Source organism: Dendrobates tinctorius, unplaced genomic scaffold (genome assembly GCF_039654945.1).
Source record: "Dendrobates tinctorius isolate UK_male_01 unplaced genomic scaffold, ASM3965494v1 ptg000456l, whole genome shotgun sequence".
NCBI lineage: Eukaryota > Metazoa > Chordata > Amphibia > Anura > Dendrobatidae > Dendrobates > Dendrobates tinctorius.
In genome coordinates this window covers 990803-1061710 of record NW_027362118.1, presented here as the reverse complement: position 1 = coordinate 1061710, position 70908 = coordinate 990803, and the positions used below count along the sequence as shown (strand labels likewise).

Genomic DNA, 70908 nt, shown 5'->3' with positions numbered 1-70908 from the left:
GGTCAATTCTGTACTTAATATCACCTATCGTGGTATATATGGTCCCCTCACCTTCATCCTGATACACATGGCCCCCTCATCCCTATCCTGGTATGACCCCCTCATCCCTATCTTGGCAGGAATGATCGCCCTCATCCCTATACTAGTATGCATGGTCCCATCCCTATCGTGGCATTCAGGGACTCCATCTCATCGTATTATGCATGGCCCCTCTCCTTATCCTAGTATGCCTACTATGCAGGACCCCCATCTCATCCTTGTATGTAGGGCCCCATCCTGGTATACATGGCCCTATCAGAAAACATAAAAAAAAATTGCACTTACCTACCCGGTGCTCCCTCACAGCGTCCTGCTCCGGTGCCAGCAACTGCTTTATGCTTGTAAGCAGCACATAACAGGGACGTCATGCACTGCTCACAAGCAGAGCACAGGTGCTGGAGTACTCACCGTCGTTGTTCATGGGAGATCGCGGTCAGTATTCATTGCTCTTCAGTAGCGCACAGTGTCAACCACCGGCGGTCACGTGTGCCGCTACTTAAGAGAAATGAATATTCACTGGATTCATCATTCATTCATCAGGAGACTATTTAATATTGAACTATATTAAAGAGGGACTAGACGAAGAAAACCCTAAAATCATGTATCATGTTATCCAAAACAAAAAACTAGCCACATATTGGCAGATCCCAGACCTCAAACTATATACTTCGTAAGTTTATAAGGCTGGTTTCACATTAGCGCTTTTGCACGCAGCGCATCGTGCGCATGCGCCATACGCCCCTATGTTTAACATGTAGGGTGCATGGTCTAGCACTTCCACGCGTTCATGTGCGAATTTGTGCAGGTGTGCGCCTAGACGCGTTAGACGCTACATGTTGCATTTTTTGTTCCATCCAACCTCGTAAAAAAACACATGCAATCATGTGCGCATGGAATGCACCAAAAAACACATTAGTCTATGAGGTCGCAGGCGTGCGCATGGACATGCGCCCACCTGCGCTTTTGAGCGCATGCGATTTTTGATTAAACAATGTCTAGACACTTGTTTAAACCACCCCCTACACAAGAAACATTGTTTGGGGGGTAGTTTTTCAGCAAAAATTGAATGAGCCATGGCGGAACACCTTAGTCCAGATCTCCAGAGTGCTACCACTGACTCACTTCACCGCACTACCGACTTCTGCTGCATACCACAGCACGGCCACCTACATTCCAAGCACTACACCACCCCAAGTCCGAGTGCTGCTGGAGACTCCAACGCCACCACCATGGCAAGCGCTGCTTCTGTCTGGACCATCACAACTGCTTGGAGCACTGCCACCGCCACCACTCCTCCAGCCTGGACCAGCACTGCTGCCACCACTCCTCCAGCCTGGACCAGCACTGCCGCCGCCACTCCTCCAGCCTGGACCAGCACTGCCATCGCCACTCCTCCAGCCTGGACAAGCACTGCAGCCACCAATCTGCCTGCAAGGAGCAGCACTGCCACCACAAATCCTCCTGCAAGGACCAGGACTGGGAACTCAACCACCGAACAGCAGCAGCATCAACGTGGGGAACCACATTTGATTTTTGCTCCCACGCAGCCAAGGTCACCAAGCTCCAGGCAGTGAGAAACATCAAGTCGTTCACCCAGCGCTAGGCGGTCAGAAACATCAAGGCGGTCAGCCAGCTCCAGAGGGTCCAGGCAGGACACACAGACACAAAAGAGACACAAAAAAAGAAAAAAAAAAACTTTAACTGTCCCTCCCCCTCACCTCCCACTGTGTCTCAACCTGCCTCAAGTTCCATCCCTGAGCTCCTTTCCGCCCCACCTTTTGTTTCACCTTCCCCTAGAACCCCTTCCTCGCCTTCCAGCCGTTTCTCGTCTCAGCACAATGTGGAACCATCTTCCTCCATACGTTGCTCCAAATAAAAAAATTTTTTTGTTAAAAATAAATTTATGGTTTACCATAATGTTTGATTAATGTCTTTCGCCGCCTACACACACCACGTCGTACTGTCTTTGCCACTACATAGCTCCATTAATGACATGTTTCTTGTGTTAATCCTGGAGATATGTGTAGTCAAAACCACAAATATATGACTTGTACTTTCACCTCCAGTCTCTTCAGTCTGCTAATATTGCACAGACTGAATAGAGGATGGTGTTGAGTGCAAGGCACTATTGTTACCTTGCCAGGTATCAAAGAGTGAAATGAGGATTGGTGTTTTTACCATCCTCATTTCACTCTTTGTGACACAAGGCCAGGGGATTCTAGCTATACCTTGTAATGAAATACATCCTCTATTCATGTGTAGTGAATAAACTGAGATGATGGAGAAAATACACGTCATATGCACAATACCCTGGCCTTGTATCATAAGTATTTATCACACCTGGGCAGGTGAATACACATGAGTTAACCTGCAGCGTTGCTTCAGTCTGCATTATCTATTATCCTCTCTTGCTGACAACTTTATCTTCCAAAAGGTAAGGGAGAAAACAAGGGGAACTGCTACCTTGGATCTAATCCTTATAAACAGGGAGGAAATGGTTGAGGAGGTAAAAGTGGCTGGGACCCTAGGAGGTAGCGACCATGCTATTTTAGAATTTTGGATAACTAGAGGCGGAAGACCTGTGAAGACTCAGACGTCAAGGTTAGATTTCAGAAAGGCAGATTTTAAGGGATTCAGAAAGAGAATTGGAGGGATCCAATGGCTGGATATCCTTAAAGACAAAAATGTCCAGGAAGGATGGGAAATCTTGAAAAATGAAATTCTCAAAGCACAGTTGTTAACAATTCCGAAAAGAGGGAAGAATAGGAAGCATTTAAGGAAACCAGGATGGATGAACACAGAACTTAAGCACATGCTAAAAAGGAAGAAAAAAATGTTTATAAAATGGAAAGAGGGAGGCATATCTAAAGAAGAATATAATGCTGTCTGCAGAACCTGCAGGGCACAAATCAGATTAGCTAAAGCTGAAAATGAATTGAGGCTTGCAAGAGATGTCAAAAGCAATAATAAAGGATTTTGGGGATATGTCAAAAGTAAAAGAAAAGTCAAAGATGCTATAGGATTTTTACAGGATGAAAATGATGAAATGGTAAGACAGGATGTTGAGAAGGCTGAACTTTTAAATTCCTATTTTGCATCTGTTTTCTCTCAGAAAGGAAATGTAACATCAACTGTTATTCACTGTCCTATTAAGGGAATAGAAGAATCCAGGATATCTATAAACAGAAAGATAGTGAGGAAACACTTAGCTAGCCTAAATGAATTCAAGTCTCCAGGTCCAGATGAATTACACCCCAGAGTACTGAAGGAGATAGCAGAAGAAATTTTTGAACCCCTCTCTATAATCTTTGAAAATTCTTGGAGAACAGGAGAAGTGCCAGAAGACTGGAGAAGAGCAAATGTTGTTCCTATCTTCAAAAAGGGGAAGAAGGTGGACCCAGGTAACTATAGGCCGGTGAGTCTGACTTCTATACCAGGAAAGATCTTTGAACAAATTATTAAACAACATGTATGTCAATACCTGGATAAGAATGAAGTGATTAAACAGAGTCAGCACGGGTTTGTAACTAATAAGTCATGTCAGACTAACTTAATTTCCTTCTATGACGGTATCACTGATTGGGTGGATCAAGGAAATGCTGTAGATATAGTATATCTTGACTTCAGCAAAGCATTTGACAAAGTCTCTCATACAATCCTTATTGAAAAAATGAGTAAGTATGGAATGGACAAGGCAACTGTTAGGTGGATTCATAACTGGCTTAGTGATCGGACCCAAAGAGTGGTCGTAAATGGCTGCACATCCAGTTGGAAGAATGTCTCAAGTGGGGTACCACAGGGCTCTGTCCTGGGCCCTGTATTGTTCAACATCTTTATCAACGATTTAGATGAAGGAATTGAGGGTAAACTGATTAAATTTGCTGATGACACAAAGCTAGGAGGGATAGCTAATACTAGAGAAGAGAGAGAGAGGATTCAAAAAGATTTAAATAAACTGGAGAAGTGGGCAGCAACTAACAGAATGGTTTTTAACAGGGAGAAATGCAAAGTACTACATTTGGGCAATAAAAATGGAAAAAGCATATATAGAATGGGAGGAATAGGGCTAAGTGACAGCACATGTGAAAAAGACTTGGGTATACTAATAGATCACAGACTGAATATGAGTCAACAGTGTGATGCAGCAGCAAAAAAGGCAAATGCAATTCTAGGATGTATTAACAGAAGCATACAGTCTAGATCACGTGAAGTCATTATTTCCCTCTACTCCTCTTTGGTCAGACCTCATCTGGAATATTGTGTCCAGTTTTGGGCACCACATTTTAAAAAAGACATCAACAAACTGGAGCAAGTTCAGAAAAGAGCGACCAGAATGGTGACCGGTCTGCAAACCCTGTCTTATGAGGAAAGGTTGCAGGATTTGGGAATGTTTAGTTTGCAAAAGAGAAGACTGAGAGGAGACTTAATAGCTGTCTACAAATATCTAAAGGGCTGTCACATTGTAGAAGGATCAACTTTATTCTCATTTGCACAAGGAAAGACTAGAAGCAATGGGATGAAACTGAATGGGAGGAGACACAGATTAGATATTAGAAAAAACTTTTTGACAGTTAGAGTGATCAATGAGTGGAACAGGCTGCCACGAGAAGTGGTGAGTTCTCCTTCAATGGAAGTCTTCAAACAGAGGCTGGACAGACATCTGACTGGGATGATTTAGCGAATCCTGCTTTGAGCAGGGGGTTGGACCAGATGGCCCAGGAGGTCCCTTCCAACTCTACGATTCTATGATTCTATTGCACGCAGACTGGAGCGATGCTGGAGTTTAAATCATGTGTATTCAACTGCCCAGGTGTGATAACTTCACCATGACACCAGGCCTGGGGATTGTAGAACTTGTATAAACTTTATCATCGTTATAGTCTGCGTTCATACTAAAGCCACAGTGGAGATCCTATATTAATATTTATTCTCACATGGTCAGGTGTCATAAACAGTGAAGGATGCTATTGCATCCATAAATCACTATTTGTAACATCAGGCCATGTGATACAAATATGTATTATCTCCACTGTCGCTGCACATTGAACACAACCTGTAGAGCTAATACACGTCATACAACTTAATACAGCTTGAAGAAGCTGCAGCGTAAGGTGCGTAGGGGCGGCAGGCTGGGGCAGCACTCTACCTCATGTAAGTTAATTACAGCACCTTAAATTGTTTGACTTCTCTATGCATCTCACACTTTTGATGGTGGGTAATCCCCACTATGCTGTGCACTCCTTGTTCATGCTATTTATGCTAATAGGCTAATCTTGAACTTTATATTTATGGTAGTGGGCTAATCCCCGCTCTTGTGTGCACTCTTTACTTATGCTAATTTTGCTAATGAGCGAGTTATATACTGTATGTAGTATAGCACTGATGCACTTTTTTTTTTTAGCACTAGAACACTTTATCCCGTTTTCCACTTGTGGTTAAATTGCCTATAGTAGGTTATAAAATTAAACAGGGTTTTTTTCTGTCATTTTTTCTTGTGGTTTAGTAAGATTTTTTACTGATTGTCTACATCTGTTAAGGTGCAGTTGTTGTTACTTATGCCCATATATGCCTGCATTAGCAGTGATGCTGTTTTTTAATTCTTTTGTAATACAATTTATTTGGTTTTGCAAAAACTCTGTATCCCTAGTTCCTGCATAATTGTCTCGACAAAGCGAATTCGGTGTATTATGTTGAATTTTGAGTTGTGCTATAAATTTTGGTTCCTATGATTGGGGAATTTTTTTGTGTTTAACGTCATACAACTTGTGTGTATGTAGTCACCTGGCCAGGAGTGCTAGTAAATTAATGATGTACAAAACACAGCATCATGAATTCACAAGTACACCTGGGTAGGTGACTATTGTGTTGGAGTGTATAAAAAAAAAAAAGAGTGCACTCAGAACCGGTATCCAAACAAGTTTTTTATTAACATACACACTTTGTTACACCAATTGATCTTGCCATTCCACACGTCCTACATCAGAGATAAAGTAGGCTGCAAATTGGTCCCTCATTTGGTCAACTTCAACTGATGACCTGAGAGGGTGCTGAGTGAATTCAGGCAGTGGGATTGCAGCTGGTTCTTCGAGTTCAAAGTTAGGGTGCTCTTTAGCCATAACAAAATTATGAAGAACCACACAGGCCTTCACCACCTCATCCACTGTTTCCAGCTTTAGATTAATGGCTGTGCTCATAATGCACCATCTGGAGACAATACCAAAAGCGCACTCTAGTTTTTCGGGCCCTGGTCAGTTTGTAATTAAAGATTTTTTTTTAGTGTGGTCCAAGTCACGACTGGCGTAGGGTTTCAGCAGGTTTTGGCACATTTGGAATGCCTCATCCCCAACCATTACAAATGGCTGTGGCAGACCTTTGGTGTGGGGAAGTGGCCGTGGCATGGGGAAATTAAAATGGTTGCCAATCTACGGCCCATGTCAGAGTTCTTAAAAGCCTGAGTCATTCCCCCGGCCAAATGCCCCACCGCAACAAACAGACAGTCTGCATCCGCAATGGCCATGAGTACTGTTGAAAAGTACTTTCTATATAGTACTCAGAGCCTGTTCTTTTGGGTTTTATTATCCGGATGTTTCCCATCCACAGCTCCCAAACAGTTGGGGAAATTGCAGACTGTCCAGAATCTTTCAGCGATTTCCATCCACTTTTCCGCAGTGGGCAGGGGCATAAATTCTGGACAGAGAACATCCCACAAAGGTGTCTGCAACTATTCCCAACAAGGTGGATATTCCAATCCGGTACTGGAAGTGGAGTGAAGATAGGCTCTCTCCAGTACCAGGAATCTGCGAAACAGAGAAAGAACAAAAATTAATATTTACACTGTGTTCCAAATTATTATGCAAAAAATATTTCCTCATATGTTCTCTAAATTCACCTATATGAATTGCAGTCATTGTTATTTTCCAGTCATCTACTATTCTAGTATAATTGCAATGTTTCTGAACAAACAGCCTATGAAACCAGTATATTTTTAAAAATAATAAACACTCAAAATGCATGTTCCAATTATGCACAGCCGATTTTTCAACTTTTTTATTTTTATTTTGAACAAAAAAATGGTCAATTGTGAAATTATCGCATTATCAGCTTATTACAAAATGAAATCAAACAGTTTTCAAGTCAAAACTTTATTCTCGGTGATGTTACATTTGCACATAGGACCCCTTGTTCGAAAGAAGCTTCTGAAACTCTCTCGTCCATTGAATGTCAGTTTTTGGATGGTTTGTGCTTCAATTGTTTTGCCTGTGGACAGAATACCCTCCCAGAGCTGTTGCTTAGATGTGAACTGCCTCCCGCCATCATAGACACTCTTTTTGATGATTCTCCAGAGGTTCTCAATGGGGTTGAGGGCAGGGGAAGATGGTGGCCACACCATAAGTTTGTCCTCTTTTATGCCCATAGCAGCCAGAGATGCAGATGTGTTATTTGCAGCATGAGACGGTGCATTATCATGCATGAAAATGATCTTGCTGCCGAAAGCTCGGTTCTTCCTCTTGAACCATGGCAGGAAGTGCTGCTTTAGAAACCCCACATAGATTATGGAGTTCATCTTTACCCCTTCAGGGATCCTAAAGGGGCCGACAATCTCTCTCCCCATGATTCCAGCCCAAAACATTACTCCACCTCCTCCTTGTTGGCGCCTTAGCCGTGTTTTCATGGGGTGTCCATCAACCAGCTATCCTCCACTCCATCCATCTGGAACATCGAGCGTTGCACAGCACTCATCGGTGAACAAAACAGTTTGGAAGTCAGTCTTCATGTATCGTTTGGCCCACTAGAGCCGTTTCTGCTTGTGTGCAGTGGATAGAGGTGGTCGACAGGATGGCTTACGCACAGCTGCAAACCTCTGAAGGACCCTGCATCTTGTTGTTCAAGGGATGTTGGAGGCACCAGCAGCTTCAAAAACTTGTCTGCTGCTATGACAAGGCATTTTTGCAGCTGCTCTTTTAACCTGACGCAATTGCCTGTTGGAAAGAGTCCTCAATTTTTCCTTATCAGCAGGCACACGTGTGTGCTGGGAATAAGCTACATACTTCTTGATTGTGAGATGATCACGATGAAGTGTCTTGGCAATGTTGATTGTAGTCATGCCTTGACCTAAATACTCCACAATTTGTTGCTTCTCAGCAGCCGACACATCCTTTTTCTTTCCCATTTTGGCAAAAAATGTAGGCTTGCTTAATAATGTGGAACAGCCTTCTTAAGTAGCCTTTCCTTTATTTGGACACACCTGCCAAACTAATTTCCACAGGCATCTGCAATTGCTTTCAGTGATATAAAGAGCCCTGACACACATCGCCATCAATGAGTTTAATTGACAAACAAAAAAATTCTAACCTTATCACTCCTAAACTCTTTTTGCATAATAATTTGGAACACAGTTTAGGTCTAGGCTTTTTAAAACAATAACATAAAAAAGCATTAGTACCTGGCATAACAATAATTCAGCAGGCTTTTGTTTAATACATGGCAGAACAAAAACAATTATGCAGGCATTGGTTTGTAAATATTACGTACCGTAATGTTACCAGGAGCCGTTCCTCAGGAAGAATCGTACGACGGAGCTGTGTGTCCTGTCTCCGAATGGCTTCTTGAACACGATCAAGCAAATTCATGAAGCTTTCTTGGGACATCCGGGTATAGTCAGTAAATTTCTCTGGGTTTCGCTGGAGTTCGCTGTAGAGGGTGTGGTGCGCTCCACGGCTCTCCCGGAGTTCAATACTCGGATGTATCCACAAACGCCGCCGCTGCCGTCTTCGCTGTGTCTCTCTCTCTCCCCTTTGTTGCTGGCAAGCAAATGCAAAAGCCTGAGCCAGCGCGATGTCCAAATCCAAGTTAAAGTGAAAACTCTTCCAACGCAGATCCATGTTCACAAAGGAAAAAGCAAGCAAATCTGAAGAATTTAGCTGTAAACAGTGTCTATATAAAGAATTCCCAGGTCATGTGTCCCATTGGTGGAGTATGTTTCAAGAATTTTTCCAGGATTTTCCCCCTGTGAAATGGGACATCTAGACAACGCATCTGCATAAAAAATGCAAACGCATGCAAAAACGCATGAAATCACATACAAACGCTGCATTTTTGTCGTCATGCGCACACTGATGCGTCGAAAAAAAAAAATCGCTGCGTTTACATGCGTTTGCAAGCATTTTTTCATTGCGTTTCAAGTGCGCCCGAAACGCTGAGCAAAAAGGCGCAAATGTGAAACTAGCCTTAGCCACTCCAGTCCCAGGAATAGATAGTATATGAAAATACCGTATAAACCCCTCAGAGAACACAACTTTCAGAGATAATTTCCATATTCATACTAAATAATGGCACAGATCTCCCAGACATTATGACTGCACATAACCCTAGTCTTTATACCGATATTGCACTCATTCCCTGACAGACCGCAGCATGGCCATTAGTTAGAAGCTGCAAATGATCCTTGGAGCAGGTAAGATTTCCCTGAGTGGTACATATTGGGCCGTCTGAAGACTGAGTTTAGTCTGGACAATTTGTCTGCACTACTAATTAACAGCTGTTACATTACCAAACTAGGGCAGTCCCTATAGGAGAAAACACAAGAATTATACTGTATTGTCACATACTATCTATTCCTGACACTGGAGGGGCTTATAAACTTACACAGTATATAGTCTGAGGTCTGGGATCTGCCAATATGTGGCTAGTTTTCTGACTGTTTCGGATAACATGATTTTAGTTTTTTTTTTGTCTAGTCTCGCTTGAATATAGGTCGATATTAAATAGTCTCCTGATGAGTCATCTTTTTATTGAGGACGATGAAACCCGTAGAAATGAGAGGCTTGGAGAGTGAGTATGTATACATCACCTCACCCTATATACTGAGATGTGGGGTACATGTTTTTTCTATTAGTCACCTATTGACTAACCTTCAGGGGGTGAATTATGGGTATAGTTTTACATTTGGAATTAATCAAGTTTAGTTTTATCCTTTGTCAGCAAACATGAGGAATGACAAGAGACAACCCATTTAAGAAGATTCAATTTTGGTTAAAACTATTCCAAGACTATGAACATAAAAAGTCTTCTCCCCTATGTGACATCTCTGATGTTTATTAACAGGTGATTTCCAAGTAAAATATTTCCCACATTAAGAAAATGAAAAAGGCTTCTCCTCTGTGTGACTGCTCTGATGGCGATCAAGAAGCACTTTCTGGTTAAAATATTTCCCACATTAACATGAAAAAGGCCTCTCTGTGTGAGTTCTCTGATGCTTAACACAATCTGATTTCTTGCTAAAACATTTCCCACATTCTGAACATGAAAAAGGCTTCTCACCTGTGTGACTTCTATGGTGATTAACCAAATCTGATTTCCGGTAAAAACATTTCCCACATTCTGAACATGAAAAAGGCTTCTCCCCTGTGTGACTAATATGGTGATAAACCAACTGTGATTTCCGGTTAAAACATTTCCCACATTCTGAACATGAAAAAGGCTTCTCCCCTGTGTGACTTCTATGGTGATAAACCAATTGTGATTTCCGGTTAAAACATTTCCCACATTCTGAACAGAAATAAGGCTTCTCTCCTGTGTGGGTTCTTTGGTGTTCATCAAGATCCCTTTTCTGGCTAAAACATTTCCCACATTCTGAACAGGAAAACGGCTTCTCCCCTGTGTGAGTTCTCTGGTGCTTAACCAAATCTGATTTCTGGCTAAAGCATTTCCCACATTCTGAACAGGAAAAAAGCTTCTCACCTGTGTGAGTTCTATTGTGATTAACCAAATTTGATTTCCAGTTAAAACATTTCCCACATTCTGAACAGGAAAAAGGCTTCAACCCCGTGTGACTGCTCTGATGTCTAACAAGAATCGCTTTGCGGCTAAAACATTTTCCACATTCTGAACAGGAAAAAGGCTTCTCCCCTGTGTGAATTTTTCGGTGCCTAACCAATTGTGATTTATCGATAAAACATTTCCCACATTCAGAACATGAAAAAGGCTTCTCCCCTGTGTGAGATCTCTGGTGAATAACAAGACCCCTTTTCTGGTTAAAACATTTCCCACATTCTGAACATGAAAAAGGCTTCTCCCCTGTGTGAGTTCTTTGGTGTTTAACAAGATTCCCTTTATGGTTAAAACATTTCCCACATTCTGAACAGGAAAATGACTTCTTTGCTTTAAGAGCAGTTTGTTTTTTAATGCCTCTTTTGTGACTTTGATTTTCCTTAGGAGTCAGTAATGAAACAGAAGATGGGACCTGTTTCATAGGATCAGATAACAGATCTTTGCTGTGAATGGATGATGATATATCTGGAATAATAGCAATCACTTCGGTTGTATCTTGTAGGATCTCAAGATCATCAGATTTAAAAATTGAAGATGTCAGCAGTCCCTCTGATCTCCTGGTACAGTCATCTGCTAAGATAAAAAAAAAATTAATAAAATATCCTTGAGTTTTCTATTTTTGAACATTTCTACTTAAAGTGTCCTTAAAAATGGCAAGCTATGTAAAAAACTTTATTTACCAAGACAATGACAGTTCACAGTCTAATAGAAAACCTTGTTGGATGAGCCAGTAGTGTGTGGTCAACTGTTTGCTCATTCTGCCTCCCAAATATTGAATAAAAAGAAACCAATCAATGTTATGTAGGCGAAAATAATACCAATTCTCATCTCACAAAAAATAAGTCCCCACTCAGGTCCATCATCTGTCAATGGAAAAACAGATAAGGCAGGTTAGAGTTAATGCTATAGTTAGGGTGAGTGTTTGGGCTAAAGTTAGGGTTAGTTATGCTAAAGTTAGGGTTACTGTTAGGCTAAAGTAATGGTTAGGGTTTATTCTAAACTTGTGATTAGGCTAAAGAATTAGGCTTTTCTCAATTGTCTCCCCAATAATTTGGTCACGTCAGAGTTTTCTATTTCTGTAAAAAAAAAAAAAAACAAATAAAATGGCCGGTCAGTATTATAGCGCAGAGGAGGCTTATGCACTTTTATGTTCTGACAGCGAAGAAAGTGCAGTGTCAGATGGAGATGAGGATTTCGAGGGCTTTAGTAGCAGCGACAGTGATAGCTCAGAAATGAGCAGTGATTCTGGTCCATCCTCACACACAAGGACCAGTACAACAAGAAGGACAAATAGCGCTTCTGGAGAAATGTCTCCAACTCAGGGAACAATGCCCAGTACTAGCGCTGTCCCTAGTGCTCGTGAATTGGCGCACACCAATGTCCAAGGGGCTTTGCCTCTTGATGTAGCATTTCCCAGATGGGAGGCTTCGGATTCGGCTACTCCATTCATCCCTAATTTTAAAGCCATTCCTGGTATAAATGTGGAGGTGGAACATTTTGGACCAATTAATTTTTTAAATTTGTTTCTGACAGATATCTTGCTAGAGCATGTTGTCCTACAAACAAATTTATATGGGTCCCAATTCATCAGCCAGAATCCACGATCTTATTATGCTAGGCCAAATTTATGGACACCAACAAATGTCCTAGAAGTGAAAACATTTTTAAGACTTACATTCGCTATGGGGCTTGTTAAAAAAATGAGCATTCGGTCCTATTGGTCAAACTGCCCTGTTTAAGCCACCACTATGTTTTCTGCCATTCTTCCTAGGACCCGTTATGAGATGCTCATGAGATTTTGGCATTTTAATGACAATAGTCAATGCCTGCCCAGAAATGTCCCAGAACATGACAGGCTATTCAAAATCAGACCCATCATCGAAGACTTGACAGAAAAGTTCTTAAAGCTCTACACCCCAACAGAAAACATTTCCATTGATGAGTCCCTTGTGACTGCACCTCAAGCAATTTATTCCTTCTAAGAGGGCAAGATTCAGAATAAAGCTCTATAAAATGTGCGAGAGTTCAACCGGATACACATCAGCTTTTCACATTTATGAGGGGAAAGATAGACAACTAAACCCACCAGGAGGCCCTACTTATCTGGGGACATCTGGAAAAATCGTTTGGGAGCTGATAACTTCATTTTTACAAGAAGGCTATAATCTGTATGTTGACAACTACTACACCAGCATATCTTTATTTAAAAGTCTGGTTGAACATAACATAGGGGCTTGTGGGACCATTCGCAAAAACCGTCAGGGGTTTCCACAATCACTGGTCAACAAAAAGTTCTGAAAGGGGCCGTCATGGGCTTTACGCAATGGAGAGCTGCTTGCCCTTAAGTATAAGGATAAAAAAGATATTTTTATCCTGCGCTCGATCCACACAGATGCCACAAGGGCCACTGCAGACCAACAGGGATCCACTACTCCAAAACCTGTGCCCATCATTGCCAGCCTTATGCCTCCATGACTGCTTTACAATCTTCCACACAGAACCACGTTTTTCAACTGTTTTGACATTCAAGCATTTGGATTATTCAGTGACAGACACATTTGAGTAGAGCTGACTTAATTTCCGGGGGTAGGTGGGGGGAGGTCTCCAGAGACACAAGCTGGGCACAATATATTGGGCACTACAATGAAATTTTTGCAATTTTTGCTCTGAAACTTCTACTACGTGTTTCTGGAAATCATCCATGTAGTGAAAATGGTCACTATATCCATAGATGAATTCCCAGAGGGGTGTCATTTCCAAAATGGGGTCACTTCAGGGGGGATTCTGTTGTTCTGGCACTTAGCGGCTCTCCAAAGTGCCATAACAGCAGAATTCCCCCTGAAGTGACCCCATTTTGGAAATGACACCCCTCTGCGAATTCATCTATGGGTGTAGTGACTATTTACCTATCTACCTATTTTCCAATGTAATATCTGGGGTTAAAACAACATTTTAGTCGTAAAAATGTACCATATTATTCGGACTATCAGACGCACTTTTTCCCAAATATTTTTTGGGAGAAATGGGGGTGCGCCTTATAGTAGGAATATACTTACAAATGCTGCAGTGGTGCTCTGTGCTGCATGGAGGGCTCCGCCGGCATTTTGTCAAAGCCCAGAGGGCCCTGCAGCTCCATTGCTGCGATGTGGTGGTCTCCATAAAAATGGCCGCTGTGGGCGACTCATGCTCAGATTCAGATCTCGTCCCGAGATCTGAATCTGAGCATGCACCTCCCCCAGCTACCATTCTCCAAGAGGCCACCGCATCGCAGCAGTGGAGCTGCAGGGGCCTCCAACTTTGACAAAATGGCGGCGGAGCCCTCCGCACAGCATTGAGTGCCGCTGCTCCAGCATAGAGTGCTGCTGCCGCCCCAGCACAAAGCACCGCTGCCGCACCAGCCTGGGATGGGATTTTCCGGAGCCACCGCACCAGCCTGGACCACCGAACAACCTATGTGACCACTCTTGCACCTGTGCTGATCCCTGGTAAGCTGAATTCGGACTGGAAGACGGACCCCCATTTGGCACTTTTTTCCCCCTATTTTCCTTTTGAAAAGTTGGGGTGCATCTTATGGTCCAAAAAATACAGTAATAATTTTTTCTTCACTGCCCAATGGTATAATTTTCTATGGAACAGCTGTGGTGTCAGTATGCTCACTGCACCACTAGAATTCATTCAGGGAAGTATTTGGTAAAATGCAGTCACTTTTGGGGGCTTATGCTGTTCTGGCGCCTCAGGGGCTCTGACAATGTGACATGTCACCCACAAACAATTCCAGCAAAATCTGCTCTCCAATACGGCGCTCCTTCCTTTCCAAGCTCTGCCATGCGCCCAAACAGTGGTTTCCCTTTTTATTTCCACTGCTCTACATTATGAACTTCTGTGAAGCACCTGTGGGTTCAAAATGCTCAATACACATCTGGATAAGATCTCTAAGGGGTCTAGTTTCCAAATTGGGGTCACTTGTTGGGAGTTTCCACTGTTTAGGCACATCAGGGGCTCTGCAAATGCGACATGGCAACCGCTAATTATTCCAGCATATTTTACATTACAAAAAATGAGAATTTGCAAAACAAAATGTATCGTCCATTTTCTCCTGATACCCCTGCGAAAGTAAAAAAAAAAATTAGGTGTAAAGGAAAATTTTTGTGAAAGAAAAGTAAATGATTATTTTTTCCTTCCACTTCCATTCATTCCTGTGAAGCACCTGAAGGGTTAATAAACTTCTTGAATGTGGTTTTGAGCACCTGGAGGGGTGCAGTTTTTAGAATGGTGTCACTTTTGGGTATTTTCTATCATATAGACCCCTCAAAGTGACTTCAAATGTGATGTGGTCAGTAAAAATAAAATGGTGTTGTGAAAATGAGAAATTGCTGATCAACTTTTAACCCTTATAACTTCCTAACAAAAAAAATTGATATAGTTGATATAGAGGCTACTGTGCAGGCGCCGCCATCACCGGTGACATTTTAATGGATGTAATTTTTTTCTAAGCCTCCCAATAGCCACAATATTATAGTCATTATCACCAATAATATCAATGCTATTATATGCATTATGTAATAATGGGGGCAGGTCAGTGAGGGATCAGCGACCTGTCATGAGCCAATACAGAGGAATATGTAATCAGAGCACCACATAAAGCCCCGCCCACAGCCCCGCCCCAGAGCACGAGAATCTCATTAACTGAAAACTACAAATACAGATTACACAACAGTAAACCAGAGTTGCCCTCATTTATGGTGGATCATTGGAGCTACTATGGATCCTGAGCAGAAGATCAGAGAAAATAATATTGCTCCCCATTTCAGGAGAGATTGTGCAGTAATCTGAATTCCTTAGGATCAAAAACAATGTAATTGGTTGTAAGTTCTATAGAAAAGGGATTTCACTGCCCAAAGTTATTTGAACAGTTTAGGGTGGAGGAGAATGTTTTGGTCTAGAGGCAAAATGGTGATCATGGTAATACGGCCGGACTACACCACCGATAAAGCAGCCACAGCCGGTGACTGAGAGGAATCTGTGACTTCTCTGCATTCAGTGGTTACTACTCACCTGGGTAGTCATATGTGGGAATCTCCTCTTTACACCGCTCATCATCTCTCACATATGTCTCTGTAGTATTAATATGGGTCAGATCTTCACCCTGAAACAAATATTGTAAAAGTCACCGACAGATGGAGAAGTCCCATCTATGATCAGCTCTAATCCTGCCATCTCCACCGCTCTCATTACACAAGTATAAAACATATAATACTGGTGGATAAAACAAGACTGAGCACAAGACCTTCACAGCCGTCTACACATCATAGGGGGGATCGCCTGACACCTTCTCTCCATCTACCTGATGATCCTGAGGAGCACTGGGATCTTCTTGCTTACAGTCCTGTGGAAGAAGAGGACGGGGACATCTCTCTGGTGTTGTCCTCTTAGTGGATAGATCTGGAGGAACCACATACAGGGACTGAATTCATTCTCTACATACAGATAATTATAGGCCGTGTGTATTTAGTCCTATTACCTGGAGATGTGAGGGGCTGGGGAACCTCCATTATGACGTCCTTGTACAGATCTCTGTGTCCTTCTAAATACTCCCACTCCTCCATGGAGAAATAGACAGCGACATCCTGACACCTTATAGGAACCTGACACATACAATGATACAGTCATCCCCCCGATCCCTTCATAGTGTTACTGTATAATGTCCCAGCATTCCCAGCAGTGTCACCTCTCCAGTCAGCAGCTCAATCATCTTGTAGGTGACTTCTAGGATCTTCTGGTCATTGATGTCCTCATGGATCAGGGGGTGAGGTGGAGGCCCCGTGATCGGGCTCAGGGGTCTTCCACATCCCTGAGACATAGGGTCCTGACAGCGATCACTAGAGGTCTTCTTTACCACTGTGTAATCCTGGTTATGGAGAGACACATTAATAAATCTCACTACAGACATTTCCAGAGTCCTCACCTCTCCAGTTCTGTCCATCTGTTATTCCCATAGATAAGAATGATGGAATGTGACGTCATCAGAATCTCTCACCTCTCCAGTGAGACGGAAGAGGATCTCTAGGGTGAGGTGTAATATCCTCTCCGCCATCTTGTCTCTGTCCATATCCATCCTTGATGGGTAAATCAGGAAAATTCTCTTCTGTAGAAGATCTTCACTGAGAGGATCCGATATTGTAGAGACCTGAATGAGAAGATGATCCGATGTAACATCATAAGAATCCTGTGTAATAATACAATTACTGGAGATAATAAGGGAAACATATGAGATTTATTATCTTACAGGGTTTAGTTTTCTCCCCTGACATCTACTAATAAAACCTATATATTTAGGCCACAGACAACAAGCAGTTTCCTCCTCGGAGTCGGCAGCTGAACACGTTCCTCATAGACTCATCTTCCATAACGCTAATTCTCGTCTCATTACCGACACTGGAATCGGCATTAGCAATACTGCAGGAGATATTCATTACACGCGACAGGAGAAATAACTCCTTCATGATGAGAACGACATCTTCATCTCCTACTGCGGCTCTAGAGACAGATTTGGCCAGAGTCGGTCACTGACTCCATCCCCACCGGCCGTCTATATGAAGGTTTCCTGTCTTCCCCGCACTGGAATCTTCTATCACGTTAGATCTCAGCTCTGAGTCACACACAGTTTGAGACTTTTAGAAAAGTTTTTTTTAGTTTCGACAAACACAACGGACAGAAATGATCTGATCCCAAAGTCTCCATGTACAGTGATTTATGGGGTTTATTTCTGGCCTTAGGCTTTCCTATATTACAAGAAAAACTCCAGAAAAAGTCGATATTAAAATGTTTCTAAAGAAAATTGGCGCCAACAATTCTTGTAAAAATAAAAAATAAACAAAAGCAAAAAAGCAGAAGACACCAGGGCTGTGGAGTCGGAGTCGTGGAGTCGGAGTTAGTTTTGGTTGGAGTCGGAGTCGGTAGAAATGTACCGACTCCAGCTTTAAAAAAAATGTATTAATATTTCATAATTGAACTTTCATATGAATTTTATAAATGTTACTCAAATATATATGTTCTATCAAACTATGAACAACAGTGATAAGCAGTTCTGCTGGAGATAGAGACATTTCTTACTTCTTGTGTGTCACTGTTCTCCACTGCCCTTATCTAATCTTATACTTGGTTAACCTCATGCTGCCCCAACCCCCCTACTTACAATGTATGAAACTGAAAGTGAAAATGTGTTGCAAATTCTTAGTAGTAAAGCTCCTCCTCTAGACTAGATCATACTAGGTGTGCGTCTTCCAAGCATCTCACAGCTGCCTGCTACTCAGAAGAGGAAGACTGTAAGAAGTATTATCCTTTCAACAAACTTTGCATCAGTTAACTGTGAGTACATGAGGAATAATAACAGTATTACTGACCACTATATCAGTTGTACGACCTGGCAATAATTTTGTACAATTGTTTTTAGGAAAAACAATTGTCATTTGGATTGTGAATGCAGAATTAAAAACCTGAGAATGTCAAAGAAGCATCACATTAAATCAGCTGTATTTGAACATTTCACCATCACTCAAGATAGAAAACATTATGTCTGTCAGTGTATGACAAATGATCCAGACGAAAACAAATGCTGTGAAGCCAAGATGAGTGCATATTCAGGCAAAGCTAAAAATGCTCCTACCAGAGCTTCTAATCTAAAAAGACATTTACAGCGCTTTCATCCAGAAGTACTGAAAGCAGTGGATGAGAAAGACTGCATCCAAACCAATGCACCAGTGCCCAGCTCTTCCAGCCAAACAAAGGAGCAGAGAACTTTACAGCCATCAGTTGCAAGATATTTTGTCAGTGACAAAGTTACTGTGACAATGACAGTAGATACATTTAAAAAACAGATCATAGAGCTTGTTGTAAAGGATAGTGTGCCTATTTCATTATTTTCACGACCAGCTTTTATTTGTCTGAATGGGGAAATGGCCCGCAAGCTTGGTGTTTCTCTGGAGAGAGAGACTATTAGAAAATTAGTAATCGAAGAAGCTTTTAAACAAAAGGAAGAACTTAAAAAAACTCTCAAGGGACGCTTTCTGTTTCTTAAAATGGATGCCTGCACATGTCACAGAGTGAACTATTTTGCCATCAATGTCCGATTTGTTTGTGACAAAAATGAAATAGTTACCAAGACATTGGCAGTAAAAGACACCAAAGCTCATCACACCAGTGAGTTTCTCCAGGTCTTGGTGGAAAAGGTTCTGCAAGACTATGAACTTAAAAAAGAGCAAGTTCTTTCTGTCGTAACTGACAATGCTTCAAATATGATAAGTACTATTAAGCTAATGAATGAGAGTAATGATGGTGACCAGCAGCTAGAAGAACATTCTGGGTCCACAGACACAGAAATGTTTGAAATAGAGGAACACAGTATTGTAACTGAGGAGCAAACTGAAGTTGCTTCAGATGAACAGCAACATGATAGTTTAGATGATCTTGTTGAAACTGTGTCAATATGTTCTTTCATTCATCACATGCGCTGTGTTGTGCATACGCTACAGCTGGCTATAAGAGACAGTCTGCAAGAAGGACATGCTGCTGCACTGATTGGCAAGGTGACAAAATTGGCTACTGTTGCCAGAACCCCTAAAGTTGACTCAATTTTGAAGAGACGTGCTGGAAAAGGGGCAATTATTGATCAAGCCACACGATGGGGCAGTACTTACTTAATGATTCAGCGCTTGGTTGAACTGAAAACCTTTCTTGTAGACATGGCTAACCCTCAACTGACGCTAAATGTAAGTCAGTGGAATCAGGTGACTGAGCTGGAAAAATTGCTAGAGCACCCACTTACAGTGACTAAAAAATTACAAGCAGAGGACTTAACTCCAGGTATTTTCTTAAAGGAGTGGAAGAACCTGATGTTTCGCCTGTCCCAAAGAGGAGGGTTAATTGCAAGTGGCATTGCTACATCAATGAAATGGAGAGAGGAGCTACTATTACAAAATAACATTCTTTTGGCAGCTGTTTATGTAGACCCAATGCATCGGATTCTTCTAGATGATCAACAGCTAAGTAAAGGAAAAGAAGCTCTGTTTGAAATAGCAGTAAGGATGAAAGGGTTGCAGAACAGTCAGGAGGAACAAGAAGAATTTGGTCGTCCTGCCACATCTTCACCCTCATCATAAACTGATGAAGAATTTAATTTCGAAAAATATTTGGATCACAAGGACCGTGCAAAGCGTTCCCGCATAGAAGAAGAGTCATCCCCATCAAGGAACACAGCCAGTACATTTCAGCAGAATTTTTCATGTGCACTAAAAGAAATTGAGAAATTTGACCGTTCATCAAAAATAACAGTGCAACAAGCAATTCCTCTGTATCCTGACATTGTCAGAGATGTTGCCCGAGTGGTTACTGCTTTGCCACAAACACAAGTTAGTGTAGAGAGGTTGTTCTCTGCTCTCAAAATAATTAGATCAGATTTGAGGGCATCCATGAAGGAGGATCTGACAGAGGCAATACTTTTTCTGAGGACAAATTTATAGATTTCTTCTTATTAACTGCATAAAAGTGTTTATTGCATATTTACTTACAGTTTAGAAAAGTTTATAAAAGTTATTTGCTATATTCTAATTGTATTCTAATAAATGTAGTTTTTGCTCTAAGTGGTCTGATTACTTATATGATGGTGAGAAACTGAATAAGCACGATGTTTAATATTTTACAACAGTAAATTTGTTGTTATGAATTGGCCATTTATGAAGGAGTCGGAGTCGGAGCCGGATAAAATCCAGGAGTCGCAACTGTGGCTTTCCGACTCCACAGCCCTGGAAGACACAATTTATTATATTTCAACAAGTGAAATTTTTTTTTTTTTTTTACAAATTAACTCTTTTTGGCCCCATAACATAGATGTACACCGCAGGGACGGCACAAGAGCAGCTGCAACAAAAACCCTGACAGTTTAAAGGGAAGGTGCCATCAAAGCCGGATGTGGCGCTGGCGCGCTTTCCACTCGCCGGATGTGGCGCGGGCGCGCGTTCCACTCGCCGGATGTGGCGCTGGCGCGCGTTCCACTCGCCGGATGTGGCGCTGGCGCGCGTTCCACTCACCGGATGTGGCGCTGGCGCGCGTGCCACTCGCCGGATGTGGCGCTGGCGCGCGTTCCACTCGCCGGATGTGGCGCTGGCGCGCGTTCCACTCGCCGGATGTGGCGCTAGCGCGCGTTCCACTCGCCGGATGTGGCGCTGGCGCGCGTTCCACTCGCCGGATGTGGTGCTGGCGCGCGTTCCACTTGTCGGAAACACAAGGCTGTGGACCGCGCGCCATCAAGCCAACTTGGTTGCATATTCTACTTCTATGCGGTTCAAGAAACCGGAAGTTATTTTGGCGTGCGTTCTATGTACCGGAAACACTAGCTTGTGGAGCGCATGCCTCGGCCTCATTGGACCCAATTAGTAGCCCGCCTTCATTTGAGTGTCAGATTTTTTCCTTGCGGCTCACACGCCTTTATGGCACACTGGCGTGCGTTCCAACCACCTAGAAGTACCGTGGTATGTTTTTCATACTCCCCCCTTCTCTGGGGTAACATGTGTCTGTAGGGTGCTCTATTGATTGGAGACATAATGGCATGCACACCATACGTGCAATGTTACCACCAGTGGAAATTCCTAATGGGAAGTGGTAATTCATTTCTCCTCATCTATGTAAAGTTAACCCTTTTTGTCCACTCCCGTTCCTCACAACTTTAGACAGGGAGTGGGGGGATCCATTCCTCTCTAGCTCAGCACTATGGCACCTCACCTCATATCACAAGAAGTCCCCTGATGACTCAGCTTGGAAGAAACGCGTTGGGCCCTTCCAAGGGGAGTGCAGGGCTTGTTTAGCACAGGGGGAGCTGTGGACTGTCAGGGGGGAGTCTTGGGGATACACTATTGTTAGCCCTTTAGGGTCTTGTAGGGTATTTTCTTCCCCTTGTCCTGTATGGATCATCCTGGACCCAGGATCTCCTTTTCCTCCCGCACCGGCTTCATGACTTGCTGAGCTTCTGCCTTTCCTCACTTATTGCTCTGGCATATTTCGGGTGGTAACTCTATTACTGTCATCCAGATTCCAGTCATTACTGTTATATGCAGCCAGTATCTGTCAGTCGTTGTTTGCAGGGTTCTGTGGGATTCTCCCAGATCCATAACGTGAGATTCTGGGACTTGCTGATTGCAGTTCAGCCATTGCAAGTGGGAATCATTCCTCCTGATCGGGCTGTGCTCCTCACGCCCCTTTATTTGTGACTTCACCCAAACATTTATATTCATTCACTCTGGGGGACACAAAATTGTTCATATTCTACTATCTTACTAAAGGGTATGTTTTATCTCCAGTCCACCACACGCCAGCGCTAGCTCCGCTCCCGTCCACCACAAGCCGGCTCCGACTCCGCTCCCGTACACCACAAGCCGGCTCCAGCTCTGCTCCCGTCCACCACACGCCAGCTCCGGCTCCGCTCCCGTCCACCACACACCAGCTCCGGCTCCGCTCCCGTCCACCACGCGCCAGCTCCGCCTCTGCTCCCGTCCACCACGCGCCAGCTCCGCCTCTGCTCCCGTCCACCACACGCCAGCTCCGCCTCTGCTCCCGTCCACCACGCGCCAGCTCCGCCTCTGCTCCCGTCCACCACGCGCCAGCTCCGCCTCTGCTCCCGTCCACCACGCGCCAGCTCCGCCTCTGCTCCCGTCCACCACGCGCCAGCTCCGCCTCTGCTCCCGTCCACCACACGCCAGCTCCGGCTCTGCTCCCGTCCACCACACGCCAGCTCCGGCTCTGCTCCCGTCCACCACGCGCCAGTTCCGCCTCTGCTCCCGTCCACCACGCGCCAGCTCCGCCTCTGCTCCCGTCCACCACGCGCCAGCTCCGCCTCTGCTCCCGTCCACCACGCGCCAGCTCCGCCTCTGCTCCCGTCCACCACGCGCCAGCTCCGCCTCTGCTCCCGTCCACCACACGCCAGTTCCGCCTCTGCTCCCGTCCACCACGCGCCAGCTCCGCCTCTGCTCCCGTCCACCACACGCCAGCTCCGGCTCTGCTCCCGTCCACCACACGCCAGCTCCGCCTCTGCTCCCGTCCACCACACGCCAGCTCCGCCTCTGCTCCCGTCCACCACGCGCCAGCTCCGCCTCTGCTCCCGTCCACCACGCGCCAGCTCCGCCTCTGCTCCCGTCCACCACACGCCAGTTCCGCCTCTGCTCCCGTCCACCACACGCCAGCTCCGCCTCTGCTCCCGTCCACCACACGCCAGCTCTGGCTCTGCTCCCCTTCACCATACCCCAGCAGTTACACTAACAAAAATGTAATAACCCTCTTGCCACATTCCCAGAGAAGAATTTTCCCATCCCCCATACCCAGTTCTGACTCTGCTCCCATTCACCATACCCCACTCTCTCCCCCCACACACCGTCTCCCTTCTGTCCTCTGCGGGGTGTCGCCGCTCCCTCCTCCGCGCTCTTCCCCGCTGACAGCTCCGCTCCTCTGCTGCGCGCTCTCCACACTGCTCTCCTCTCGCTCCCCAGGATGGCTCTGTGAGACCGGAAGTGAACTGCTTCTACTTCCGGTTACTGCTAAACACTGCGTAATGCGTAAGGGTCATCCTCTGGAGCGAGAGGAGGAAAGTGTGGAGACCGCGCAGCAGAGGAGAGCGCGGCACAGCACACCAAGAAGCCCGGAGGAAGGAGCGGCCGACACCCCGCAGAGGACAGAAGGGAGGCGGTGTGTGGAAGGGGGAGAGAGGCTGAGCCTGGGGGGTGGAGGCGGGGGCTGAACCAGAGGTGGCGTGTGGTGGACGGGAGCGGAGCCGGAGCTGGCGCGTGATGGGAGCGGAGCCGGAGCTGGCGTGTGGCGGACGGGAGCGGAGCCGGAGCTGGCGAGTGGTGGACGGGAGCGGAGCCGGAGCGTGGTGGACGGGAGCGGAGCCGGAGCTGGCGTGTGGTGGACGGGAGCGGAGCTGGCGCGTGGTGGACGGGAGCGGAGCCGGAGCTGGCGCGTGGTGGACGGGAGTGGAGCTGGAGTATGGTGGACGGGAGCAGAGCTGGCGTGTGGTGGACGGGAGCAGAGCCGGAGCTGGCGTGTGGTGGATGGGAGCAGAGCCGGAGCTGGCGTGTGGTGGATAGGAGCAGAGCCGGAGCTGGCGTGTGGTGGACGGGAGCGGAGCCGGAGCTGGCGTTTGGTGGACTGGAGCGGAGCCGGCGCGTGGTGGACGGGAGCGGAGCCGGAGCTGGCGCGTGGTGGACGGGAGCGGAGCCGGAGCTGGCGTGTGGTGGACGGGAGCGGAGCCGGAGCTAACGCGTGGTGGACGGGAGCGGAGCCGGAGCTGGCGCGTGGTGGACGGGAGCGGAGCTGGCGCGTGGTGGACGGGAGCGGAGCCGCAGCTGGCGTGTGGTGGATGGGTGTAGGGTCAGAGCTGGCGTGTGGTGGATGGGAGCAGAGCCGGAGCTGGTGTGTGGTGGACGGGAGCGGAGCCGGAGCTGGCGTGTGGTGGACGGGAGCGGAGCTGGAGTATGGTGGACGGGAGCAGAGCTGGCGTGTGGTGGATGGGAGCAGAGCCGGAGCTGGCGTGTGGTGGACGGGAGCAGAGCCAGAGCTGGCGTGTGGTGGACGGGAGCGGAGCCGGAGCTGGCGTGTGGTGGACGGGAGCGGAGCCGGAGCTGGCGTGTGGTGGACGGGAGCGGAGCTGGCGTGTGGTGGACGGGAGCGGAGCCGGAGCTGGCACGTGGTGGACGGGAGCGGAGCTGGCGCGTGGTGGACGGGAGCGGAGCCGGAGCTGGCGTGTGGCGGACGGGAGCGGAGCCGGAGCTGGCGAGTGGTGGACGGGAGCGGAGGCTGAGCGTGGTGGACGGGAGCGGAGCCGGAGCGTGGTGGACGGGAGCGGAGCCGGAGCTGGCGTGTGGTGGACGGGAGCAGAGCTGGCGCATGGTGGACGGGAGCGGAGCCGGAGCTGGCGTGTGGTGGACGGGAGTGGAGCTGGAGTATGGTGGACGGGAGCAGAGCTGGCGTGTGGTGGACGGGAGCAGAGCCGGAGCTGGCGTGTGGTGGATGGGAGCAGAGCCGGAGCTGGCGTGTGGTGGATAGGAGCAGAGCCGGAGCTGGCGTGTGGTGGACGGGAGCGGATCCGGAGCTGGCGTTTGGTGGACTGGAGCGGAGCCGGCGCGTGGTGGACGGGAGCGGAGCCGGAGCTGGCGCGTGGTGGACGGGAGCGGAGCCGGAGCTGGCGTGTGGTGGACGGGAGCGGAGCCGGAGCTAACGCGTGGTGGACGGGAGCGGAGCCGGAGCTGGCGCGTGGTGGACGGGAGCGGAGCTGGCGCGTGGTGGACGGGAGCGGAGCCGGAGCTGGCGTGTGGTGGATGGGTGTAGGGTCAGAGCTGGCGTGTGGTGGATGGGAGCAGAGCCGGAGCTGGTGTGTGGTGGACGGGAGCGGAGCCGGAGCTGGCGTGTGGTGGACGGGAGCGGAGCTGGAGTATGGTGGACGGGAGCAGAGCTGGCGTGTGGTGGATGGGAGCAGAGCCGGAGCTGGCGTGTGGTGGACGGGAGCAGAGCCGGAGCTGGCGTGTGGTGGACGGGAGCGGAGCCGGAGCTGGCGTGTGGTGGACGGGAGCGGAGCCGGAGCTGGCGTGTGGTGGACGGGAGCGGAGCCGGAGCTGGCGTGTGGTGGACGGGAGCGGAGCCGGAGCTGGTGTGTGGTGGACGGGAGCGGAGCCGGAGCTGGCGTGTGGTGGACGGGAGCGGAGCCGGAGCTGGAGTGTGGTGGATGGGAGCAGAGCCGGAGCTGGCGTGTGGTGAACGGGACCGGAGCTGGTGTGTGGTGGATGGGAGCAGAGCCGGAGCTGGCGTGTGGTGGATGGGAGCAGAGCTGGCGTGTGGTGGATGGGAGCAGAGCTGGCGTGTGGTGGACGGGAGCAGAGCCGGATCTGGAGTATGGTGGATGGGAGCAGAGCCGGAGCTGGCATGTGGTGGACGGGAGCAGAGCTGGCGTGTGGTGGATGGGAGCGGAGCTGGAGTATGGTGGACGGGAGCAGAGCTGGAGTGTGGTGAACGGGAACAGAGCCAGAGCTGGCGTGTGGTAGACGAGAGCAGAGCTGGCGTGTGGTGGACGGGAGCAGAGCCGGATCTGGAGTATGGTGGATGGGAGCAGAGCCGGAGCTGGCGTGTGGTGGACGGGAGCAGAGCCGGAGCTGGAGTATGGTGGACGGGAGCAGAGCTGGAGTGTGGTGAACGGGAACAGAGCCAGAGCTGGTGTGTGGTAGACGAGAGCAGAGCTGGCGTGTGGTGGACGGGAGCAGAGCTGGCGTGTAGTGGACGGGAGCAGAGCCGGAGCTGGAGTGTGGTGTACGGGAGCAGAGCTGAAGTGTGGTGGATGGGAGCAGAGCCGGAGCTGGCGTGTGGTGGACAGGAGCAGAGCTGGAGTATGGTGGACGGGAGCAGAGCCGGCGTGTGGTGGACGGGAGCGGAGCCGGAGCTGTCGTGTGGCGGACGGGAGCGGAGCTGGCGCGTGGTGGTCGGGAGCAGAGCCGGAGCTGGCGCGTGGTGGTCGGGAGCAGAGCCGGAGCTGGCGTGTGGTGGACGGGAGCGGAGCTGGTGTATGGTGGATGGGAGCAGAGCTGGCGTGTGGTGGATGGGAGCAGAGCCGGAGCTGGCGTGTGGTGGACGGGAGCGGAGCCGGAGCTGGAGTGTGGTGGATGGGAGCAGAGCCGGAGCTGGCGTGTGGTGAACGGGACCGGAGCTGGTGTGTGGTGGATGGGAGCAGAGCCGGAGCTGGCGTGTGGTGGATGGGAGCAGAGCTGGCGTGTGGTGGATGGGAGCAGAGCTGGCGTGTGGTGGACGGGAGCAGAGCCGGATCTGGAGTATGGTGGATGGGAGCAGAGCCGGAGCTGGCATGTGGTGGACGGGAGCAGAGCTGGCGTGTGGTGGATGGGAGCGGAGCTGGAGTATGGTGGACGGGAGCAGAGCTGGAGTGTGGTGAACGGGAACAGAGCCAGAGCTGGCGTGTGGTAGACGAGAGCAGAGCTGGCGTGTGGTGGACGGGAGCAGAGCCAGATCTGGAGTATGGTGGATGGGAGCAGAGCCGGAGCTGGCGTGTGGTGGACGGGAGCAGAGCCGGAGCTGGAGTATGGTGGACGGGAGCAGAGCTGGAGTGTGGTGAACGGGAACAGAGCCAGAGCTGGTGTGTGGTAGACGAGAGCAGAGCTGGCGTGTGGTGGACGGGAGCAGAGCTGGCGTGTAGTGGACGGGAGCAGAGCCGGAGCTGGAGTGTGGTGTACGGGAGCAGAGCTGAAGTGTGGTGGATGGGAGCAGAGCCGGAGCTGGCGTGTGGTGGACAGGAGCAGAGCTGGAGTATGGTGGACGGGAGCAGAGCCGGCGTGTGGTGGACGGGAGCGGAGCCGGAGCTGTCGTGTGGCGGACGGGAGCGGAGCTGGCGCGTGGTGGTCGGGAGCAGAGCCGGAGCTGGCGCGTGGTGGTCGGGAGCAGAGCCGGAGCTGGCGTGTGGTGGACGGGAGCGGAGCTGGAGTATGGTGGACGGGAGCAGAGCTGGCGTGTGGTGGATGGGAGCAGAGCCGGAGCTGGCGTGTGGTGGACGGGAGCGGAGCCGGAGCTGGCGTGTGGTGGACGGGAGCGGAGCCGGAGCTGGCGTGTGGTGGACGGGAGCGGAGCCGGAGCTGGCGTGTGGTGGACGGGAGCGGAGCCGGAGCTGGCGTGTGGTGGACGGGAGCGGAGCCGGAGCTGGCGTGTGGTGGACGGGAGCGGAGCCGGAGCTGGAGTGTGGTGGATGGGAGCAGAGCCGGAGCTGGCGTGTGGTGGACGGGAGCAGAGCTGGAGTGTGGTGGATGGGAGCAGAGCCGGAGTTGGCGTGTGGGGGCGGAGCCGGAGCTGGCGTGTGGTGGACGGGAGTGGAGCCGGAGCTGGCTTGTGGTGGACGAGAGCAAAGCCAGAGCTGGCGTGTGATCGACGGGAGCAGAGCCGGAGCTGGCGTGTGGTGGATGGGAGCAGAGCCGGAACTGGCGTGTGGTGAACGGGACCGGAGCTGGCATGTGGTGAATGGGAGCAGAGCCGGAGCTGGCGTGTGGTGAATGGGAGCAGAGCCGGAACTGGCGTGTGGTGGACGGGAGCAGAGCTGGCGTGTGGTGGATGGGAGCAGAGCCGGAACTGGCGTGTGGTGGATGGGAGCAGAGCTGGCGTGTGGTGGACGGGAGCAGAGCCGGATCTGGAGTATGGTGGATGGGAGCAGAGCCGGAGCTGGCATGTGATGGACGGGAGCAGAGCTGGCGTGTGGTGGACGGGAGCGGAGCTGGAGTATGGTGGACGGGAGCAGAGCTGGAGTGTGGTGAACGGGAACAGAGCCAGAGCTGGCGTGTGGTAGACGAGAGCAGAGCTGGCGTGTGGTGGACGGGAGCAGAGCCGGATCTGGAGTATGGTGGATGGGAGCAGAGCCGGTGCTGGCGTGTGGTGGACGGGAGCAGAGCCGGAGCTGGAGTATGGTGGACGGGAGCAGAGCTGGAGTGTGGTGAACGGGAACAGAGCCAGAGCTGGCGTGTGGTAGACGAGAGCAGAGCTGGCGTGTGGTGGACGGGAGCAGAGCTGGCGTGTAGTGGACGGGAGCAGAGCCGGAGCTGGAGTGTGGTGTACGGGAGCAGAGCTGAAGTGTGGTGGATGGGAGCAGAGCCGGAGCTGGCGTGTGGTGGACAGGAGCAGAGCTGGAGTATGGTGGACGGGAGCAGAGCCGGCGTGTGGTGGACGGGAGCGGAGCCGGCGTGTGGCGGACGGGAGCGGAGCCGGAGCTGTCGTGTGGCGGACGGGAGCGGAGCTGGCGCGTGGTGGTCGGGAGCAGAGCCGGAGCTGGCACGTGGTGGTCGGGAGCAGAGCCGGAGCTGGCGTGTGGTGGACGAAAGCGGAGCCGGAGCTGGCGTGTGGCGGATGGGAGCGGAGCTAGCGTGTGGCGGACGGGAGCAGAGCTGGCGTGTGGTGGACAGGAGCAGAGCTGGAGTGTGGTGGACATGAGCAGAGCCGGAGTGGTGAACGGGAACAGAGCCAGAGCTGGCGTGTGGTCGACGGGAGCAGAGCTGGTGTGTGGTGGACGGGATCAGAGCCGGAGCTGGAGCGTGGTGGATGGGAGCAGAGCCGGAGCTGGCGTGTTGTGGACGGGAGCAAAGCCGGAAATGGCGTGTGGTGGACGGGAGCAGAGCTGGCGTGTGGTGGATGGGAGCAGAGCCGGAGCTGGAGTATGGTGGACAGGAGCAGAGCCGGAGTTGGCGTGTGGTGGACGGGAGCAGAGCCGGAGCTGGCGTGTGGTGGACGGGAGCAGAGCCGGAGCTGGAGTGTGGTGAACGGGAACAGAGCCAGAGCTGGCGTGTGGTGGACGGGAGCAGAGCTGGCGTGTGGTGGACTGGAGCAGAGCTGGCGTGTGGTGGACGGGAGCAGAGCCGGAGCTGGAGTGGTGGACGGGAGCAGAGCTGGAGTGTGGTGGACGGGAGCAGAGCCGGAGCTGGCGTGTGGTGGACGGGAGCAGAGCTGGCGTGTGGTGGACGGGAGCAGAGCCGGCGTGTGGTGGACGGGAGCAGAGCCGGAGCTGGCGTGTGGTGGACAGGAGCGGAGCCGGCGTGTGGTGGACGGGAGTGGAGCCGGAGCTGGCGTGTAGCGGACGGGAGCGGAGCTGGAGCTGGCGCGTGGTGGTCGGGAGCAGAGCCGGAGTTGGCGTGTGGGGGGCGGAGGCGGAGCTGGCGTGTGGTGGATGGGAGCGGAGCCGGAGCTGGCGTGTGGTGGACGGGAGCGGAGTCGGCGTGTGGTGGACGGGAGCAGAGCCGGCGTGTGGTGGACGGGAGCAGAGCTGGCGTGTGGTGGACGGGAGCAGAGCCGGAGCTGGCGTGTGGTGAATGGGACCAGAGCCGGAGCTGGCGTGTGGTGGACGGGAGCAGAGCTGGAATGTGGTGGATGGGAGCAGAGCCGGAGCTGGCGTGTGGTGGATGGGAGCAGAGCTGGAGCTGGCGTGTGGACGGGAGCAGAGCTGGCGTGTGGTGGATGGGAGCAGAGCCGGAGCTGGCGTGTGGTGGACGGGAGCAGAGCCGGAGCTGGCATGTGGTGGACGGGAGCAGAGCTGGCATGTGGACGGGAGCAGAGCCGGAGCTGGAGTATGGTGGACGGGAGCAGAGCTGGAATGTGGTGAACGGGAACAGAGCCAGAGCTGGCGTGTGGTAGACGGGAGCAGAGCTGGCGTGTGGTGGACGGGAGCAGAGCTGGCGTGTGGTGGACGGGAGCAGAGTTGGAATGTGGTGAACGGGAGCAGAGCCGGAGTATGGTGGACGAGAGCAGAGCCGGCGTGTGGTGGACGGGAGCAGAGCCGGAGCTGGCGTGTGGTGGACAGGAGCGGAGCCGGCGTGTGGTGGACGGGAGTGGAGCCGGAGCTGGCGTGTGGCGGATGGGAGCGGAGCCGGAGCTGGCGCGTGGTGGTCGGGAGCAGAGCCGGAGCTGGCGTGTGGTGGACGGGAGCGGAGCCGGAGCTGGCGCGTGATGGGAGCCGGAGCTGGCGTGTGGCGGACGGGAGCGGAGCCGGAGCTGGCGAGTGGTGGACGGGAGTGGAGGCTGAGCTGGCGCGTGGTGGACGGGAGCGGAGCCTGAGCGTGGTGGACGGGAGCGGAGCCGGAGCTGGCGTGTGGTGGACGGGAGCGGAGGCGGAGCTGGCGCGTGGTGGACGGGAGCGGAGGCTGAGCTGGACGGGAGCAGAGCCGGAGCTGGAGTGTGGTGTACGGGAGCAGAGCTGAAGTGTGGTGGATGGGAGCAGAGCCGGAGCTGGCGTGTGGTGGACAGGAGCAGAGCTGGAGCTGGCGTGTGGTGGACAGGAGCAGAGCTGGAGTATGGTGGACGGGAGCAGAGCCGGCGTGTGGTGGACGGGAGCGGAGGCGGCGTGTGGTGGACGGGAGCAGAGCCGGAGCTGTCGTGTGGCGGTCGGGAGCAGAGCCGGAGCTGGCGTGTGGTGGACGGGAGCGGAGCCAGAGCTGGCGTGTGGCGGATGGGAGCGGAGCTAGCGTGTGGCGGACGGGAGCAGAACTGGCGTGTGGTGGACGGGAGCAGAGCTGGAGTGTGGTGGACGGGAGCAGAGCCGGAGCTGGCGTGTGGTGGATGGGAGCAGAGCCGGAAATGGCGTGTGGTGGATGGGAGCAGAGCCGGAGCTGGAGTGTGGTGAACGGGAACAGAGCCAGAGCTGGCGTGTGGTGGACGGGAGCAGAGCTGGCGTGTGGTGGACGGGATCAGAGCCGGAGCTGGAGCGTGGTGGATGGGAGCAGAGCCGGAGCTGGCGTGTGGTGGATGGGAGCAGAGCCGGAAATGGCGTGTGGTGGACGGGAGCAGAGCTGGCGTGTTGTGGATGGGAGCAGAGCCGGAGTTGGCGTGTGGTGGACGGGAGCAGAGCCGGAGCTGGCGCGTGGTGGACGGGAGGAGAGCCGGAGCTGGAGTGTGGTGAACGGGAACAGAGCCAGAGCTGGCGTGTGGTGGACGGGAGCAGAGCTGGCGTGTGGTGGACTGGAGCAGAGCTGGCGTGTGGTGGACGGGAGCAGAGCTGGAGTGTGGTGGACGGGAGCAGAGCTGGAGTTTGGTGGATGGGAGCAGAGCCGGAGCTGGGGTGTGGTGGACGGGAACAGAGCCAGAGCTGGCGTGTGGTGGACGGGAGCAGAGCTGGCGTGTGGTGGACTGGAGCAGAGCTGGCGTGTGGTGGACGGGAGCAGAGCCGGAGCTGGAGTGGTGGACGGGAGCAGAGCTGGAGTGTGGTGGACGGGAGCAGAGCCGGAGCTGGCGTGTGGTGGACGGGAGCAGAGCTGGCGTGTGGTGGACGGGAGCAGAGCCGGCGTGTGGTGGACGGGAGCAGAGCCGGAGCTGGCGTGTGGTGGACAGGAGCGGAGCCGGCGTGTGGTGGACGGGAGTGGAGCCGGAGCTGGCGTGTAGCGGACGGGAGCGGAGCTGGAGCTGGCGCGTGGTGGTCGGGAGCAGAGCCGGAGTTGGCGTGTGGGGGGCGGAGGCGGAGCTGGCGTGTGGTGGATGGGAGCGGAGCCGGAGCTGGCGTGTGGTGGACGGGAGCGGAGTCGGCGTGTGGTGGACGGGAGCAGAGCCGGCGTGTGGTGGACGGGAGCAGAGCTGGCGTGTGGTGGACGGGAGCAGAGCCGGAGCTGGCGTGTGGTGAATGGGACCAGAGCCGGAGCTGGCGTGTGGTGGACGGGAGCAGAGCTGGAATGTGGTGGATGGGAGCAGAGCCGGAGCTGGCGTGTGGTGGATGGGAGCAGAGCTGGAGCTGGCGTGTGGACGGGAGCAGAGCTGGCGTGTGGTGGATGGGAGCAGAGCCGGAGCTGGCGTGTGGTGGACGGGAGCAGAGCCGGAGCTGGCATGTGGTGGACGGGAGCAGAGCTGGCATGTGGACGGGAGCAGAGCCGGAGCTGGAGTATGGTGGACGGGAGCAGAGCTGGAATGTGGTGAACGGGAACAGAGCCAGAGCTGGCGTGTGGTAGACGGGAGCAGAGCTGGCGTGTGGTGGACGGGAGCAGAGCTGGCGTGTGGTGGACGGGAGCAGAGTTGGAATGTGGTGAACGGGAGCAGAGCCGGAGTATGGTGGACGAGAGCAGAGCCGGCGTGTGGTGGACGGGAGCAGAGCCGGAGCTGGCGTGTGGTGGACAGGAGCGGAGCCGGCGTGTGGTGGACGGGAGTGGAGCCGGAGCTGGCGTGTGGCGGATGGGAGCGGAGCCGGAGCTGGCGCGTGGTGGTCGGGAGCAGAGCCGGAGCTGGCGTGTGGTGGACGGGAGCGGAGCCGGAGCTGGCGCGTGATGGGAGCCGGAGCTGGCGTGTGGCGGACGGGAGCGGAGCCGGAGCTGGCGAGTGGTGGACGGGAGTGGAGGCTGAGCTGGCGCGTGGTGGACGGGAGCGGAGCCTGAGCGTGGTGGACGGGAGCGGAGCCGGAGCTGGCGTGTGGTGGACGGGAGCGGAGGCGGAGCTGGCGCGTGGTGGACGGGAGCGGAGGCTGAGCTGGACGGGAGCAGAGCCGGAGCTGGAGTGTGGTGTACGGGAGCAGAGCTGAAGTGTGGTGGATGGGAGCAGAGCCGGAGCTGGCGTGTGGTGGACAGGAGCAGAGCTGGAGCTGGCGTGTGGTGGACAGGAGCAGAGCTGGAGTATGGTGGACGGGAGCAGAGCCGGCGTGTGGTGGACGGGAGCGGAGGCGGCGTGTGGTGGACGGGAGCAGAGCCGGAGCTGTCGTGTGGCGGTCGGGAGCAGAGCCGGAGCTGGCGTGTGGTGGACGGGAGCGGAGCCAGAGCTGGCGTGTGGCGGATGGGAGCGGAGCTAGCGTGTGGCGGACGGGAGCAGAACTGGCGTGTGGTGGACGGGAGCAGAGCTGGAGTGTGGTGGACGGGAGCAGAGCCGGAGCTGGCGTGTGGTGGATGGGAGCAGAGCCGGAAATGGCGTGTGGTGGATGGGAGCAGAGCCGGAGCTGGAGTGTGGTGAACGGGAACAGAGCCAGAGCTGGCGTGTGGTGGACGGGAGCAGAGCTGGCGTGTGGTGGACGGGATCAGAGCCGGAGCTGGAGCGTGGTGGATGGGAGCAGAGCCGGAGCTGGCGTGTGGTGGATGGGAGCAGAGCCGGAAATGGCGTGTGGTGGACGGGAGCAGAGCTGGCGTGTTGTGGATGGGAGCAGAGCCGGAGTTGGCGTGTGGTGGACGGGAGCAGAGCCGGAGCTGGCGCGTGGTGGACGGGAGGAGAGCCGGAGCTGGAGTGTGGTGAACGGGAACAGAGCCAGAGCTGGCGTGTGGTGGACGGGAGCAGAGCTGGCGTGTGGTGGACTGGAGCAGAGCTGGCGTGTGGTGGACGGGAGCAGAGCTGGAGTGTGGTGGACGGGAGCAGAGCTGGAGTTTGGTGGATGGGAGCAGAGCCGGAGCTGGGGTGTGGTGGACGGGAACAGAGCCAGAGCTGGCGTGTGGTGGACGGGAGCAGAGCTGGCGTGTGGTGGACTGGAGCAGAGCTGGCGTGTGGTGGACGGGAGCAGAGCCGGAGCTGGAGTGTGGTGGACGGGAGCAGAGCTGGAGTGTGGTGGATGGGAGCAGAGCCGGAGCTGGCGTGTGGTGGACGGGAGCAGAGCTGGCGTGTGGTGGACGGGAGCAGAGCTGGAGTATGGTGGACAAGAGCAGAGCCGGAGTATGGTGGACGGGAGCAGAGCCGGCGTGTGGTGGACGGGAGCAGAGCCGGAGCTGGCGTGTGGTGGACAGGAGTGGAGCCGGCGTGTGGTGGACGGGAGTGGAGCCGGAGCTGGCGTGTGGCGGACGGGAGCGGAGCCGGAGCTGGCGCGTGGTGGTCGGGAGCAGAGCCGGAGCTGGCGTGTGGTGGATGGGAGCAGAGCCGGAGTTGGCGTGTGGGGGGCGGAGGCGGAGCTGGCGTGTGGTGGATGGGAGCGGAGCCGGAGCTGGCGTGTGGTGGACGGGAGCGGAGCTGGAGTATGGTGGACGCGAGCAGAGCCGGCGTGTGGTGGACGGGAGCAGAGCTGGCGTGTGGTGGACGGGAGCAGAGCCGGAGCTGGCGTGTGGTGAATGGGACCAGAGCCGGAGCTGGCGTGTGGTGGACGGGAGCAGAGCTGGCATGTGGTGGATGGGAGCAGAGCCGGAGCTGGCGTGTGGTGGATGGGAGCAGAGCCGGAGCTGGCGTGTGGTGGGCGGGAGCAGAGCCGGCGTGTGGTGGATGGGAGCAGAGCCGAAGCTGGCGTGTGGTGGATGGGAGCAGAGCTGGAGTATGGTGGACGGGAGCAGAGCCGGAGCTGGCATGTGGTGGACGGGAGCAGAGGTGGCATGTGGTGGACGGGAGCAGAGCCGGAGCTGGAGTATGGTGGACGGGAGCAGAGCTGGAATGTGGTGAACGGGAACAGAGCCAGAGCTGGCGTGTGGTAGACGGGAGCAGAGCTAGCGTGTGGTGGATGGGAGCAAAGCTGGCGTGTGGTGGACGGGAGCAGAGTTGGAATGTGGTGAACGGGAAGAGAGCCAGAGCTGGCGTGTGGTAGACGGGAGCAGAGCTGGCGTGTGGTGGACGGGAGCAGAGCTGGAATGTGGTGAACAGGAACAGAGCCAGAGCTGGCGTGTGGTGGACGGGAGCAGAGCTGGCGTGTGGTGGACGGGAGCAGAGCTGGCGTGTGGTGGACGGGAGCAGAGTTGGCGTGTGGTGGACGGGAGCAGAGCCGGAGTATGGTGGACGAGAGCAGAGCTGGCGTGTGGTGGACGGGAGCAGAGCCGGAGCTGGCGTGTGGTGGACAGGAGCGGAGCCGGCGTGTGGTGGACGGGAGTGGAGCCGGAGCTGGCGTGTGGCGGATGGGAGCGGAGCCGGAGCTGGCGCGTGGTGGTCGGGAGCAGAGCCGGAGCTGGCGTGTGGTGGACGGGAGCGGAGCCGGAGCTGGCGCGTGATGGGAGCCGGAGCTGGCGTGTGGCGGACGGGAGCGGAGCCGGAGCTGGCGAGTGGTGGACGGGAGTGGAGGCTGAGCTGGCGCGTGGTGGACGGGAGCGGAGCCTGAGCGTGGTGGACGGGAGCGGAGCCGGAGCTGGCGTGTGGTGGACGGGAGCGGAGGCGGAGCTGGCGCGTGGTGGACGGGAGCGGAGGCTGAGCTGGACGGGAGCAGAGCCGGAGCTGGAGTGTGGTGTACGGGAGCAGAGCTGAAGTGTGGTGGATGGGAGCAGAGCCGGAGCTGGCGTGTGGTGGACAGGAGCAGAGCTGGAGCTGGCGTGTGGTGGACAGGAGCAGAGCTGGAGTATGGTGGACGGGAGCAGAGCCGGCGTGTGGTGGACGGGAGCGGAGGCGGCGTGTGGTGGACGGGAGCAGAGCCGGAGCTGTCGTGTGGCGGTCGGGAGCAGAGCCGGAGCTGGCGTGTGGTGGACGGGAGCGGAGCCAGAGCTGGCGTGTGGCGGATGGGAGCGGAGCTAGCGTGTGGCGGACGGGAGCAGAACTGGCGTGTGGTGGACGGGAGCAGAGCTGGAGTGTGGTGGACGGGAGCAGAGCCGGAGCTGGCGTGTGGTGGATGGGAGCAGAGCCGGAAATGGCGTGTGGTGGATGGGAGCAGAGCCGGAGCTGGAGTGTGGTGAACGGGAACAGAGCCAGAGCTGGCGTGTGGTGGACGGGAGCAGAGCTGGCGTGTGGTGGACGGGATCAGAGCCGGAGCTGGAGCGTGGTGGATGGGAGCAGAGCCGGAGCTGGCGTGTGGTGGATGGGAGCAGAGCCGGAAATGGCGTGTGGTGGACGGGAGCAGAGCTGGCGTGTTGTGGATGGGAGCAGAGCCGGAGTTGGCGTGTGGTGGACGGGAGCAGAGCCGGAGCTGGCGCGTGGTGGACGGGAGGAGAGCCGGAGCTGGAGTGTGGTGAACGGGAACAGAGCCAGAGCTGGCGTGTGGTGGACGGGAGCAGAGCTGGCGTGTGGTGGACTGGAGCAGAGCTGGCGTGTGGTGGACGGGAGCAGAGCTGGAGTGTGGTGGACGGGAGCAGAGCTGGAGTTTGGTGGATGGGAGCAGAGCCGGAGCTGGGGTGTGGTGGACGGGAACAGAGCCAGAGCTGGCGTGTGGTGGACGGGAGCAGAGCTGGCGTGTGGTGGACTGGAGCAGAGCTGGCGTGTGGTGGACGGGAGCAGAGCCGGAGCTGGAGTGTGGTGGACGGGAGCAGAGCTGGAGTGTGGTGGATGGGAGCAGAGCCGGAGCTGGCGTGTGGTGGACGGGAGCAGAGCTGGCGTGTGGTGGACGGGAGCAGAGCTGGAGTATGGTGGACAAGAGCAGAGCCGGAGTATGGTGGACGGGAGCAGAGCCGGCGTGTGGTGGACGGGAGCAGAGCCGGAGCTGGCGTGTGGTGGACAGGAGTGGAGCCGGCGTGTGGTGGACGGGAGTGGAGCCGGAGCTGGCGTGTGGCGGACGGGAGCGGAGCCGGAGCTGGCGCGTGGTGGTCGGGAGCAGAGCCGGAGCTGGCGTGTGGTGGATGGGAGCAGAGCCGGAGTTGGCGTGTGGGGGGCGGAGGCGGAGCTGGCGTGTGGTGGATGGGAGCGGAGCCGGAGCTGGCGTGTGGTGGACGGGAGCGGAGCTGGAGTATGGTGGACGCGAGCAGAGCCGGCGTGTGGTGGACGGGAGCAGAGCTGGCGTGTGGTGGACGGGAGCAGAGCCGGAGCTGGCGTGTGGTGAATGGGACCAGAGCCGGAGCTGGCGTGTGGTGGACGGGAGCAGAGCTGGCATGTGGTGGATGGGAGCAGAGCCGGAGCTGGCGTGTGGTGGATGGGAGCAGAGCCGGAGCTGGCGTGTGGTGGGCGGGAGCAGAGCCGGCGTGTGGTGGATGGGAGCAGAGCCGAAGCTGGCGTGTGGTGGATGGGAGCAGAGCTGGAGTATGGTGGACGGGAGCAGAGCCGGAGCTGGCATGTGGTGGACGGGAGCAGAGGTGGCATGTGGTGGACGGGAGCAGAGCCGGAGCTGGAGTATGGTGGACGGGAGCAGAGCTGGAATGTGGTGAACGGGAACAGAGCCAGAGCTGGCGTGTGGTAGACGGGAGCAGAGCTAGCGTGTGGTGGATGGGAGCAAAGCTGGCGTGTGGTGGACGGGAGCAGAGTTGGAATGTGGTGAACGGGAAGAGAGCCAGAGCTGGCGTGTGGTAGACGGGAGCAGAGCTGGCGTGTGGTGGACGGGAGCAGAGCTGGAATGTGGTGAACAGGAACAGAGCCAGAGCTGGCGTGTGGTGGACGGGAGCAGAGCTGGCGTGTGGTGGACGGGAGCAGAGCTGGCGTGTGGTGGACGGGAGCAGAGTTGGCGTGTGGTGGACGGGAGCAGAGCTGGAGTGTGGTGGACGGGAGCAGAGCTGGCGTGTGGTGTACGGGAGCAGAGCTGGAGTGTGGTGGACGGGAGCAGAGCTGAAGTGTGGTGGATGGCAGCAGAGCCGGAGCTGGCGTGTGGTGGACGGGAGCAGAGCTGGAGTGGTGTACGGGAGCAGAGCCGGAGCTGGCGTGTGGCGGACGGGAGCAGAGCCGGAGCTGGTGTGTGGTGGACGGGAGCAAAGCCGGCGTGTGGTGGACGGGAGCAGAGCCGGAGCTGGCGTGTGGTGGACGGGAGTGGAGCTGGCGTGTGGCGGACGGGAGCGGAGCCGGAGCTGGCGCGTGGTGGTCGGGAGCAGAGCTGGCGTGTGGTGGATGGGAGCAGAGCCGGAGCTGGCGTGTGGTGGATGGGAGCAGAGCCGGAGCTGGCGTGTGGTGGACGGGAGCAGAGCCGTAGCTGGAGTATGGTGGACGGGAGCAGAGCCGGCGTGTGGTGGACGGGAGCAGAGCTGGCGTGTGGTGGACGGGAGCAGAGCTGGCGTGTGTGGACGGGAGCGGAGCCGGAGCTGGCGTGTGGTGAATGGGACCAGAGCCGGAGCTGGCGTGTGGTGGACGGGAGCAGAGCTGGCATGTGGTGGATGGGAGCAGAGCCGAAGCTGGCGTGTGGTGGATGGGAGCAGAGCCGGAGCTGGCGTGTGGTGGATGGGAGCAGAGCCGCAGCTGGCGTGTGGTGGACGGGAGCAGAGCTGGCGTGTGGTGGATGGGAGCAGAGCCGGAGCTGGCGTGTGGTGGACGAGAGCAGAGCTGGCGTGTGGTGGACGGGAGCAGAGCCGGAGCTGGAGTATGGTGGACGGGAGCAGAGCCGGAGCTGGCATGTGGTGGACGGGAGCAGAGCTGGCATGTGGTGGACGGGAGCAGAGCCGGAGCTGGAGTATGGTGGACGGGAGCAGAGCTGGAATGTGGTGAACGGGAACAGAGCCAGAGCTGGCGTGTGGTAGACGGGAGCAGAGCTGGCGTGTAGTGGACGGGAGCAGAGCTGGCGTGTGGTGGACGGGAGAAGAGTTGGCGTGTGGTGGACGGGAGCAGAGTTGGCGTGTGGTGGACGGGAGCAGAGCTGGCGTGTGGTGGACGGGAGCAGAGCTGGCGTGTGGTGGACGGGAGCAGAGCTGGAGTGTGGTGGACGGGAGCAGAGCTGAAGTGTGGTGGATGGCAGCAGAGCCGGAGCTGGCGTGTGGTGGACGGGAGCAGAGCTGGCGTGTGGTGGACGGGAGCAGAGCCGGAGCTGGCGTGTGGCGGACGGGAGCAGAGCCGGAGCTGGTGTGTGGTGGACGGGAGGGGAGCTGGCATGTGGCGGACGGGAGCGGAGCTGGCGCGTGGCGGTCGGGAGCGGAGCCGGAGCTGGCGCTTGGTGGTCGGGAGCAGAGCCGGAGCTGGCGCGTGGTGGTCGGGAGCAGAGCCGGAGCTTGCGGGTGGTGGTCGGGAGCAGAGCCGGAGCTGGAGTGTGGTGGACGGGAGATAAGACTTAACCTTTAGTAAGATAGTAGAATAAATACAATGTTGTGTCCCCCAGAGTGAATGAATATAATTGTATCTGAAGTCACAAATGAAGGGGTGTGAGGAGCACAGCCCGATCAGGAGGAATGATTCCCACTTGCAATGGCTGAACTGCAACCAGCAAGTCCCAGAATCTCACGTTGTGGATCTGGGAGAATCCCACAGAACCCCGCAAACAACGACTGACAGATTCTGGCTGCATATAACAGTAATGACTGGAATCTGGATGAGATTAATAGAGTTACCACCCGAAATATGCCAGAGCAATAAGGAAGGAAAGGCACAAGCTCAGCAATTCATGAAGCCGGTGCAGGAGGAAAAGGAGATCCTGGGTCCAGGATGATCCATACAGGACAAGGGGAAGAAAATGCCCTACAAGACCCTAAAGGGCGAACAATAGTCTATCCCGAAGACTCCTCCCTGACAGTCCACAGTTCCCCCTGTGCTAAACAAGTCCTGCACTCCCCCATGGAAGAGCCCAACATGTTTCTTCCAAGCTGAGTCATCAGGGGACTTCTTATCCTTGTGATAGGAGGTGAGGTGCCATAGTGCTGAGCTAGAGAGGAATGGATCCCTCCACTCCCTGTCTGAAGCTGTGAGGAATGGGAGGTGACAAAGGGTTAACTTTACATAGATGAGGCGAAATGTGTTACCACTTCCCATTAGGATTTCCCACAGGTGTTAACACTGAATGTACCCCATATGGTGTGCATGCCATTATGTCTCCAACCAATAGAGCGTCCTACAGACACGTGTTACCCCAGAGAAAGGGGGGAGTATGAAATACATATCATGGTACTTCCGGTCGTTGAGATGCACGCCAGTGTGCCATAAAGGCGTGAGTGTGGTGCTAATAAAAATATGGATATCTTATAGCCTACTTATTGTAATATATTGTTTATATGCTTTGATATAGTGTGGTCACTAGACCAAGGGTGGAAAGTATTGCAAATATGAAATATGGTTGTTTGAATCCAAACACTATATTGCAATATACTATGGTGTAATATCATTAATGCTGAACTTTGACACTGAGCCACAAAGCGTTTGCTCTGTGTCAATACCGTAAGAGACAAGGAATTGTTCTGTGGTCTTTGAAGCTCTGTGTTTCAAAGATTCATTATCCTGATTTGCACGCAAGTGACCCCTGTTTGACAAACAGTGATAGATACTGAATACTTTCACATGGGGGGGTGGTTGATGGGAAGGAACTTTCCAACTAATTCTGTGTGGTGTATTCTTTACACATGTGCTAGGAAAGTTACAAAGACAATAGGAATAACAACTGTATAGATAATGAATATTTTTGCTTCTTGAACAAGGAAGTCTTGTGCTCAATAATAGTATGATTCTTGAAGACAAGAGAGACCAAAATGTTTTATGGGCTCATGTAGCAATGATCATGCATGACATCGATAATCGAGGACCGATTGTGATACACATGAAGACGTGTATGCGTGTGTGCCTGGGTTACGATAGGTATCCAGTTTTCAGAATAGGGGATTATGGAAGTCATGCTGCCCATATGTTACCATCTTAGAGCGTTATGCTATGAGCATGAAGAGTTAACTTTGTAATAGGCAACATATGTTGAACTTTGAACAGTGATAGACAACTTTGACAAGTTGACCAGAGGCAAACAGATCCTGGGTTATAATCAGTAGCAAAACAACCTTGATGCATTGTGCTATTGTTAGGAGACATACTAATGGCAAACAAATCTCTGGTTGGCGCAAACACACTAAGAGGCTATAACAAACAGACCTTGAAGTCTTGTGCAGATTCAAGCTTCTGATGCAGACTAAACATACTGCACAGTTGTAATGTGGGAGTGTTGTGTATAAAAAGGTGGACCCTGTGTCAGTGAGGGAGGGACATTTCCAGAAGCTATCGTGGGTGCACGGTTTCTGTGATGACAAGACCAGAGTATTTTCCTTCTCACTGACACTGCGGTCCCTCCAGTAGAGAAGTGATGCTACAATGCTTGGTAATGTATAGTATGGATACTTATTTCTCTATGTACTATAATTCATAATAATTGTATGATTCACATGAAATTAATTAACAAGACAGGGTAATATATCTGCCATTCCATTAACTTGGTGTTCTATCATTTAAATTAATCATTGTATAATAAAATTGTGTCATATCCAAGTAGTAGCCTTTTTTAAAGCCGTATCCGAACCATATTGCTGAACAGTTGGCAATACAGTGAGCCGCAAGGAAAAAATGTGACACTCAAATGAAGGCGGGCAACTAATTGTGTCCAATGAGGCAAAGGCGTGCACTCCACAACCTAGTGTTTCCGGCAGGTGGAACGCACGCCAAAATAACTTCTGGTTTCTTGAACCGCATAGAAGTAGAATATGCAACCAAGTTGGCTTGATGGTGCGCGGTCTGCAGTCTTGTATGTTCCGGCAAGTGGAACGCACGCCAACGCCACATCCGGCAAGTGGAACGCACGCCAACGCCACAAACGGCAAGTGGAACGCATGGCAACGCCACATCCGGCTTTGATGGCATCTTCCCTTTCAACTGCCAGGGTTTTTGTTGCAGCCGCTCCTGTGCCGTCCCTGCGGTGTACATCTATGTTATGGGGCCAAAAAGCGTTTATTTGTAAAAAAAAAAATGTTTCACTTGTTGAAATGTAATAAAATGTGTCTTCTGCTTTTTCCATGTTTTTTTCTTCTAACAAGAATTGTTGGAGCCAATTTTTCTTTAGAAACATTTTAATATTGGCTTTTTCTGGAGTTTTTCTTGTAATATAGGAAAGCCTAAGGCCAGAAATAATCCCCATAAATCACTGTACATGGAGACTTTGGGATCAGATCATTTCTGTCCGTTGTGATTGTGGAAACTAGAAATCTTTTCTGAAAGCCTCAAACTTCTGTGTGTGACTCAGAGCTGAGATCTAACGTGATAGAAGATTCCAGTGCGGGGAAGACGGGAAACCTTCATATAGACGGCCGGTGGGGATGGAGTCAGTGACCGACTCTGTCCATATCTGTTTCTAGAGCCGCAGTAGAAGATGAAGATGTCGTCCTCATCATGAAGGAGTTATTTCTCATGTCGCGTGTAATGAATATCTCCTGCAGTATTGCTAATGCCGATTCCAGTGTCGGTAATGAGACGAGAATTAGCGTTATGGAAGATGAGTCTATGAGGAACGTGTTCAGCTGCCGACTCCGAGGAGGAAACTGTTTGTTGTCTGTGGCCTAAATATATAGGTTTTATTAGTAGATGTCAGGGAAGAAAACTAAACCCTGTAAAATAATAAATCTCATATGTTTCCCTTATTATCTCCAGTAATTGTATTATTACACAGGATTCTTATGATGTTACATCGGATCATCTTCTCATTCAGGTCTCTACAATATCGGATCCTCTCAGTGAAGATCTTCTACAGAAGAGAATTTTCCTGATTTTCCCATCAAAGATGGATATGGACAGAGACAAGATGGCGGAGAGGATGTTACACCTCACCCTAGAGATCCTCTTCCGTCTCACTGGAGAGGTGAGAGATTCTGATGACGTCACATTACATCATTCTTATCTATGGGAATAACAGATGGACAGAACTGGAGAGGTGAGGACTCTGGGAATGTCTGTAGTGAGATATGTTAATGTGTCTCTCCATAACCAGGATTACACAGTGGTGAAGAAGACCTCTAGTGATCGCTGTCAGGACCCTGTGTCTGAGGGATGGGGAAGACCCCTGAGCCCAATCACGGGGCCTCCACCTCACTCCCTGATCCATGAGGACATCAATGACCAGAAGATCCTAGAACTCATCTACAAGATGATTGAGCTGCTGACTAGAGAGGTGACACTGCTGGGAATGCTGGGACATTATATAGTAACACTATGAAGGGATCGGGGGGATGACGGTATCATTGTATGTGTCAGGTTCCTATAAGGTGTCAGGATGTTGCTGTCTATTTCTCCATGGAGGAGTGGGAGTATTTAGAAGGACACAGAGATCTGTACAAGAACGTCATAATGGAGGTTCCCCAGCCCCTCACATCACCAGGTAATAGACAGGACTAAATACACACGGCCTATAATTATCTGTACGTAGAGAATGAATTCAGTCCCTGTATGTGTTTCCTCCAGATCTATCCAGTAAGAGGACAACACCAGAGAGATGTCCCCGTCCTCTTCTTCCACAGGACTGTAACCAAGAAGATCCCAGTGCTCCTCAGGATCATCAGGTAGATGGAGAGAAGGTGTCAGGAGATCTCCCCTATGATGTGTAGACGGCTGTGAAGGTCTTGTGCTCAGTCTTGTTTTATCCACAAGTATTATATGTTTTATACTTGTGTAATGAGAACGGTGGAGATGGCAGGATTAGAGCTGATCATAGATGGGACTTCTCCATCTGTCTTTGACCTTTATAATATTTGTTTCAGGGTGAAGATCTGACCCATATTAACACTACAGAGACATATGTGATGGGTGATGAGTGGTGTAAAGAGGAGATTCCCACATATGACTACCCAGGTGAGTAGTAACCACTGAATGCAGAGAAGTCACAGATTCCTCTGTCACCGGCTGTGGCTGCTTTATCGGTGGTGTAGTCCGGCCGTATTACCATGGTCACCATTTTGCCTCTAGACCACAACATTCTCCTCCACCAAAACTGTGCAAGTGACTTTGGGCATTGAAAGTCCTTTTCTATAGACCTTACAACCTGGAGGATCCACCTACCCCCTGGGATTAGTGTGAGGGTGATCCTTTAAAGCGAGATCTATATGATTGTACCTGACCCAATATAGGCTGAGTGCGCGCTTAAAGAGTCACACCGAACACAGAGTTAGGCTGGAATCACACTACCGTGTGTGATGCAAGAAACTCGCACGAATCTCTCGTAATCAACATCCAGCTCTGCTGCCAGTACTCAGGACCGGAGCTGCAGCTGCATAGAAATACATGGCTGTTGATGCGAGAGACTCGTGCGAGTTTCTCGCATCACACACAGTAGTGTGATCCCGGCCTTACATGTCTACTCTTTTCTCAGTAAAGGCTTGCACACAACTGAAGTTTATTCTCAAGACAAAGAGATAGTAATTAGCCATTCTCTCCTTCACATTAGAAGACGCTGACCGTTACCTGCCCAGATCTGTAACTATAAAGCCAAATGACAGCGTACGTAGAATGTGCTGACAAGATAGAAAATCACTTGGAGAAAAATCTTATGCTGGGCCTGTAAGAGAAAGCGGAGGGTAATGATGCTGTTGGCTTCCTAGATCCCTGAGATCTTATCGGATGAATCTTCTCTCCCTTCTGTGCTGGTGAATGTCTCATGGTCCCTACAAGACTAGGTCCAGTCTTTCTGGCCAAACTTCCCTTTTATGAGCGACAACAGTAAATGTGCAGTGAGGCCAAGTGTGAATTTCTGTCCAATAACAGCAGAGTTTCCCTTTATCCTGACTTTTCAATTTGTATTAAAACCAACTAACTTCCAGGAGGATTGTGATAATCTCCAGGACAAACATTCCACCTGTGCCCTGATAGATCTCTAAGCTGTGCGTGGCTGATGGCTGGAATATACAGTTATTCCCGCCTGCAGGAGATGTGTTGGCTCCAGCCCTGGTGTCATGGATTCACTCCACGTCATACATTACATTGTTTTTAAATTCAGATTACTGCACAATCTCTCCTGAAATGGGGAGCAATATTATTTTCTCTAATCTTCTGCTCAGGATCCATAGTAGCTCCAATGGTCCACCATAAATGAGGGCGACTCTGGTTTACTGTTGTTTAATCTGTATTTGTAGTTTTCAGTTAGAGATTCTCGTGCTCTGGGGTGCGGCTGTGGGCGGGGCTGTGGGCGGGCCTTTGTGTTGCGCTGATTACATATTCATCTGTATTGACTTATGACAGGTCGCTGATCCCTCACTGACCTGCCCCCCATTATTACATAATGCATATAATAGCATTGATGTTATTGTTGATAATGCCTATAATATTGTGGCTATTGTGAGGCTTAGAAAAAAAATTACATCCAGCAAAATGTTACCGGGGGCCCGTGTCCAGTAGCCTCTATCTCTTACTTATTTATAGATACTACTGCGCAGGCACCGCACATAAAGCCCCACCCACAGCCCCGCCCAAAGCCCCACCCCAGAGCACGAGAATCTCATTAACTGAAAACTACAAATACAGATTAAATAACAACCACAGGACGGATTTCATCACCAGGTATCATTGTAATCAGTATAACGGCGCCGACCTGACAGTGTCTGTAGGTTACTGTGCACAATCCTGCTGACAGGTTCCCTTTAACCCCTTTCTTCCATATGACGTATGACATATCTTGTCCATGTGCCCTGGGACTTAATTCCCAAGGGCAGCATAGTACGTCATAGCGATCAGTGGCGCTCCCAGGGCGGGGCGGTCGCCGCTGATTGCGGCCGGGTGACAGTTGATTATCACAGCAGACAGCCGGCACATTAACCCCTGGCACACTGTGATCAAACATGATCGCAGTGTACCGGGGGGCATATGGAAGAATCGCGCAGGGAGGGGGCTCCCTGCGTACTTCCCTAAGACCCTGAGAGCAGCGCTGCGGGGGCCTTCAGGGTCTTGCAGGGTGGCGGCTCCTCAGTGCCTGCTCAGAGCAGGTGCTGAGAAATCCTGCTGCAGTACACTGAAAAGTGTCACATCAGCGATCTGACACTTTATTATAGTGTTCCCCCCCGGGAAACTATAGTAAAGTGTAAAAAAAAAAAGTATAAAAATAATTTATAAAAAATTCCTAAATAAACAAAAAAATTCCCTACTTCTTTTTTTTTTGTAAATAAAAAAAAAACTACCCATATTTAGGATCGCCGCGTCCGTAACGACCCGTCTTATAAAACTATCCCACTAGTTAACCCTTTTACTGAATCCCTTCAATAACCCCTTTAGTGAACCCCTTCAAAACCAAAAACAAGGCAAACAATGCTTTATCATCATATCACCGAACAAAAAGTGCAATAAAGCGTGATCAAAAAGACGGATATAAATAAACAATACAGCGTCATCAGCGAAAAAGTAAAAAATCTATAGCTCGCAGAATAAAGCGATGCAAAAATTATTTTTTATGTAAAATTGTTTTTAATGTATAAGAGCACCAAAACATAAAAAATGATATAAATGAGGTATCGCTGTAATCGTACTGACCCGAAGAATAAAACCGCTTTATCAATTTTACCACATGCGGAACAACGCCCCCCCCAAAAGAAATTCATGAAATGATGGTTTTCGTTCATTCTGCGTCCCAAAAATTGGTTTAAAAAGTGATCAAAAAATGTCACATGCCCGAAAATGGTACCAATAAAAACGTCAACTCGTCCCGCAAAAAATAAGACCTCACATGACTCAGTGGGTCCAAATATGGAAAAATTATAACTCTCATACAAACATAAAAACCCGCCATAAATAGTAAATCAAACCCCCTTTATCACCCCCTTAGTTAGGGAAAAATAAAATTAAAAAAAATGTATTTATTTCCATTTTCCCATTAGGGTTTGGGATAGGGTTAGGGCTAGGGTTAGTATTAGGGTTAGGGTTATGGCTAGGGTTAGGGGTGTGTTGGGGTTAGGGTTGGTGTTAGAATTGGGGATTTTCCACTGTTTAGGCACATCAGGTGCTCTCCAAATGCAACATGGCGTCCGACTCCATTCCAGACAATTTTGCGTTGAAAAAGTCAAACGGCGCTCCTTTCCTTCTGAGCTCAGCCATGCGCCCAAACAGTGGTTTACCCCCACATATGGGGTATCAGCGTACGCAGGACAAATTGCACAATAACTTTTCAGGTCCTGTTACCCTTGGGAAAATAAAAATTGGGGGTAAAAAGATCATTTTTGTGGAAAAAATGTTTTTTTAATTTTACGGCTGTACAGTACGTTATAAACTTCTGTGAAGCCCTTGGGGGGGTTCAGAGTTCTCACCACACATCTAGATAAGTTCCTTTGGGGGTCTAGTTTCCAAAATGGGGTAATTTATGGGGGGGTTCCACTGTTTAGGCACATCAGGGACTCTCCAAACGTGATATGGCGTCTGATCTCAATTCCAGCCAATTTTTGCAGTGAAAAAGTCAAACGGCGCTCCTTCCATTCTGAGCTCTGCCATGCGCCGAAACAGTGGTCCCCCCCCCACATATGGGGTATCAGCATACTCAGGACAAACTGCACAATAACTTTTGCAGTCCAATTTCTCCTGTTACTCTTGGTAATATAAAAAAAATTGGACCTGAAGTATTTTTTTTGTGAAAAAAAGTTAAATGTTCATTTTTTTAAACATTCAAAAAATTCCTGTGTAGCACCTGAAGGGTTAATAAACTTCTTGAATGTGGTTTTGAGCACCTTGAGGGGTGCAGTTTTTAGAATGGTGTCACTTTTGGGTATTTTCTGTCATATAGACCCCTCAAAGTGACTTCAAATGTGATGTGGTCCTTAAAAAAAAAAAAGGTGTTGTAAAAATGAGAAATCACTGGTCAAATTTTAACCCTTATAACTTCCTAACAAAAAAAAATGTTCCAAAATTGTGCTGATGTAAAGTAAACATGTGTGAAATGTTACTTATTAAGTTTTTTGTGTGCCGTATCTCTGTGATTTAAGGGCATAAAAATTCAAAGTTGGAAAATTGTGAAATTTTCGCCAAATTTCCGTTTTTTTCACAAATAAACGCAAGTTATATGAATGAAATTTTACCACTAACATGAAGAACAATATGTCACGAGAAAACAGTGTCAGAATCACCGGGATCCATGGAAGCGTTTCAGAGTTATTACCTCATAAAGGGACAGTGGTCAGAATTGTACAAATTGGCCCGGAAGTTAACGTGCAAACCACCCTCGGGGGGTAAAGGGGTTAAAACGTCTCGGCTCTGCACTATTATACACAGTTTTCTATAAATGTGTAATATTTCTCCATGAAACTCATCTGACAGAAAAAAAAATATTGGCCCTTACGATAGTTTAGATTGTGACATCACCGACCCCATCCTCTAATCACCCCAGAGAGGTTTCACCACTAGCTGCTCATTTATTACTGATGGAGACTGTGGAGTTTGATCATTTCAGTAGATGTTATTGTCTATAGTCACAGTGTTTGATTACAGTAGTGCCCAAAATACTCTGATTTAACCTCTTCCTGCAGCCAGTTTTGTCTTCCTAATCAGGCCCCATTATTAATATCTGTGAAAAATGAGGATGAATGAACTCATGGAGATCAACATCCAACACTGCGGAGACACCATCGCATTTCTCAATGCAGTGATTCTAGAGCACTGCCCCCATCCCTTATGGGAAATATGCAAAAATATACAAAACACAAGCCGCGGAAACACCATCACATGTTTCTCAGCGCAAGCAATGACTAGATAGGTCTTTCCCCGGGAAGGAACAACCACGGTAAGGGCAGTCTCCAATGAAGGAAACCAACTATGCCAAAACATGGTATCCATCCACAGACAGCTGTTTCGGGGTATTGCCCCTCTTCAGTGTGGAGTAGGAAACTGGCTAGTTCAGTAGTTCCTAATCAGGCCCCATTATTAATATCTGACGTGTGTCACTTTATGTGGTGGTAAGTTTGGAATTCTTCTCAAAGGATAATAGAAAAAAAATGGATCTTACAAATTATTTTCCAGCTTCGCACTATACCCTACATACGGTTGTACACTACTGTCTGGGCACATGGCAGTGTTCAGAAGGGAAGGAGCGCCATTTAGCTATTTGAATGCAGATCTAGCTGGAATAGTTTGCAGACACAATGTATTGGGAGCACTGTTCATGGTCACCTGGCAGCTCAAATGATGTCCGCCATGATCATGCTTGGCTCTGTCTTCTCTACTTTCCATATCCCAAGGATTGCCTTGCTCATCGCCCTATAACACCCTCACATGGATCTGGACTTACACAGGGACCCCTAGGCTTGGACCATGGTGTTACCTGCTATTCTGTGGTGTTAGATGGCGAGAAGAATAGTCAGGTAGCTGGGTCAGAACCAGAATACAGAATCAGAAGACACAAGAGTAGTCAGTAAACGGGCCACGGTCACAGCAGGAAAAAAATAGACAAGCCACAAGCTGAGCACAGAGGACTGAACCAGAGGAGAACAGCGCTGTATCTGGCAGATTCCGGCCATGTGCTTTGCGCTTTAGTAGGGTGTGGTACTTTCCAATTGGCTGAAGTAGGGAGCAGATTACTCCAGCTGGACAGCAGGAACAGATCCCAGATGAGATTGGACACACCATATGCAGAAGCCCTAATATAACTAAATGACAGAAAACCAGAACAGTCGAAATCCCCATAAAGTGATTCCATTTTATAAATTAATTCACAGAGGGTTATAATCTATACACACGTGGTCAAAATTGTTGGTACCCCTCGTTTAATGACAGAAAACCCACAATGGTCACAGAAATAACTTGAATCTGACAGAGGCAATAATAATTAAAAAAAAATATATGAAAATGAACAAATGAAGGTCAGACATTGCTTTTCCGCTATGCTTCCACAGAAGGTTTTAAAAAATAAAACACATGAAATAGGCCTGTACAGAAATGATGGTACCCTTGAAAATGTGACGAAAGGGACATGTTAAATCGTGGTGTGTCCACTAATTATCATCACAGGTGTCTACAGTCTTTGAATCAATTAGTGGCCTGTATAGAGGCTACAGATACTCACTGTGCTGTTTGGTGACTTGGTGTATATCACACTGAACATGGACCAGAGAAAGCGAAGGAAAGAGTTGTCTCAGGAGATTAGAAAGAAAATTATAGGTAAAGGTTATAAGACCATCTCCAAGCAGCTTGATGTTCCTGTGACTACAGTTGCACATATTATTCAGAAATGTAAGATCCATGGGACTTGTGGAGAATTTATGGCAAATCAAACAGACGGATAATACGAATGGTAACAAGAGAGCCCAGAAAAACTTCTAAACAGATTAAAGGTGAACTTCAAGCTCAAGGAACATCAGTGTCAGATCGCACCATTCGTCGTATGAGCCAAAGTGGACTTCATGGGAGGCGACCAAGGAGGACACCATTGTTGAAAAAAAATTATAAAAAAGTCAGACTTTAATTTGCCAAACAACATGTTGACAAGCCACAAAGCTTCTGGGAGAATGTCCTGTGGACAGATGAGACAAAAAGGGAACTTTTTGGCAAGGCACATCAGCTCTATGTTCACAGATGGAAAAACGAAGCTTATCAAGAAAAGGACACTGTCCCTACTGTGAAACATGGAGGAGGCTCTGTTATGTTCTGGGGCTGCTTTGCTGCATCTGGCACAGGGTGTCTAGAATCTGTGCAGGGTACAATGAAATCTCAAGACTATCAAGGGATTCTAGAGAGAAATGTGCTGCCCAGTGTCAGAAAGCTTGGTCTCAGTTGCAGGTCATGGGTCTTACAACAAGATAATGACCCAAATACACAGCTAAAAACACCCAAGAATGTCTAAGAGGAAGACATTGGACTATTCTGAAGTGGCCTTCTATGAGCCCTGACCTAAATCCTTTTGTGTTTCTTTGGAAAGAGCTGAAACATGTCGTCTGGAAAAGGCAACCTTCAAACACGAGACAACTGGAGTAGTTTGCTCTTGAGAAGTGGGCCAAAATGAGGTGCAGAAGTCTCATTGACAGTTACCGAAATCGTTTGATTTCAGTGATTGCCTCAAAAGGTTGTTCAACAAAATATTAACCCTTTTACGCCAGAAGTCAGATTTTGCCTTCGTGATCGGGCCAATTTTTTTTTAACTCTGACCACTGTCTCTTTATGAGGTCATAACTCTAAAACGCTTCAACGAATCCTGGTGATTCTGTTTTCTTGTGACATATTGTACTTTATGATAGTGGTAACATTTATTTGATATGAATTTCATTTATTTGTTAAAAAATGGAAATTTGGCAAAAAAATTTAAAATTTTGCAATTTTTAAAATGTTAATTTTTATGCCCTTATCAAAGAGTCGTATTGCACAATATAGTTAATAAATAACATTTCCCACATGTCTACTTCACATCAGCACAATTTTGAAAAAAATTTTTTTAGTTAGGAAATTATAAGGGTTAAAAGTTGACCAGCAATTTCTCATTTTTACAACAAAATTTACAAAACCGTTTTTTTCCCGTCTCCCATGACGGCACACATGAGAGGGGATCCGCCCAGTCAGGACAGGAACCCTACTGAAGATAAAAGGGCGGTACCTCTCCCTCGCTTCAGTTGGGTTTCCTGTCCTGACAGGGACCCGTGTGCTGAAGACAGCGGTCACACGTACCTGCCCCTCTCCCGTTCCGGCGTCGAAGATCAGGCTGGTTTTTCTGAGCGCTGCGCGTCGGGAGGGGGAAGCGCCGTCGGCGGGTCCCCAGGGGGCTCAGCGTCCGAGCGGGCGCAGAAGCAGCACGGCTGGGGTCCTGGGGCTCTGCTGTGGCTGCCGCGCCGCCCTCTCCCCCTCTGCCAGGCCCAGAAGCGGCGCAGGAGCGTCAGGAGGCAGCCGCTTCCGGGTCGCCCCCCTCTGACGTCACGCGTAGGGCACGCTGGGAAGGGGCGTGCCCGCGTGACGTTGGGAGGCGGCGCCGACGATCCAAGATGGCGGCGCCCATAGAGAACAACGCCGGCTGGCGAAAGGAGATCCCGGCGGCATGACGGGGGGGAGGGGCTGTGGGGTAACCAGAGGAGGCGGAGAGTGCAGTGGCTCCCCCTTACATAAGGGGGATGACCACAGAAGACGCACTCATGCCCAAGGCTTCAGGATGGAAGTGGGGCAAGACGAGCAGCAGCAGCAGCGTAAGCAGCAGCGACAACAGCGTCAGCAGCAACAAGAGCTCTCGCCAGATGCCAGGCCGAGCCGCCAGCATACCAGGAGCAGTCGCTCGAGTGGTGGGAGCGGCAGTCGTAAACGCGACCGGCATGACTCTGAGGCGTCCAGGAGGAACATCACGAGTGCATCTGAGAAGCCTCCGAGATCGGTACCCCTGATTGACAGCGGTGGTGAGTGATCTTCGTGAATGTCACCCTTATAGTAACGGGGTTCCTTTTTCTCTGATTGATCAATAGGGGTCGAGGAAGGCCAGCAGCAAAACCAAAAATAGAGAATGCGCCCTATGTAAAAACCCGCTGGCAGATCAGTGGCAGAAAGACCTCTGCGCTGACTGTATAAACAAAACTATACAGGAGGAGACCCCTGATTTGGTGGCTAGCCTTAAAGAGTTAATACAACAGGAGGTGAAAGGCTCCCTAAAGGCAGCCCTTAAAAAGAAAGAGAAAAGAAACCGTAGAAGGAGCTCCGATTCAGAGGCCTCGCCAAGGCAGAAGGGGCGGGATAGACCCTTGTCCCCCTCCACCTCCTCTACCCAGTCCTCAAAATCCTCCTCGGACAGCGATATAGGCGGCCGTCCATGTTTTCCAGCGGAGGACGTGGAAAAGCTGGTCAAAGCAATTAGGGCTACAATGGGCCTTAAAGAGGAAAAAGCTCCCAAATCATTAGAGGATGTAATGTTTGGAGGACTGGAGGAAAAACAAAAACGTACCTTCCCTGTAAATGATAAAATAAAAGCACTAATTGACAGGGAATGGAAAAAACCGGAGAGGTCAGGGGGCTTACCTTCCACATCAAAGAGGAGGTACCCTTTTGAGCAGAAGGATTCAGAAACCTGGGAGAAAGTCCCTAAAATTGATGGGGCCATAGCCAGATCCTCAAAAAAGGTATCCCTACCATTAGAGGATTACGGCGTGTTGAAAGACCCGCTTGATAAAAAAGCAGACGGTTTCCTAAAACACATCTGGGAAGCTTCAGCAGGTGGATTGAAGCCAGCGATAGCTGGTACCTGTACCGCTCGTGCCCTTATGGTCTGGCTGCAACAAATAGAGGACCAGATCAAGGATAGAGTTCCTAAGGATGAAATTTTGTCTAATTTGACACTGGTGCACGGAGCAGCGGCTTTCCTAGCGGATTCCTCTGCAGACTCTGCAAGGTTGACAGCTAGAGCAGCAAGTCTGTCAAATGCGGCAAGACGAGCCCTGTGGCTTAAAGGGTGTCCCGGAGATTTACCATCGAAGCATAGGTTATGTTCCATTCCATGCGATGGCCAATTCCTCGTCGGGAAAAAACTAGAAGAGATTTTGGAACATGCGGGAGATAGGAAGAAGAGCTTTCCCCGATTTCCGGGAGAACCCAAAAAGCAGGCCTTTCGGAGGAGGAGATTTAACAGGGGTCGTCCCCCGGGAGATAGAAAAAGCTGGGACTTTAAAGAAAGAAGAGCATCAGGCTATATGTTTAAAGGGCCCTCCACTTCCTCCAAAAAATCTCCCCAATGACGTTGGGCCGGAGGTAGGGGGAAGGCTTTCTGTCTTCCATTCCGCCTGGGCAAATATCTCCCCCAGTACATGGGTCCTAAATATAATCAAGGACGGCTTAAAAATAAAATTCATCCGTCCGCCCAGGCATACCTTCATAATAACACCCAGAAGGAAAGCCCAAGAGTAACAACTGGCCCTGGAGACGGAAGTCTTGGGACTAGTGAAAAAACAAGTCCTACAGGAAGTCCCAGTGCAAGAACAAAGAAGGGGGTTCTACGCCCCCCTCTTCTTAATACAAAAACCAGACGGCTCTTGGAGAACCATTGTCAACCTGAGGAGACTCAATCAGTGGGTAGACAATTGGTCCTTCAAAATGGAGTCAATCAACACGGCCGCAAAGATTCTGTTCCAGCATTGCCTCATGGCAGTGATAGACTTAAAAGATGCCTACTATCATATCCCAATTCATCGGGAATATCAAAAATATTTGAGAGTAGCGCTCCATGTCCAGGGGCAGGTGAAACACTACCAATACACAGCCCTTCCGTTTGGCCTGTCTACAGCCCCCAGAGTATTCACCAAAGTGATGGCCGAAGTAATGTCTTTTCTGCGTTCCAGGGACATAGTGATCGTCCCATACCTAGACGACTTTCTGGTAATAGGGAGGTCGGATTCCCACTGCACACATCAAGTGAAGGAAGTGATAGGAATTCTAGTAGGACTAGGATGGATAGTAAACATCCCCAAATCAAGGATAACCCCAGCAAAAGAGCAATCCTTCCTAGGGTTGATATTGGACTCCGAGCAACAACGCTGCCTCCTACCAGAGAGCAAAGTGACCAAGATAAGAGGCCTAGCTCACACAGCAATACAAAGACCAAATATGACACTGAGGAACGCAATGTCCCTTTTAGGCTCACTGACATCATGCATGGGCGCAGTACCACGTAAGGCAACTACAGTGGGAAGTTTTGTCAGCACAGAAACAATTAAAAGGGCATTTAGAAGGCAAACTATGTCTCTCAGTGGCTGTAAGAGATTCCCTGTTCTGGTGGACTGTAGAAAAGAATCTAACAGCCGGTGTCCCGTGGCAAAAACCAGTCGAGGACATCATTACAACAGACGCGAGTGCCACAGGATGGGGAGCACACCTGAGATCCCACTCAATACAGGGGACCTGGTCCTCGCTAGAAAGGGATCACGGTTCAAATGTAAAAGAACTATGGGCAGTGGAAAAAGCCGTGAAACATTTCCTTCCCTTTCTTCGGGGCCGCCACACCCGGGTCATGACGGACAATCAAGCAGTAGTAGCCTACATCAATCACCAGGGGGGAACGAGATCTCGGGGCCTCATGAAAATATCAGATCTACTCTTCCAGCTAGCAGAACAACATCTGTTATCCATCACAGCACTGCACATAAAGGGGGCAGAAAATATACAGGCAGACTTCCTGAGTCGCAGGCACCTAAAACAAGGGGAATGGACCCTAAACCCCCAAGTCTTCCAACAAATAGTTCAGGCCTGGGGCAAACCAGAAATAGACCTGTTCGCTACCGCACAGAACCGGAAGGTCAGGAAGTTTTGCTCACTAAACCCAAGGGAAAACCCCTTCGCAGTAGATGCCCTACAAATACCCTGGAAGTTCATCCTGGCCTATGCATTTCCACCGATAACAATGATCCCAGTAGTGGTCAGGAAAATCAGGGAGGATCGAGCGAGAATAATTCTTATAGCTCCATTTGGGCCGAGAAGGCCTTGGTTCTCCCTTCTGAGGCTCATGTCATTGACAGATCCATGGATACTACCGGAGATTCCAGACCTGCTTTCCCAGGGACCAGTGGTCCACTCTCAGGTGAAGGGCTTCCATCTAGCAGCCTGGAATTTGAGAGGGCGCTACTGAGTCGCCAGGGATTCTCTCCAGGGTTAGTCTCCACCCTGTTGAAAAGTAGGAAACCTATAACATCCCAAATCTACGGTAGAACGTGGAAAAAGTTCCTAGACTTCCTGGGGGAACCCTTGGGGGATGTAGCGCCAGTGGGACCTATCCTAGAGTTCTTACAGTCGGGGCTACAACTGGGGTTAGCCACAAATACACTCAAAGTTCAAGTCTCAGCTTTGGGGGCCCTATATAACTGCAACTTAGCAGCCAATAGGTGGGTGTCCCGATTCATAAAGTCCTGTGGCAGGTCAAGGCCGGTCATTATCCCAAAGATACCACCCTGGGACCTCAACCTAGTCTTAGAGGCCTTAACCAAAGACCCCTTTGAACCACTACTAGAGCTGTCACCAAAGCTACTTACACTTAAAACTGTCTTACTGGTAGCCTTAACATCAGCCCGAAGAGTCAGCGACCTTCAAGCTCTGTCTATATGTTCTCCATATACACAGATATTGGAGGACCGAGTGGTTCTAAGACCAGACCCGGCCTATCTCCCCAAGGTAGGCCAAAAGTTTCACAGGACTCAGGAGATCTCCTTGCCATCGTTCTGTAACAATCCTAGAAACCCTGGGGAGCAAAAGTTCCATACATTAGATGTAAGAAGAGCCATATTACAATATATGTCAGTAACTAGTCAGTGGAGGAAAGATCAGTCCCTTTTTGTAGCCTTTCAGGGTAGTAGAAAAGGGCACGGGGTAGCTAAGAGTACCATTGCCAGATGGATCAGGGAGGCCATTATGTTATCCTACTCCGCAAGTGGCGCTCCGGTTCCAGAAGGCATCAAGGCTCACTCCACCAGAGCCGTGGCTACCTCCTGGGCAGAGAAGGCTGAGGTATCAATTGAACAAATTTGTAAAGCCGCTACTTGGTCCTCACCTTCGACCTTTTTTAAGCACTACCGACTTGATCTATCTTCCTTTACTGACCTAACCTTTGGTAGAAGGGTGCTGCAAGCGGTGGTCCCTCCCTAAGGTGTCTTATTCTACAAAAGTCTCTCATGTGTGCCGTCATGGGAGACGGGAAAACACCAAGGTTACTTACCGGTAGCCGTTTTTTCCGGAGCCCATGACGGCGCCTGTATATTCCCCCCCTTTTCACTCCTTTGGTGTGCACTATAGTTTGGGTGTTTTTTTAGTTAGATATAATGTGGTGATAGTTTTACCATGTGTACTAACCCGGGGGGCCTCTCATGCTCTGTAAACCAACTGAAGCGAGGGAGAGATACCGCCCTTTTATCTTCAGTAGGGTTCCTGTCCTGACTGGGCGGATCCCCTCTCATGTGTGCCGTCATGGGCTCTGGAAAAACCGGCTACCGGTAAGTAACCTTGGTGTTTTTTTTAGGGACCACCTCACATTTAAAGTGAGTTTGGGGGGTCAGTACGACAGAAAATAACCAAAAGAGATTCCATTCTAAATACTGCACCCATCAAGATGCTCAAAACCACATTCAAGAAGTTTATTAACCCTTCAGGTGCTTCACAGGAATGAATGGAATATGGAAGGAAAAATAAACATTTACTTTTTTCACAAAAATTTTCCTTTACACCTATTTTTTTTACTTTTGCAAGGGTAACAGGAGAAAATGGACTATAGATTTTGTTTTGCAATTTCTCCTGAGCATGCCGATACCCCATATGTGGGGGAAATCTACTGTTCGGGCACACGACAGGGCTCCCAAGGGAAGGCGCGCCATTTGACTTTATTTAGGTCACTGATGTGCCTAAACAGTGGAAACCACCAACAGGTGACACCATTTTGGAAACTAGACCCCCTAGGGAACTTATCCAGATGTGTATTGAGCACCTTGAACCCCCAAGTGCCTCACAGAAGTTTATAATGTAGAGCCATGGAAATAAATAACATTTTTCCCAAATTTTTTTAGCTCCATATTTTGCATTTTCATAAGGGTAACGGGAGAAATTGCTCCATACAATGTGTTGTGCAATTTCTCCTGAGCACGCCGATACCCCATATGTGGGAGAATACTACTGTTTGGGCGCATGGCAGAGCTCGGAAGGGAAGGAGCGCCATATTGGAGAGCAGATTTTGCTGGAATTGTTTGTGGGTGACATCATTGTCAGAGCCCCTGAGGTCCCAGAAAAGCATAAGCCCCCAAAAGTGTCTGCATTTTACCAAATACTTCCCTGAATGAATTCTTCTAGTTGTGCAGTGAGCATACTGACACCACAGCTGTTCCATAGAAAATTATACCATTGGGCAGTGAAGAGAAAATAATTACATTTTTACCACTAAACCAGAGGGGTGTCATTTCCAAAATGGGGTCACTTCAGGGGGGATTCTGCTGTTATGACACTTTGGAGAGCCGATAAGTGCCAGAGTAACAAAATCCCCCTTGACGTGACCCTTTTTTGGAAATGACACCCCTCTGGGAATTCATCTACGGATATAGTGACCATTTTCTCTACATGAATGATTTCCAGAAACACGTAGTGGAAGTTTTAGAGCAAAAATTGCAAAAGTATCATTGTAGTGCCCAATATATTGTGCCCTGCTTGTGTCTCTGGAGACCTCCCCCCACCTACCCCCGGAAATTGTTAAGTCAGCTCTACTCAAATGTGTCTGTCACTAAATAAACCAAATGCTTGAATGTCAAAACAGTTCAAAAACGTGGTTCTGTGTGGAAGATTGTAAAGCCGTCATGGAGGCATAAGGCTGGCAATGATGGGCATTGTGGGTAATAATAGCGGTATCATGCCTCATTTCTCTCGTGGAACATACACGACATCAAGGAAAGTATCTGCATTTCCAGCTTTTTTGTATAACACAAAAGAATTATATGTGGCCACCTGAAACCAATAAATGACTAACTTTTTATACCAGATATATGATTTTCTTGATACCTGGTATGGCTGTAGAACCTGATCTGCAAGGTCCACACCCCCATATATTTTTTGTAGTCAGTGACAGACACAGGTTTTGGAGTTGTGGATCCCTGTTGCTCTGCAGTGGCCCTTGTGGCATCTGTGTGGATCGAGCGCAGGATAAAATATGTTTTTTATCCTTATAATAATAATCTTTATTTTTATATAGAGCTAACATATTCCGCAGCGCTTTACAGTTTGCACACATTTTCATCACTGTCCCCGATGGGGCTCACAATCTATATATTCCCTAGTCAGTATGTCTTTGGAGTGTGGGAGGAAACCGGAGTGCCCGGAGGAAACCCACGCAAACACGGGGAGAACATACAAACTCCTTGCAGATGTTGTCCTTGGTGGGATCCTTATACTTAAGGACAAGCAGCTCTCTATTGTGTAAAGCCCCTGACTGCCCCTTTCGGAACTTTTTGCTGACCAATGATTGTGGAAACCCCTGACAGTTTTTGTGAATGGTCCCACAAGCCCCTATGTTATGTACAACCACACTTTTAAATAGGGGTATGCTGGTGTAGTAGTTGTCAACATACAGATTGTAGCCTTTTTGTAAAAATGGAGTTATCAGCTCCCAAACGATTTTTCCAGATGTCCCCAGATAAGTAGGGCATCCTGGTGGGTTTAGTTGGCTGTCTTCCCCCTCATAAATGTGAAAAGCTGATGTGTATCCGGTTGAACTCTCAAACATTTTATAGAGCGTTATTCCTAATCTTGCCCTCTTAAAAGGAATAAATGGCTTGAGGTGCAGTCTTCCTTTGAATTTTACAAGGGACTCATCAATGGAAATGTTTTCTGTTGGGGTGTAAAGCTTTAAGAACTTTTCTGTCAAGTCTTTGATGATGGGTCTGATTTTGAATAGTCTGTCGTGTTCTGGGGCATCTCTGGGCAGGCATTGACTATTGTCGTTAAAATGCCAAAATCTTATGAGCATCTCATTACAGGTGCTAGGAAGAACGGCAGAAATAGGGGTGGCTTGAACAGGGCGGTTGGACCAATAGGACCTAATGCTCATTTTTTTAACAAGCCCCATAGCGAATGTAAGTCCTAAAAATGTTTTCCATTCTAGGACATTAGTTGGTTCCATACTGTAAATTTGACCTAACATAATAGGATCGTGGATTCTGGCTGATGAATTGGGACGCATATTATTATTACTATTTATTTATATAGCACCATTGATTCCATGTTGCTGTACATGAGAAGGGGTTACATACAAATTACAGATATCACTTACAGTAAACAAACTAACAATGACAGGGTGATACAGAGGGCAGAGGACCCTGCCCTTTCAGGCTTACATACTACAAGATGGTGGGGAAGGAGACAGTAGGTTGGTGGGTTGCAGCAGTTCCGGGGTTGGTTGAGGCGATATCTCCGGTAGTGTTGAGGAGGTAGCAGGGTCATTGCAGGCTGTAAGCTTTCTTGTAGAGGTGAGTTTTCAGGTTCCATCTGAAGGATCTGAATGTGGTTGATAGTCGGACATGTTGGGGCAAAGAATTCCAGAGGATGGGGATATTCGGCGAAGTCTTGGAGGCAGTTGGGTGAGGAGTGATATAAATATCTGTCAATAAACAAATTAAAAAAGTAATTGGTCCAAAATTTTCCACCTCCACATTTATACCAGGAATGGCATTAAAATTAGAGATGAATGGAGTAGCCAAATCTGAAGCCTCCCATCTGGGAAATGCTACATCAAGAGGCAAAGCCCCTTGGACATTGGTGTGCACCAATTCAGGAGCACTAGGGACAGCGCTAGTACTGGGCATTGTTCCCTGAGTTGGAGACATTTCTCCAGAAGTGCTATTTGTCCTTCTTGTTGTACTGGTCCTTGTGTGTGAGGATGGACCAGAATCACTGCTCATTTATAAGCTATCACTGTCGCTGCTTCTAAAGCCCTCGAAATCCACATTGCCATCTGACACTGCACTTTTTTTTTAAATCAGATGATTTTTATTTAAAAGTTGTCAGCATGAAACTTTGACAATACATTTAACTTTACCATATAATATAAACCATGTTCAACCTGACAGGCGATATAACTGTACTTACATCCTAAATCCCCTACCTTCCCCCCATCCACCCTAACCCCATCCCTTTAAATCATTGCACTTATCACACACCATGTCACATTTTGAATCTTTTTTCGAGACAGCCACTTAAGATCCCTGTTTAAAGTACCAACACAGAGGGTCAAGGGCGCGTAGGTAGACGCATTCTTTCTCTCATAAGAGCCTCTGAAGCCAGGCCTGGGCGCTCCATCCAGCCACGCCACACATTCTCAAACTGCATGTGTTGACCTCTTTTCGCATATATGTTCTGTTTCATCAAAATAATGAAGTTAACCTTATTAATCAGTTCCTGTCTAACTGGCGGTTTGTCATCTAACTAGTGGGCCGCAGTGAGCTTTCTGGCAGCATATAGGAATCTGGCTATGGTCAGCTTCCCCCACTCATCAACTGCAATATCCTCCATGCATCCCAGTACACACGTCAGCGGGTTCCTTATAAGATCCACTCCCATTGCCTCCTGAGTCAAATTAAGTGTTTGTACCCAAAAGTTCTGTAGGGCAGGGCAGGACCACATCATATGTAGGAGATCTGCCCCATCCTCAGAGCAACGCGGGCAGCAAGAATCTCCCCTCTGGCCTGCCCTCTTCATCCAGACCGGGGTCCTGTAAACCCTATGTATTAGGTAGAGTTGTGAGACTCTCCTGGCTTCGCTCATAGAGACCTTGGGGATGAATTGTAATACGCTCTCCCACTGAGAATCCGAGATTGGTCCCACATCCTCCTCCCATTTTTCTCTGGACTTAGCCGGGTGCCTTACTAGGAATGAATCCAAAAAAACCCTATATACGAGGGAGATGAAACCCCTAGTGCCCCTCAGTGACCCTATAAGATTCACCATCACATCTGATTGAACCACTATTCTTTATGTTTTTCTCTGTCGATCGACTGCATGCTGCAGATATTGAAAGAAGAGAGATTGACTAACAGGGAACTCCCTCCTGATCTCTTCAAAAGTCTTAAGCATGCCGTCAACCAACAGCTGTGACACAAGCCATATCCCGACCCTTCTCCATTGAGCAAATCCCCTCAAACATATTAACTCCCCCAGTCTCGGATCAAACCAAACCGACGAAAAGCGCGTGAACTCCGTAATGCCCCTCCATTGTCTAACTCTTTGCCAAATCTTGTCCACCACAGCGATCGTCGGGAGCCTTTTAGGGTTCACCCAGAACCTACCAGCCTCTAGACTGGCCAGCAGTGGACCTCTGCCCACTATAAACTCAAGGACCTTCCTGGCCAATGTAGATTGAGTTGGCTCCCCCCACCCCACCATATGCTGACATTGGGATGACACATAATAAACCCACGGGTTTGGGATTGCCAGGCCCCCCTCCTCTTTTGACCTCTGTAGATGTTCAAGTTTAATGCGTGCCCTACTACCCTTCCAGATCAAGTCCTGGAAAAGAGAATCAATCCGGTAGAATTTACTTTGCGCCAACCAAACAGGCGTATTATGAAGTATATATAGGAGCTGGGGCATGAGGATCATTTTTAATAAATTTGCTCTACCTGCCACAGACAGGAATAGTTTCTTCCATGCTCCAATTTTTTGTTGAAACTTATTGATAAGAGAGGTAAGATTAAGCCGTTCATATTCCTCCAATTTAGCCGATACCACAATGCCCAAATATTTAAACTACCTAACCACCCTAAAAGGGGTCCCAGGGTCTAGCGCCAGGGGAGCAGCCAAGTCCATGGGAAGCAACACGGATTTATCCCAGTTGATAGTCAGTCCAGAAATAGAGCCCAATTTACCAATAACTGCCATAGCCGAACTCAGGGAGTCACTCGGATCAGCCAGAAACAGCAGCACATCATCCGCATATAAAGCAACTTTCTCTACGTGGCAGCCATATTGGAATTCCCGGATATCCGTAGTACCCCGATTCTTTGCCGCTAACGGCTCTACCGCAATCGCAAACAGCAGGGGGAACAGGGGACACCCCTGCCTCGTTCCCCTATATAGGGAGAAACTCTCAGACAGCAAACCATTAACCCGTATTTTAGCACTAGGGGATGTATATAGCAAACGCACCCAACTCACAAACTGATCACCAAATCCCATGGTTCTCATTACCGCCCACAAATACCTCCACTCCACACTGTTGAACGCCTTAGCGGCATCTAGGGAAACTATTACCCTCTGTCCCATATTATCCGCCCTCGCCTGCATGTTTAAGTATAATCGCCGGAGATTTATAGCTGTGGATTTATTGGGCATAAACCCTGACTGGTCTTGGTGAATTAGGGATTTGATGACCTTGTTAAGTCGGTTCGCCAGCATTTTGGCCAATAACTTAATGTCAGTGGTCAACAAAGAGATCGGACGATATGAAGCTGGGTCCATCAAATCTTTTCCCTGCTTTGGTAGGACAACAATTATCGCCTCTCGCATGGAACGGGGCAGCTCGCCCCCCCGCCAAACCCGTAGAGTAAACCTCCAACTTGGGAAGCAGCACCTCCTTGTATTTTTTGTAGACTTCCCCTGGGAAACCGTCCCCCCCTCGGGGCCCTGTCACTAGGTACAGAGGCCAGAGCTGCCTCAAGTTCCTCCATATCAAAGGGCTCCTCAAGAAGCCTCTGCTCCACTAGTGAGAGCCGTGGAAGCTGCACCCCCACTAAAAAGTTATCAATTTCCTCCTCCGACAGCTGCACGTGTGACTGGTACAGATTGGAGTAAAATGCCATCATCACCTCCAGTATGGCCCTACTGCCTGTATGCTCACATCCGTCTTTCCCCTTTAATTTAGCAATATACGCCGATTCCCTTTGGGCCGCCACCACCCTGGACAGAAGGTGACCCGCTCTCTCTCCCTCCTCGAAAAACTTCATTGTGCAGAACAGCCTTTTCCTCTCGGCAGTTTTCATAGTCATATTGCAAACCTCTCTCTGCGCTGATCTCAAACGGTCCCGGGCCTCAGGGGTTTGCTCCTCAATTAGTGCCGCCTCTGCTCCCTCTAATGACCTAATCAATTCCAGGTCTCTCCTGCCCGACTCGGTCTTAACTAGCGATATGTCTTTAATGCACAGCCCTCTAAAGAAGGCCTTCATGGTTTCCCATACCATTAATACCGAGGCCGAGCCCATATTAATTTTAAAGAACTCCGTCAGGTCAGCCCCCACATGGCCGTCCAGATCAATCAGCTGGAGCCAGAACGGATGTAGCCTCCACAGGGGTCTCCTGGAAAATTCGGAGCCCTGCCCCTGAAGCACCACACACATAGGCGAGTGATCCGACAGAGTTCTAGCCAAATAAGTTACCTCACCCTCTAGACTTAACATCGGACCATTCCCCAGAGCCAGATCAATCCTGGACAGCGAGGCAGAGGCAGATGAAAAGCAGGAGTACTTATAGGTTCCGGGGTGATGGATTCTCCATATGTCTATTAGTGCAGTCTCCTTCAGAACCGCCCCAAAGGGGGTGCATTTACCTCCCAGTCTCCGCGCCTCCCGACCACCCCTGTCCCAATGGGCATCTGGAACATTGTTGAAGTCGCCAATTATCAGAAAGGGAATCCCCGGGAAATCACCCACTACCTCCATGACCTTGTGCAGCAATTTCCCACAATACGGCGGAGGGATATATATCGAGATCAGTAACATCAGTATACCAGACAATTTACATAGCAAGCATACGAACCGTCCCAGCGGATCTATAATCACTTTACACTGTTCAAAAGGCATACCTGTGTGAACAAGAACACTGACCCCCCATGAGTATGAGGAATATGTTGCATGTTACCCTGCCTGCAGCCACCCTTTTTTGAGAAGATGCGTTCTACTCTCTATTAAGTGGGTTTCTTGCAAGCATATGACTGCAGGTTTGGCATCGAGCAAGAACGTAAACATTGCCTGTCTTTTTACTCCGAATGCCAACCCCCTAACGTTCCAACTTATTATCTTTATTTTATCCGCCATTACCCTGCAGCCCCAAATACCGTGCCATCCATTTCCACAATTGTGAATTAGTAAGGCTGTCTCCACTCAAACCTGTGTGACATAGACAATAATTTAACATTCCCCCCTCCCTCCCCACCCCCACCATACCCAAACTTCACCCAACTCAAGCTTTCCATCTCCTCCAGGTGTCACGGAGGAGAGGGCGTACTTTATCCGATTCAGAGTATCCACTTGACCGAAGCAAGCCTGCTTTACTCCCCAACCTCTGGGAGTAGCATATGACTAGTGATTGCAGCCAAACAATTCTCAACAGTTAACCATAAAACATTCACATTAACTTTCTGTTAAATACCTTAAACATGTCTAGAACATGTGAACTAGAAAAATAGAAAGAGGTAGTAAAATTTCTCCCTCCCCCTCCAAAGCACAGCAAGATTATTTCCCAAAATGAGAGGGAGGGTCCTCCTCCTGAGAAAAAGGTATACAGGAAGAAAGAGCGGATATATGTAGGATCCCGTCCCGATTAAAGGACAAGTCCCGTCCTGATTAAAGGACAAGTCAACTCAGTCAGCCAGCGGAGTCCTTAGAATTCTCCTTGCGGAGACGCGTCTCATTGATGTCCAGCCAGTTGAGGGCCTCCTTTGCATCCGGGAAGAAATGGACAGTGTCCTCATCTACCACTCTTAGTTTAACCGGATATAGCATTGCGTACGGCACACCCAGAGCTCTCAACCTCTTCTTAATGTCAACGAATTTGGTCCTTTGCTTTTGAACCTCCATAGAGAAGTCCGGGTAAATGGAAATCCTGGCGCTGTTGATTTTCAGGTCCAGATGATTCTTGGAAAAGCGAAGAATAGCATCCCTGTCCCGATAATGCAGAACCTTGACAAGCACCTGTCTTGGGGGACGACCAGGGGGGAGGGGAAATGCGGGAACGCGGTGAGCTTTTTCCACAGCGTATAAACGGGACAGGTTATTCTGGCCAATAGTGTTAAACAGCCACTGTTCAAAGAACTCGGTGGGCGCAGAGCCTTCAGTTTTTTCCGGCACCCCAATGATCCGCACATTGTTGCGTCTTGACCTGTTCTCTAGGTCATCAGTCTTTGCCTGCACAGCTGATATTGCAGTGGCCATACGCTGATGCTGCTTGTCAGATTTTGCGATAGTATCTTCCACAGTGCTAATACGTTTCTCAGCTTCCCCCATACTCTCCTTAGTGACATGTATAGAGTGTTGTAACTTAGACATACTGGCCTGCAGGACCCCCAGCTGTGTTGCCACATCAGTAATAGTAGTGTGAGAGTGCAGTGCCAGCCTGAACAAGTCTTTTAATGTGGGCTCCTCTGGGATCACCATCCCCCCCATTTGCCGCTTACATTTCTCCAGCTCACCTCCACTCTCCCACCTCATGGTTCCTTGCTCTTCCTCCCGGCTCCCGCAGTCACTGTCCTTACCCTCCTCCACACCAGATTCCTCTGGCTCCTCCGCAGGCTGACCTCCACCTGCATGTGCCGGACTCTGCGTGTCTTCCTCCAGCCTGGCGAACCTCCGCAGCTTAGATGCGGCATCTGACTTCTTGGGGATTCCCCCATCCTCCGGGCCCGCCATCATTATGTTCTCCCCACCGGCGCCATCTTATGCTTTCTTCTCCGACTCCCCAGCCGGTCTTCTGCCTCCTTTCTTCTCTGCCATTTGTTTGTGCACTCCTGATTTACAGAGCCTGCGGTCAGGGTCAGCACCCTCTCCAAGAAATGTGAATTTGACAGCTAAATAGTGGCTGCAATCTATCAAACTGTCCTATATCGAGCGGGAGCTCCTTCAGCACGCGTCCACTCACATCTCCCTCAGGCCACGCCCCCCCTGACACTGCACTTTCTTCACTGTCAGAACATAAAAGTGCATAAGCCTCCTCGGCACTATAATACTGACGGGCCATTTTATTCGTTTTTATTTTTTTTTACGGAAGCAAAAAACTCTGACGTGATGAAATTATTGGGGAGATAATTGAGAAAAGTGAAATTCTTTAGAATAAACCCTAACCCTAACTTTAGCCGAACAGTAACCCTGACTATAGCCCCAACACGAACCCTAACTATAGCATTAACTGTAATCTGCCTTATCTGTTTTTCCATTGACTGAAGATGGACCTGAGTGGGGACTTGTTTTTTGTGAGATGAGAATTGGTATTATTTTCGCCTACATAATATTGATTGGTTTCTTTTTATTTGATATTTGGGAGGCAGAATGAACAAATAGTTGAACACCACACACTACTGGCTCATCCAACAAGGTTTTCTATTAGACTGTGAACAGTCATTGTCTTGGTAAATAATTAAAGTTTTTTACATAGCTTGCCATTTTTATGGACAGTTTAAGTAGAAATGTTCAAAAATATAAAACTCAAGGATATTTTATTAAAAAAATTGTTTTTTATCGTAGCAGATGACTGTACCAGGAGATCAGAGGGACAGCTGACATCTTCAATTTTTAAATCTGATGATCTTAAGATCCTACAAGATACAACTGAAGTAATTGCTGTTACTCCAGATATACCATCATCCATTCACAGCAAAGATCTGTCATCTGATCTTGTGAAACAGGTCCCATCTTCTGATTCATTACTGTCTACCAAGGGAAATCAAAGTCACAAAAGAGGCAATAAAAAACAAACTGCTCCGAAAGCAAAGAAGCCATTCTCATGTTCAGAATGTGGGAAATATTTTACATGGAAATCACATTGTGTTACACACCAGAGAACGCACACAGGGGAGAAGCCTTTTTCCTGTTCAGAATGTGGGAAATGTTTTAACCAGAAAGGGAATCTTGTTCAACACCAAAAAACTCATGCAGGGGAGAAGCCTTTTTCATGTTCAGAATGTGGGATATGTTTTAACCTGAAAGGGAATCTTGTTCAACACCAAAGAACTCACACAGGAGAGAAGCCATATTCATGTTCAGAATGTGGGAAATGCTTTGCACATAAATCACTGCTTGTTTCTCACCATAGAACACACACAGGGGAAAAGCCTTTTTCATGTTCAGAATGCGGGAAATGTTTTCAATGGAAAGCGCGTCTTAATCGCCATCAACAAACCCACACAGGGGAGAAGCCTTTTTCCTGTTCAGAATGTGGGAAATGTTTTAACAAGAAATTAGATTTGGTTAATCACCATAGAACTCACACAGGAGTGAAACCTTTTTCATGTTCAGAATGTGGGAAATATTTTGCGCACAAATCAAATTTTGTTACTCACCAGAGAACGCACACAGGGGAGAAGCCTTTTTCCTGTTCAGAATGTGGAAAATGTTTTAACCAGAAAGGGAATCTTGTTCAACACCAAAAAACTCATGCAGGGGAGAAGCCTTTTTCATGTTCAGAATGTGGGATATGTTTTAACCTGAAAGGGAATCTTGTTAAGCACCAAAGAACTCACACAGGAGAGAAGCCATATTCATGTTCAGAATGTGGGAAATGTTTTAAATGGAAAGCGCGTCTTAATCGCCATCAAAGAACTCACACAGGAGAGAAGCCATATTCATGTTCAGAATGTGGGAAATGTTTTAAATGGAAAGCGCGTCTTAATCGCCATCAAAGAACTCACACAGGGGAGAAGCCTTTTTCCTGTTCAGAATGTGGGAAATATTTTAACAAGAAATTAGATTTGGTTAATCACCATAGAACTCACACAGGAGTGAAACCTTTTTCATGTTCAGAATGTGGGAAATATTTTGCGCACAAATCAAATTTTGTTACTCACCAGAGAACCCACACAGGGGAGAAGCCTTTTTCTTGTCCAGAATGTGGGAAATGTTTTAGTGACAAATCATATTTTGTTAAGCATCAGAGCAGTCACACAGGGGAGAAACCTTTTTCATTTTCTTAATGTAGGAAATATTTTACTTGGAAATCAACTGTTAATAAACATCAGAGATGTCACATAGGGGAGAAGCCTTTTTTATGTTCATAGTCTTGGAATAGTTTTAACCAAAATTGAATCTTCTTAAATGGGTTGTCTCTTGTCATTCCTCATGTTTGCTGACAAAAGGATAAAACTAAACTTTATTAATTTCAAATGTAAAATTATACAAATAATTCACCCCCTGAAGGTTAGTCAGAAGGTGACTGAGGCTATGTGCACATGGTGCGAATTCTGCTGCAGATCCGCAGCGGATTTTGCCCTGCGGATTCGCCGCAGAACTGCATGTGATGTACAGTAGCATTTAAGGCTACAGTCATATGTTAAAGTTTGGGCACCCCTATTAATGTTAACCTTTTTTCTTTATAACAGTTTTGGTTTTTGCAACAGCTATTTCAGTTTCATATATCTAATAACTGATGGACTCAGTTATATTTCTGGATTCAAATGAGGTTTATTGTACTAACAGAAAATGTGCAATCTGCATTTTAACAAAATTTGACCGGTGCAAAAGTATGGGCACCTCAACATAAAAGTGACATTAATATTTCGTAGATCCTCCTTTTGCAAAAATAACAGCCTCTAGTCGCTTCCTGTAGCTATTAATGAGTTCCTGAATCCTGGATGAAGGTATTTGTGACCATTCCTGTTTACAAAACAATTCCAGTTCAGTTAAGTTTGATGGTTGCCGAGCATGGACAGCCCACTTCAAATCATCCCACAGATGTTCAATGATATTCTGGTCTGGGGACTGGGATGGCCATTCCGTAACATTGTAATTGTTCCTCTGCATGAATGCCTGAGTAGATTTGGAGCGGTGTTTTGGATCATTGTCTTGCTGAAATATCCATCCCTTGCGTAACTTCAACTTCGTCACTGATTCTTGCACATTATTGTCAAGAATCTGCTGATACTGAGTTGAATCCATGCGACCCTCAACTTTAACAAGATTCCCGGTGCCGGCATTCGCCACACAGCCCCAAAGCATGATGGACCCTCCACCAAATTTTACTGTGGGTAGCAAATGTTTTTCTTGGAATGCTGTGTTTTTAAGCCTCCATGCATAACGCCTTTTTGTATGACCAAACAACTCAATCTTTGTTTCATCAGTCCACAGGACCTTCTTCCAAAATGTGACTGGCTTGTCCAAATGTGCATTTGCATACCTCAGGCGACTCTGTTTGTGGCGTGCTTTCAGAAACTGCTTATTTTGCATCACTTTCCCATACAGCTTCTCCTTGTGCAAAGTGTGGTGTATTGTTGACCGATGCACAGTGACACTATCTGCAGCAAGATGATGCTGCAGGTCTTTGGAGGTGGTCTGTGGATTGTCCTTGACTGTTCTCACCATTCTTCGCTGCCTTTCTGATATTTTTCTTGGCCTGCCACTTCTGGGCTTAACAAGAACTGTACCTGTGTTCTTCCATTTCCTTACTATGTTCCTCACAGTGGAAACTGACAGGTTAAATCTCTGAGACAACTTTTTGTATCCTTCCCCTGAAAAGCTGTGTTGAATAATCTTTGTTTTCAGATCATTTGAGAGTTGTTTTGAGGAGTCCATGATGCCACTCTTCATAGGAGAATCAAATAGGAGAACTACTTGCAAGTGGCCACCTTAAATACCTTTTTCCCGTCTCCCATGACGGCACACATGAGAGAGGGGATGCGCCCAGCCAGGACAGGAACCCTACTGAAGATAAAAGGGGCGGTACCTCTCCCTCGCTTCAGTTGGGTTTCCTGTCCTGACAGGGACCCGTGTGCTGAAGACGGCGTGTCAAGATGTCTGTACCTGCCCACCCCCGTGCCAGCGTGGAAGATCAGGCAGAGCCTGTGTGCTGGGCGTCGGGGATGGAAGTGCCGTCCGCGGGTCCCCCGGGGGCTCAGCATCCGAGCGGGCGTCAGCGCAGCACAGTCAGGGGTCCAGGGGCTCTTCCGTGGCTGCCGCGCCGCCCTCCCCCGTGGCTGCCGCGCCGCCCTCCCCCCTCTGCTGATGTCCAGGAGCTCCAGGAGGGGCGGCCGCCCCTGGGTCGCGCCCCTCTGACGTCGCGCGCAAGGCACGCTGGGAATGGGCGTGCCCGTGTGACGTAGGGGGCGGCGCCGGGATCCAAGATGGTGGCGCCCATGGGGAAAACGCTGGCCGGCAAAAGATCATCCCGGCGGCATGGCAGGAGGGGTGAGGGGCTGTGAATGGGCACCGGAGGAGGCTTGAGAGTGCAGTGGATCCCTCTCGGATAGAGGGATGACCACAAGGCGCACTCATGCCCAGAAAACTTCACAAGGGAAGTGGGGCAAGAGAGCAGCAGCAAGAGCTCTCACCAGATGCAGTGCTGAGCCGCCAGCATACCAGAAGTAGCCGCTCAAGTGGTGGGAGCGGCAGTTGTAAACACGACCGGCATGACTCTGAGACGTCCAGAAAAAGCGTCACAAGTGCATCTGAGGAGCCTCCGAGATCGGTACCCTTGATTGACAGCGGTGGTGAGTGATCTATGTGAATGTCACCCTTATGGTAACGGGGTTCCAATTTTTCTGTTTGATCACTAGAGGTTGCTAGCGGCAAAAATAGAGCATGCACCCTATGCAGACACCCGCTGGCAGGTCAGTGGCAGAAAGATCTCTGCGCTGACTGTATAAACAAAGCCATACGGCATGAAATCCCTGATTTGGTGACTAGCCTTAGGGCTATAATACAA

General features: G+C 50.0%; 2 protein-coding genes across 2 annotated transcripts; one reads left to right on the top strand and one right to left on the bottom strand.

The window, feature by feature from the left end:
- Positions 1–10118: 10118 nt before the first annotated feature.
- LOC141077558 (uncharacterized) lies at positions 10119–22703 on the bottom strand. The gene is made up of 7 exons (XM_073564560.1): positions 22198–22703; positions 16907–17056; positions 16598–16777; positions 16391–16514; positions 16214–16311; positions 15925–16015; positions 10119–11442 (listed from the first exon to the last, which is right to left on the bottom strand). Exons 2-7 carry the CDS (start codon positions 16982–16984, stop codon positions 10256–10258), a joined length of 1758 nt encoding a protein of 585 aa, XP_073420661.1. The 5' UTR covers positions 16985–17056; positions 22198–22703; the 3' UTR covers positions 10119–10255.
- Positions 22704–39613: 16910 nt separating this feature from the next.
- Positions 39614–68238, top strand: LOC141077557 (uncharacterized). Its single transcript, XM_073564559.1, has 7 exons — positions 39614–39745; positions 42575–42724; positions 42854–43033; positions 43117–43240; positions 43324–43421; positions 43620–43710; positions 66741–68238. The coding sequence occupies exons 2-7, from the start codon at positions 42647–42649 to the stop codon at positions 68183–68185; spliced, it is 2016 nt and encodes a 671-aa protein (XP_073420660.1). The 5' UTR covers positions 39614–39745; positions 42575–42646; the 3' UTR covers positions 68186–68238.
- The last annotated feature ends 2670 nt before the right edge of the window (positions 68239–70908 follow it).

Excerpts from the sequence above, each read along its gene's own strand:
- LOC141077558 (XM_073564560.1), bottom strand. The coding sequence starts at position 16,984 with ATGGATATGGACAGAGACAAGATGGCGGAGAGGATATTACACCTCACC. Across the intron at positions 16,778-16,906 it reads TCTTCCGTCTCACTGGAGAG|GATTACACAGTGGTAAAGAA; the intron begins GTGAGAGATTCT and ends CTCCATAACCAG. Across the intron at positions 16,312-16,390 it reads CCAGCCCCTCACATCTCCAG|ATCTATCCACTAAGAGGACA; the intron begins GTAATAGGACTA and ends TGGTTCCTCCAG.
- LOC141077557 (XM_073564559.1), top strand. The coding sequence starts at position 42,647 with ATGGATATGGACAGAGACAAGATGGCGGAGAGGATGTTACACCTCACC. Across the intron at positions 43,034-43,116 it reads TTGAGCTGCTGACTAGAGAG|GTTCCTATAAGGTGTCAGGA; the intron begins GTGACACTGCTG and ends TGTATGTGTCAG. Across the intron at positions 43,241-43,323 it reads CCAGCCCCTCACATCACCAG|ATCTATCCAGTAAGAGGACA; the intron begins GTAATAGACAGG and ends TGTTTCCTCCAG.